Consider the following 72,089-nt stretch of genomic DNA (forward strand, 5'->3'; position numbering starts at 1 on the left):
AAATTCAATGGCACAGTCAAGGCTGAGAACAGGAAACTTGTCATCAATGGAAAGCCCATCTCCATCTTCCAGGAGTGGGATCCCACTAACATCAAATGGGGTGATGCTGGTGGACTCCACAACCGGGGTCTTCACCACCATGGAGAAGACTGGGGTTCACTTTAAGAGTGGGGTAAAGATGGTCATCATCTCTGCCTCTTCTGCTGATGCCCCCTATGTTTGTGAGGGACATGAACCATGAGAAGTATGGCAACTCCCTCAAGATGGTCAGCAATGCCTCCTGCACCATCAACCGCTTGGCCCCTCTGACCAAGGTCATCCATGACAACTTTAGCATCGTGGGCCACAGCCCATGCCATCACTGCCATACCGAAGACCGTGGATGGCCCCTCTGGGAAGCTGTGGCATGATATCTGAGGGGCTGCCCAGGACATCATCCTGACTTCTACTGGTGCCACCAAGCCTGCAGGCAAGATCTTGGCTGAGCTGAACGGGAAGCTCACTGGCATGGTCTTCCATGTCCCCACCCCCAATGTGTCAGTCGTGGATCAGACCTGCTGCCTGGACAAAGCTGCCAAATAGAATAACATCAAGAAGGTGGTGAAGCAGGCATCGGAGGGCCCTCTCACAGGCATCCTGGGCCACACTGAGGACCAGGGAGTCTCCTGTGACTGTAACAGTGACACCCACTCTTCCACGGTCAATGCTGGGCCAGTCATTGCCTTCAGTGACCACTTTTTCAAGCTCATTTCCTTGTATGAAAATGAATTTGGCTACAGCAACCAGGTGGTGGACCTTATTGTCTACATGGCCTCCGAGGAGTAAGAGCCCCCTGGGTCACCAGCTGCAGCAAGAGCAAGAGGAAGAGATGGGCTTTCAGCTGCCAGGGAGTCCTTGCCTCAACTCATCCCCCAACATATACTGAGAATCTCCCGACCTTTACACGGTTTGCATCCCAGACTTCCTGAAGAAGGAGAGGGACCTGGGGAGCCCTACCATCAACAAAGCATACTGTGTCCAGCCAAAAAAAAAAAAAAAGTCAAAACCAGAGTGATAAGTAAATTAACTAGTATTATGGTGGTGTAAGGGCTCTCTGAATGACATATCTAACAAACATTCCAAAAGAAGAAGATAGGAAGTAGGGAGAAGCAGTAGTGAAAAGAGGGGAGAATTTAAGGAAGACATGAATAATCAGATCGAAAGAGCAAAGCTCCAACGGAGATAAATCAAACTAAAGTGACATGTGGAAACAAGGTAGGAAACCTGTAGAATAGCAAATGCAAAAGAAAAGATTACAAATAATCTGAGGAAGGATATATTCCCCCAATAAAATGGCAATCATATGGACAATAGATCTTGTATCAACAACACAGGCCAGAGACAGTGGACATCTATCATCCAACAGCTGAGGGAAAATAACTGCCTGCCTAGGGCCGCTAAATATTCAAGAGTGAATGTGAAAAAAGACATTTCAGACAAACACTGAATGAGTTTACCACTCACGAATGCTTAGTGAAAGCGTGACTAAAGATTATCCTAAAATGAGAAAATGTCTGAACCTTGAACAAAGTAATGGAAATGCAAAAGGGCAGTGGTGAACAAAGAAGTGGGCACAAATGTGAGGAAAGCTAATGAGGCATCACTTGTAAAACATATACTATGAGGAACACTTTGGGCAAGTTTAAAAACAAGCTGGGACCTCCACTTCCGGGAAGATGGAGATGGATTTTCCCTATTCCTCCTGCTAAGTACAACTGAAAATGCTGGACATTATATATAAAACAAACATATAAAGACCCTGGAAAGTGGAAAAGAAAGCAAGTCAGTTATGGACTTTTGGGACCAAGGAATGGTACACTGGTGAGCTCTCAGACAGAAAGATAGATACATGATAGAGAGACATAGAAATGGATATATCTCCATCCCATGAATATCAATAGGAGCAGACAAAAAAGCTTCAGTGAGACTTGTCTCCAGCCAAAGAACCAGGAACGGGAGACCTTAATAAGACAAAAATCTTTTAGACAACAACCAGTCTACTGCACTCAGACACCACAGAGAAACTGTAACCTGACTCCCACCCATGAAAGCAAAGGCCAAAGGGGGAACCTAGACACCCACTCTCACAAAGCTGTAACAAGGTTCTCCAACACCAATGATTAGGTGGTTCAGAGAAAGCCATATTAAAAGCAGGGACTTTTATCCCCCCTGCCTGGTAACAAATCCCACCCTCATGGTACCTTATGGGGAGCCTGAGCTTATGCCCCACCCACCATCAATGAGGCATTGTGCTCCCTCCCTGGTGGAGAGTCAGGACTTTTACAATTTTGTAGAGGAAATGAAGTGACACAATCCCATGGTGAAAGTGGAAACCACATGGCTGGAAGTCAAATCCTATCCAATAGAAATGAGTACACCCCACTCCAACGCCAGTGTCAGTGGAAACCAAGCTGGGACACTTTACTACCACTCCACCTTACAGTAATGAGGCAGCACTTCATTTTCCCCTGCCAGAGAAGTGTCAGAAGAAAGAGAAAGTCAACAAAAAAAAATGAAGATTTCTATAAGATCCAGAGCCTCCTAAGATAAGATGAAAATGCCCAGCTTTCAAAAGAAAATCATTCATCATACTAAGCACTAGAATGATCTCAAACAGAACGAGAAAAGACAATCAGTAGATGCCAAGGTCGAGATGAAAGAGATGTTAGAATTATCTGAAAGGAAAAAAATGGCACCCACATAAATGTATACCCAGCAAAAGTACCCTTCAGGAATAAAGAGAAACTCAGGCATTCTCAGATGAATGAAAAATGAAGAGAATTTGTTGCCAAGAAACATGCTCTAAAAGAATGGCCCAAAGAGAATTCGTTGCCAAGAAACATGCTCTAAAAGAATGGCCCAAAGAAGTTCTCTAAACAAAAGGAAGTGATAAAAGAGAGAACCTTGAAGCATCAAGAAAGAAGAAAGAACATGGCAAGCAAGAATATGGGTAAATACAATAGGCGTTTCTCTGAGTTTTCTAAATTATACTTGCTGGTTTTAAAAAAGTCTAACACTGGTGTGGTTTTAAATGTATGCAGAAGAAATATTTAGGACAAACTATATTATAAAAGGGGGAGGGAAATGAGACATAAAAGGAGGTAAGAGTTCTACACTTCGCTCAGAATGGTAAAATAAGGACACCAATAGAAACCTCAATCAAGGGGTGGTCTAGAAAATACCAGACTGTCTACAGGAGCCTATGGAAACATGATGGCTAAATGTATCGTAATCTCCTGGATGAGATCCTGAAATAGAAAAAGGACATTAGATTTAAAAAAACTGAGGAATCTGAATGAAGTAGACTTCAGTTTAAAATAACGTACGAATATTAGTTCATTAATTGTGGCAGATTGACCATACTAATGTTTATAATAGAGGTCTGAATATATGAAAACTCTACTATCTTTGCAATTTCTCTGTAAATGTAGAACTATTCTAAAATTAAAAGTTTCCTTTAAAAAATTGCTATACCATTAAAAAAAATTATGCTCAAGGACTGATTTCATTCACGCCATGTTCTCTGAATACAATGTGGTAATAGAACAATAAGAAAGAGACTATAAATATCTAAAATGATTATAGAGATTAGGGGCACCTGGGTGGCTCAGTCAGTCAAGCGTCCACCTCTTGATTTCAGCTCAAGTCGCAGTCTCGGAGTCCAGGGATCGAGCCCCGAGTCATGCTCTGTGCTCAGCAAGGAGTCTGCTTGAGGATTCTTTCCCTCTCCCTCTGCCCCTCCCCTCACTCGCTCTCTCTCTCTCTCTCTCTCTCTCTCAAATAAATAAATAAATATTTAAAAAATAAAATAAAATGATTATAGAGATTATAAAAATAAATAAGAACGGGGCACCTGGGTGGCTCAATCATTAAGCGTCTGCCTTCGGCTAGGTCATGATCCCAGGGTCCTGGGATCAAGCCCCACATCGGGCTCCCTGCTCAGCAGGAAGCCTGCTTCTCCCTCTCCCACTCCCCCTGCTTGTGTTCCCTCTCTCACTGTGTCTCTCTCTGTCAAATAAATAAATAAAATCTTTAAATAAATAAATAAATAAGAACTATGATGAAAGCACAAAATGATATTTAAAAATCAGATATGGAAAAATAAAAAAAATAGAATTTAATTTTTTCTAAATGGATGAGTCAAACAAATCATAATGGAAATGGTTATATAACTGTAATTGAATAATCACAAAAATACTACATATAGGAATTTACTATGCAGTTATAGTAATTAAAACAGTGTGATATTGGCAAAATGAAGCAATTAGGCTAATGAAATAGAATTAAGCCAAATGTATATGCATACATTTGTACGTATATGAAAATTTATCATATAACAGAGATGACATAAGAATTACTTAGGAGAGCACACGCTTTTCAATAAATGGCATTGGACCAATTGAGTGTGTGTGTGTGTATATATATATATATATGTATATAGTGTAAAATTAAAATCATGTATTTTTCTTCATATGAAGAAAAATAAAATTGGATCCCTACATCACATAATAATAAAAATCAATTACAGATGGATTTAAAGACCTAATATGAAAAAAAAAACTTTCAGACAAAATACAGGAGACTATCTTTATGATTTGGAAATGTCACTGGCTTTCTAACACAGGAACCCAAAGCTAAAACTACAAAGTAACAGATCAAAGTTTGAGTATGTAGTAATTTAAATTTTTCTGTATGACAAAAGACAGGGTTAAATTAGAAGATATGACTGGGGGAAGACATTTCCAATACATGTAAACCAAAAACACACTGGGGATCAAGAATCTATAAAGAACTCCTATATATATATTTTTTTTAAAGCAGTTAAAAGGTGGTCAAATACGGACAAGCAATTCACAGAGGAGAAATACGAACAGTCAATAAACATATGAAAGGATGTTCAATCTCAATAATAATCAAAGAAATACAAATTTAAATAAATATCTTTCACACCCAGCAAATGGATGAAACTTTAAATCTGACAGTGTAAATTTAGGCAAGGATACAGAAAAACAGGTTAGGTTCACTCAAATGCTGTGCGGCTGGAGTGCAGTTGTTAAAATAATTTTGGAAAGAACTTTATTTACAATGGAATTCTACTCAACAGTAAAATAAATGAACAAGGCCAACATGGATACATCTGAAAACAAAATGAATGATAAAACAAGTTACAAAATAATTCATATATAATAGTAAAATGCTTATAAGTTAAAAAAAAATCACACAACCAGGGTCCATCTTAAAAATAAAATAGCCAGTTATTGAACCAGCAAAAATGAATTTATTTGGAAATAATGTAGGAATTGCTGTCTTGGGCATGCAAATTAAGGCAAACCATAGTCCAGTTCAAAGAACTAAGGAGCAGAGCATGCTTTTATAGAGGAAAGGAGGAAGTTGAGAAGGGTCATTTTGAACAAAAGCTCACTGGAGGAGATGGAAAGTTCAGGGTAGTGGCAGTGTCTCATTGGCTAGGTTGTTGCTAAGCAGGGAGAAAAATCATTCTTCCTGCTAAGTGTGGAAAGAAAGCTGTGAGGAGTGGTACGTGAGTGAGAAACCTTCCTTCATGGCTTCCCAACTCCATTTTGAATTAGGTTTCCTGTATTAATTTTCACAACAGTAATATACTGTAAATGGTTTATGGAAACATTTTGCTGTATTAACATAAAATGAGACATGGAGGACACTAACTTTAAAATGGTGGTTATTCCAGGAAGGGAAGGCATATTGGAATAGGTTCAGGGTACAAAATGGGCTTCAACTGCAGCTATAAGTTTTATTCTTTAAAAAAGACTCAAGCAGATATGGCAAAATCTTAATATCGGTGAAGGTGGATGGTGGATTCTTAGTGTCCAGATTATTGGAAAGAACATAAAAGCTCTCCTAATCCCAACATCCAGAGTTTACCATCGTTAAACTTCTAACACATTTCTTAGAGCCTCTGTGCTTCTCCCTTGTTTTCTTATTCTGTGTGTGTGTGTGTGTGTGTGTGTGTGTGTGTGTGTGTAGTAAATCGGGATCATGAAGTTTTACATACTAATTTCTTCATCTAACATCATATAGTAAGCATTTGAGCACTTGATATATAGCCATTTCAATACCTTCCAGTTTTTCACTACTTATGTAAATAAGAAATGGCTGTTTCTGATGTGCATCTTTGGCCCCATCACTGAATATTTCTTAGGATAGATTTCTGATGTGGAATTACTTGGAGATTAATACTTTAAGGCTTTTGATACCTATTTTGCTATATTGCCTTTGAGAATATTTGGGTTAATTCACATTCCTATCAGTAAAATGAGTATCCACACTCATCACGGAGAATTAGTATTTTAAAAACATTAGTCAAATAAATATACCTCATTTTAATTTTCATTTCTTTGATTGCTAATTAGGTTGAGCATTATTATTATTACCTTGGCCAATTGTTTCTCTTCTTTTTTATGTCTGTATCAATTTTTTATTAGAATATTCATCTTTGTTTGGAGTTTTCTAGTCTCTTTCCATTGTCTTTATATTCCGGTTCTAACACCACATTGGGGTTAAAGTGTTTCTTTGATACATTTTTATATAAGCAAGTAATCTCTCTTTATTTTTGTTGTTCAAAAATTTCTTGGCTGTCTCATGTTTTAAAACTTCCAGATGAGTGTTAAAATCATTTTCTCAAGTTTCAAAAATCCCACTGGGATTTTGATCTGAATTACAATAAACTTACATCTGAATTTTGGAAAACTTGGCATGTTCATATTGTTTAGTCTCCCTATCCAGGAACATGTTATTCTTCTACGTTTATGTAAATCTTGTATCTCTCCCAGTAAAGTTTTGTCATTTTCCTCAGCCAATTTTTAATTGTTTGCTTCTGGGTATTTTGTACATTATGTTGCCATTTTCAGTGGTCTTGTTTCCCTGCTGTATTTCCTAACTAGTAGTTATCAATATGTAAGAAAGCTCTTTAGTCTGTTTGTTTCCTTTGTATTCGGGCATTTGACTAAACTCTCCTGTTAGTTCTAAGATTTTTAATGCAGAACCTCTTAGATTTTCTATGCAGATATTTCTTGTTGCATTGGCTGGAATTTCTGTGCCATAATTCTAACGATGAAGTATGCTTGCCTTGTTCTTAATTTTGATTATAATGTGTCCAGTGTCTCACTGTTACAGATGATGTTGCTTATTGTTTTCATCTCAATATCATAATATTAAGAGCCTATTTTTTCATGCGTAGGCTTTTAAAAAATTAATGCTTAGCTTCGTTTATCCAGAAATGGGTGTTGAAATATAGCAAATGCCCCTTTTGGCCATGTACTGAGATAGTCTAGTAACTCAGTTTTCTTTTGACCTCTGGGTATGATATAGTAAGAGATTTCCTAATGTTGTCAGGCTAACATTCTGGAATAAATGGTACTTGGTGATATTATTTTCTTTTTAATACTGGCCATATTTTATTGGCTTAGTTCTTTATGTCAGTTTTTTTTTTAATTTTAAGAGAATCAGTCTTTAATTTCTATGTGCTGTCTTTGGTAAGATTTTGTATCAGGGTCAGATTAACTTCAAAAAATGTGTTTAGGAGCCTTCCTTCTTTCGTCATGGTGTGATTTTTTTTTTTTAATTACCGGCTAATTACATATTCCATGAATATCTGAAAAAAAACATAAATAATCAGTCTGGGAATTTGAATAGAGCTTCTTATAAGCCGCAAGGAGGATTTTTGTCTCTCTTGTTCACTACTGTATTTCTACTATCTAGAACAGTTCCTGGCATAGAGTAGGTATTCAGCAAATATTTGTTGAATAAATGTATTGGATAGTATCCTCAGACCTTTTGTATAGTATTGTTTGGACGGTTTCTTTCTTTCTGAATTATTCTGTATTTTGCTCAATAAAGCTCTTTTAGTGTATCACTTAACACACACACACACACACACACACACACACACCCAAAAAACTGGTTTATTTTAGACAACCAAAGTATAGGTGTTACTAGAAAGATCATGTATTGTGCTTAAATTCCCCACTGATATTAAGAACAATTATCAAAATTTTCCAATATTATGTTTTAACAAGGCTATAAATTATGTTTTAAGAAAATTTTCAAGCTGACATTTCAAAGTTTCAGTGATAGACATAATGAATTGTTAGTCTCAATTTGAGATGGACATGTAGCTCATTCTCTTGGTAAAAAAGCTAAAAGCAATTTCTCTTCCAAGTCCCTTAATACTTTCCAGAACACATTACAGAACTAAAAGTCACTTAAAATAAGCTCTAGATGTCACTTGAAGTAAAACTATGTCACTGAAAATAAAATATCAAATTTAAGCATCATCGCTCAGATTATATAATCGTTTTCTTTTGCCTATATTACAACATCAGGGGTAATATGGGGATAGAGGAGCAAAAAATGTCTCAGGTTGGGATTGATCATAATATATATAGTTTTTAATCCCTTTCTTTTCAAACAAAGAGAAGAAATATGGTCTGATAATGTTAACTCAAATATGATTAATTTTAAAGAGCATGACCTCAGCAAAATACGATGGTAATTTTTATGTAGCGACTTCTGGATTACGGTGTCATAGATCAATGATCTGTGGTATATTTCACAAATACAACATACCACTTATTTATTTGACCCTGGATAATATGGTACTATTCCAAATGAAAGGAAGCTGTGATTGAACAGTATAGAGCAACCAAAAAATGAAATAAACCTACAATGCCCTCTGTTGATGAAATGTGTGACTACAGAATGCATGATCAGAAAGGAAAAATTCAACATATGTTTCTTAGTTCATTTTTGTATCAGTTTAAAGTAGTTTCTCTAAAATATGTCTTAATTTAATTTCATAAAATGAATGTTCCATTTTTATAGCAGTCAGCACAGAACTATAAAAATTAATAGAAAAAAATCAAAATAAAAATGATTAATGCAGTAGTTCCAGTCACATGGCTTTGAACAGGTATGATCTAGTCTGGCCTTGTTCCAGGAGAACAACAGTAGGGACAGAAGAACCATTTTTAGAGAATTTCAACTAAGGCAGAGTGGAAGAGGTAGATGGGTGGTCTTCTGAGCAAGTCAGATAGATCACTATTCTCTCCCTTATTTTCCCTAGTCTTCAAATATCAGCCAAGTCCTTACAACTGATGGAGTTCACCTGTGGCTTATGGGTGCAAGGATGGGTCGGTACCCTGAAACAAAATCTAAATCCCCTCCTCTAGAAGGTGTTACAGAGATTAATAGACATCCTTTGATACTCTTCTCCCTCTCCTTCTTAGTAACATGATCATAAATTTTGGTTGGGCATATTGGTACCCAGCATAAACACTATATTTCTTAGCCCCTTTGTGGTTAGATTTGACCATGTGTCTACATTCTGGCCAGTAAAATGAACGTGGTAGTAACATATGTAACTCCCAGGAAATGTCTTTAAAAGAGAGGACACATGTCCTTCTTCACCTTTTCCACCAGCCTGGTAAGCAAGGACTGTTCGGCAACCACTGGAATTTAGAACATATATGTTGAAGATGACAAATCAACAGAATATAACATTTCTGTTCCCAATACATTTATGAATCTCCCCTACTCACGCTGGACCGCCTGTCTCTTAATCAACTATTTCTTTGTTAAGTTATTAGTTTGCATCTTAGCTACACCTGAATCTAAACCTAAACGAAAATAAAAAGGAGTATTGGGTAAAAAATTCCAGAGACTATGACACCATCAAGCATTATGACAAGTTGCTTTATACCGATTATTTGCACAACCTTTACCACATTATTCAAATAAATTTGCATTAAATTTCCATTGAATGTGTTAAAGATACATTGCATAAACCTAGGGTAAATTTTATTGTTATAGAATGAAAACTATTGTAATGTTTTCTGGATACCAATTACCTTACTTCAGTGGTTATGTTGACTCATTTGTTAAGGAGCACTTCCTTGATGATTCAGGTTGTAGAATGTCCTTTTTTGTGCAAAGGATTATTCTGAGGAAACTCAGGTTTCATTCTACACTCATACTACTCTTCCTTCAAAATCAAATAGAAATGGGCTCACATCTTCCAGACACCAGGAGCTACTATACTTTGAGCTTAAGATGTATGACATTGTTACGAAGGTGATTAAATATGGTAGCATAACCCAAGAGAAGCTCCGGAGCAATGGCAGAATCTCCATAGCACAACTAAAGAGGCAAATGCTTCAATTACAACAACAATGTCTTAGTATCATTTGATATCCCCTCTGGCAATTTCACAACTAGAGAGAGGATGGGTTGCTTGTCAGTGAACCTGATGGTGAACACTGAAAGATTTAATGTGTATAGGAAACTGCTGCCAAGGTATCTCCATTTATTCATCTTTTCAACACAGGGACAGAAAATTAATAGCATAGACCATCTAACTCGTGATTCTTCTCTACTTCGGGATAAACATATTGAGGCAGTATGATGAAAGGACCCCAAATCAAGAGGCCTGGTTCCTAGTTAACTAATTCTGAGACCTTTTTTTTTTTTAAAGATTCTATTTACTTTTTTTTGAGAGAGTGAACAAGAGAGAACACGATTGGGGGGAGGGGCAAAAAGAGAGAGAGAAGTAGACTCCCCTGCTGAGCAGGGAGCCCGATGCGGGGCTCCATGCTGGGGCTCCATGCTGGAGCTTGATCCCAGAACCCCAGGATCGCGACCTGAGCCGAAGGCCGACGCTTAACTGACTGAGCCACCCAGGCGCCCCTAATTCTGAGACCTTGAGCAAAGCAATTAAATCACACGAGCTTCCTCTGCCGTAAAATAGGAATTACACTTGTCACGCCTACCACACAGGACTGTTGAGAAGGATTAAATGAAATCATGTAAATGAAGATACTTTGGAAATCATAGAGATGATAAACAAATGTAAGAGCATTACCTTCCTATCCAGATTACCAGAGAGAGCAAACTGTTTCCACGAATAAATTGCCCATGTAACAAAATACACTTACCTAACTTCCATCACCATAGAAAGCACAGTCAATGCTCCCACTATAATGTAAAAATCACATCTATTCAAACACCAGCCTTGGAAACACTCACCAAGTTGCCCACAAATATTTCATAATAATATCCAAATGGCTGAGGAATCTGGTATTTTCAAGTTTAATATTATATAACGTATACTTCAGGACTTGGGGAAAATTGCAGTAAAATTTATACACGATATCCTCAGTATACTTTTTTTGTCTCGATTCGATCCCCATACTCCCTACCTATTTTCTCATTTTACCACCTTCCACCAGCAGAACCCCATCAAATAACTAAGGTAATCTGAGTATTTAAAAAATCGATGTCATGTACATCTTGGCATAAACTAAAATCTCACAGGGCGCCTGGGTGGCTCAGTCAGTTAAACGTCTGCCTTCGTCTCGGGTCGTGAGCCCAGGGTCCTGGGATGCAGTCCCAAGTAATGGGGCTCCCTGCTCAGCGGGGAGCCTGCTTCTCCCTCTCCCCCCTGCTCATGCTCTCTCTCGCTATCTCCCTCTCAAATAAATAATTAAAATCTTTTTTAAAAAATAAAAAAATAAAAAAAGTCTCAAGAGGGAGAAGTATTTTAAGTTTTATCTCTAAAATGTGGAGTAAACAAACGCTTTCACAACCTCCTCCCCTAAGAATTTCAGCTCATTAGTAGGGGGATTAATCTTCTCCTGTGTGAAAACCGAAGTGGCAAAGGACCAGCCCATGGACTTTAAAACCACATTCTGTAAGCATATGAGATAAGCCTAATTCTGGTGGGAAATCAAGGGCAAAACATACTTTTTCCGTCATATCCCAACAATAAGATAGGCCTCTGTAATTCCTGTCTGAACCATGTAGCTTTACAAAATAGCACTTGTAAGACTGCAACAGTTTAGCTTGTTAACAGCAATTAAATAAGAAGCAGAGTACTGCTGCTTGTTTCCTAACTTTCCTTTATTCTGGATAATCTGAGCTGCGCCCCCCACACACACCTGTAAACTCTCACCACGCAACCATCCTTCTAAACCACATTTACTTGACTTGTTCCTTCCTAAAGGGCTTAATTTTTCCTGTTGCACCAAGAGGCAGTTATCCAATTCTTGAAACTATATCTGTATACTGGATCTCTATCAATGCCAACACCCTGCCTGTGTCTAATGCCTGCCATCACACTTCCTAATATCAAACATAACCTTTCTGAGATATTTTAAAAATTAATAGTATAATGGGGCACCTGGGTGACTCAGTCGGTGGGCATCTGCCTTCAGCTCAGGTCATGATCCAGGAGTCCCAGGATGGAGCCCCAGAGCTCCCCGCTCAGCTTCTGAGTCTGCTTCTCCCTCTACCCCTTCCCCCCACCCCTGCTCATGCTCTCTCTCTATCTCTCACTCTCTCTCTCTATCTCAAATAAATAAAATCTTTAAAAAAATAAAAAATAAAAATTAATAGTATTACTAAAATATCAATAATCTTTCACATTTCATAAAATTCAGCAAATCAGTAATATTTCACATTTTGCAAAGTTTCTGATAGTCACAGTACTTAAACAGTAACCAAAAGGATGAGATCTTCATTGAATACATTGATTTACAAAGGAATAGGTACTTGGGAAAGCATGTGTTCTACAGTGTCTTCAGGTTGAACTCATATTGTTAGGGGCCCAGAGAAGGAATAGTCATTAGCAGAGAGAAAGACCTGGAAGGCACCTTTCTTTTCTGCATATACAAATAGGAAAAGGCACCAACAAGAAAATGCAAATTTTTCCTTTTATCCACAATAGCTCGCAAAGATAACATATTTGTCAGAAACATCATTTCATAGCACAAATCAAGATTTTTGGGGGGGAAATAGAGTGGATTTTTGTTTGTGCTAACATAAAAAGCAAAATCATTACAAGGGGAGAGAAGTAGTAAAGAAGTTTAGAGATATGCTCATTAAATTAAATAAATTTGCTGCAGAGACCATTGAAACAATATTTTATAATTGAATAAGCATATTCCTGCCAGTGACCAAGATTACAAATTTTGAAACATTTGTAACTAATATTTTGAAAGCACAGCAATAAGCAACAATAATTATTAGGAACTTAACTTTTTCCCCAAAATAAGGAACTTTTAAAAAGATGATTTAATTATAGGCCAGAAACACAGAGAGAGTTTACAAAATATTTCAATAATAAAAAGTAATCTGTTTTCTGTGTACACAATAAGTTGGTCTTTGAACAGAAAGAAACTCAGAATCTGATTTTATGTTCTGTTTGTTTTAATGTAATAATTTCCAGTAAAGGATTCCTAAACCACCTTTATTTCTAATCCTATTATAGCTTTAGATAAATGTGTTTATACATATATAAATGTATGTTATATGATAATGTGAATCTTTCCATCTTATTTTTAAAATATAATTAACTTTATATGCATATTAAATAAGACAATGTGTAAGATGTGTTGAATTTATTATCTTAATAAAACTGTAATAATTTTTCTGATAAATTAAAATATAAATTATATCCATTATCTCATATGTATTCATTTCTAACTATTATACTTAGTCTAAACTCAACCATTTAATGCTACCAGAACCAACCATTAAAACTTCTTTCTGTGGGGCGCCTGGGTGGCTCAGTCGTTAAGCGTCTGCCTTCGGCTCGGGTCAATGATCCCAGGATCCTGGGATCGAGCCCGGCATCGGGCTCCCCGCTCCGCGGGAAGCCTGCTTCTCCCTCTCCCACTCCCCCTGCTTGTGTTCCCTCTCTCTCTCTGTGTCTCTCTGTCAAAGAAATAAAATAAAATCTTTAAAAAAAAACAAAAAACTTCTTCCCTTACAGGCTCTCTGCTCCTCCCCGTTCGACAGACAGCCGCATCTTCTGGTGCAGTGCCAGCCGCGTCCCCGAGACACAATGGTGAAGGTCGGAGTGAACGGATTCGCCCGTACTGGGCGCCTCGTCACCAGGGCTGCTTTTAACTCTGGCAAAGTGGTTATTGTCGCCATCAATGACCCCTTCATTGACCTCAACTACATGGTCTACATGTTCCAGTATGATTCCACCCATGGCAAATTTCACGGCACAGTCAGGGCTGAGAACGGCATGCTTGTCATCAATGTTAAGTCCATCTCCATCTTCCAGGAGTGAGATCCCACCAACATCAAATGGGGTGATGCTGGTGCTGAGTATGTTGTGGAGTCCACTGGGGTCTTCACCACCATGGAGAAGGCTGGGGCTCACTTGGAGGGCGGGGCCAAGAGGGTCATCATCTCTGCTCCCTCTGCCAATGCCCCCATGTCCGTGATGGGTGTGAACCATGAGAAGTATGACAACTCCCTCAAGATTGTCAGCAATGCCTCCTGCACCACCAACTGCTTGGCTCCTCTGGCCAAAGTCATCCATGACAACTTCGGCATCGTGGAGGGACTCATGACCACCGTCCATGCCATCACTGCCACCCAGAAGACCGTGGACGGCCCCTCTGGGAAGCTGTGGCATGACGGCCGAGGGGCTGCCCAGAACATCATCCCTGCTTCCACTGGCGCTGCCAAGACTGTGGGCAAGGTCATCCCTGAGCTGAACGGGAAGCTCACTGGCATGGCCTTCCGTGTCCCCACCCCCAACGTGTCCGTCGTGGATCTGACCTGCCCCTGGAGAAAGCTGCCGAATGCGACGACATCAAGAAGGTGGTGAAGCCGGCATCAAAAGGCCCCCTCAAGGGCATCCTGGGGTACACTGAGGACCAGGTTGTCTCTTGAGACTTTAACAGTGACACCCACTCCTCCACCTTCGATGCCGGGGCTGGCATCGCTCTCAACGACTACTTTGTCAAGCTCATTTCCTGGTATGACAATGAATTTGGCTACAGCAACCAGGTGGTGGACCTTATGGTCCACATGGCCTCCAAGGAGTAAGAGCCCCCTGGACCACCAGCCCCAGCAAAAGCAAGAGGAAGAGAGAGGCCCTCGGCTGCTGGGGAGTCCCTGCCCCAACTTATCCCCCAAAACACTGAGAATCTCCCGACCTCCACCGTTTCCATCCCAGACCCCCTGAAGAAGGGGAGGGGCTTAGGGAGCCCTACCTTGTCATGTACCATCAATAAAATATACTGTACCCAGCCAAAAAATAAACTTCTTTCTTACAGAGAAAACTAGAATCCAGGAAGTCAAGAACTGCCTGGCCCTTTTTTTTTTTCCACCATCATATATTTCATATTACTTATAAAATGTTCAAGTTACAATAAACATATGTATTAAAACTATCCAAAGACTTTATTTATCCTATCAACTTATAGCTGTTACAGAAATAAGGGACAAGAGTAAATGAAAAATTCTGTGTAGTGACCAATGTGTTATATACTTTTCTTGCTTAGAAATTGGTGTCCAGATAGCCAAAGAATATTTACTAATTAGCTCAATTCAATATGAATTTAAGGACATAAAGTTAACTAAAGACATGGAACTTAGAATTTAAGCCAACACATTAAGACCTAATGATCTTAGCATTATAAAAATTCCCAAGACTAAGCTTTTTAATATACCCATTATTGCAAATTCATTTAGTTCACAAAATTTTACATTTTAGTAATTTAAAACTGCTTGTGGAAACAATAATGACAATTTATTTGACCTATAAAACAAAGTAGGAAATTTAAATATTTTAAACCTTCATAAATTGAAGTCTTAAACTATCTAGAATATTATATCTTTATTATTTTTACACGGTGGTGAAATCAGGGAGAAGACAAAAAATTGTCATTAAACCAAAATTAAGTCACTGTGATTTGTCCGAAGTGTCATCTTCTTATTTGGAATATTACATGAACTATTTTCTGATACAATTCATAAAACTCTTTACTCTTGAAATCATCCCCAAAACAACGTGTCTCCTTTTTCTGCTATTTTGTTACCTAGTAACCTATGCCAATAGAAAATTTGGCATCTAATGAACAGGAGGTAACAAAATTGAAAGTTAATAATATGTGTGACATTCAATCCATAATTTGTTTTTGTTTTTCTGTTAGTTTCTCACAGGTGGAGAGACTCCATACTTTTTTTTAAGATTTATTTATTTATTTACTTATTGAGAGAGAGAGAGGGTGTGGGGAGGGGTAGAAGGAGAAAATCTTTCAAGCAGACACCTTGCTGAGTGCAGAGCTCGATGTGGGGCTCCATCTCATGACCCATGAGATCATGATCTGAGCCAAAACCAAGAGTCGGATGCCCAACCAACTGAGCCACCCAAGTGCCCCAGGACTCTATACTTTCAATTATTCCTACCAGTTGTCACATTTTAATTTATTTAATTTTTTTCCAGTTGCTGTATTTTATGTTTATTTTTGTTTTTTAAAGATTTTATTTACTTATTTGAGAGAGAGAGAGAGCACAGAGAGAGAGGGAGAAGCAGACTCCCCACCAAGCAGGGAGCCTGACACTGGGCTCAATCCCAGGACCCGGAGATCATGACCTGAACCGAAGACAGCCACTTAAACTGACTAAGACACCCAGGCGCCCCTCCAGTTGTAGTAATTTTTTAAAAGATTTTATTTATTTATTTGAGGGAGAGAGAGAGCACATGAAAGGGGGCAGGGTCAGAGGGAGAAGCAGACTCCCTGCCGAGCAGGGAGCCTGATGCGGGACTCGATCCTGGGACTCCAGGATCATGATCTGAGCCTAAGGCAGTCACTCAACCAACTGAGCCACCCAGGTGCCCTAGTTGTAGTATTTTAAAAGTCAGTTGTTAGTGGGTGATATCAACAAGATGGTGGAACAAGAAAACCCCAGGCCCCAGACCCTCTTTTCCCCCTGGGGATATCAAACAACTACAGATTGACTAAAATAACTTTATAGGCACAAACAATGAATCATGGAACACTACATCAAAAACTAATGATGTAATGTATGGTGATTAACATAACAATGACAAAAATTTAAAGGAATCACCCACTGGGTGAAGAACCTTGTACTAGAACTAGAGGGAAATAAACGTATTCATATAGCAACCCTCAAAAAAAAAATAAATAAAATAACTTTATTAACTCCGTAAACCAATGAAAGATCTATAGCAACTAACTGATTGCCCAATCAAAAAACAAACAAACAAACAAACAAACACGAAAACTAGTGGGAAATTTTGCAGCCTTTTTGCTCACTCTTGCCTCACCCCTCCCTGATGGGGGCATGCTTGAAAAATAGCAGCCCAATTCCTGGTTACATCCATCGGGCAGAAGCAGGGTGAAACTTGTTTACAAGGACTTGGTCTGTCCATGGGTTGTTGGAGTGACTGGTTTATGTCTTGCCTGACTCAAAGCTCACTTGAGGAACAGCAGACACTTTTGGATCTCAGTCTGGAAGTCATGCAAGACAACGGAGAGTATCTTGGCATGCAAACACTATAGGGAGGTGCAGGCCCACGAGCCAGAGATTCTAAGTAGAGGTATACAATAGAACTTCTAAGGCCCCAAGAAGCTTGCGTGAGACTTTTGGGGACATTGAGACATTTAAAAGCCCCTGGGAAATAAAAATTAAAAATTAAAAAAGCACACACACAGGCTCACAAAAACACACGCCCAGAGAAGACCCAGGGCTGATCCCAAGGCTAAGGGTCCCTCTAAATAGTGAAGGTCTTCTATGTCAGTCTTTAAAGACTGGAAAAGGTGGGCATTTTTCCAAATGCCCGATTCTCAGCAAGGTATCAAAAAGCATACAAAGAAACAAGAAAACACAGCCCATTCAAAGGAATAAAATAAATCTCCAGTAATCATTCCTAAAGAACATATGCATCAGACTTACTACACAAACATTTTAAAAGAACTATCTTAAATATGCTCAAAGAGCTAAAGGGGAGCATGGACAAAAACTACAGGAATTCAGGAAAAAGATACATAAACAAAATGAGAATATCAACAAAGATAGAAATAATAAAGTATCAGATTCTGGAGCTGTAAAATACAATAACTGAATTGAAAAATTTAGTAGAGGGGGATTCAAAAGAAGATTCAAACAGGGAGAATAAAGGATCAAAGTTAAAGACATTAGAAATTATTTTTTTAATTATTAACATATAATGTATTATTTGTTTCAGGGGTACAGGCCTGTGATTCATCAGTCTTACACAATTCACAGCACTCACCATAGCACATACCCTCCCCAGTGTCCATCATCCAGCCACCCCACCCCCACCCCCTCCACTCCAGCAACCCTCAGTTTGTTTCCTGAGATTGAGTCTCTTATGGTTTGTCTCCTTCTCTGGTTTCATCTTGTTTCATTTTTTCCTCCCTTCCCCTATGATCCTCTGCCTTGTTTCTCAAATTCCACAAATCAGTGAGATCATATGATACTTGTCTTTCTCTGATTGACTTATTTCGCTTAGCATAATACCTTCTAGTTCCATCCACGTCATTGCAAGGACATTAGAAATTATTGAGTCTGAGGAGTAAAAAGAAAAAAAGACTGATGAAAAGTGAACAAAGCCTAAAGGACCCATGGGACACAATGGAGTGAACCAATACACACATTAGGGAAATCCCAGAAGAGAGAGAGAGAAAGGCGAAGACAATTTATTTGAGGAAATAATGACAGAAAATTTCTCAAATTTAAGGTAATATGTGAATATACAAACCCAAGAATGTTAACAATTCCACTTAAGATATACCTAAAGAGTCCTACCCTGACACCATTATAATTAAACTACTGAAAGCCAAAGAAGGAATAGTGAAAATAGCAAGAGAAAAGTGACATATCATGTACAAGAAATCCCCAATAAGATTATGGGTGGATTTCCCAGCAGAGACCTCGCAGGCCAGAAGGCAGTGAGAAAGAAACTGTCAGCTGAGAATTCTACATCCAGCAAATACGTCTGTCAATAATAAGGGAGAAATTAAAACATTTCCAGACAAAATCAGAAAGAGTTCATTACAAATAGAAATGCTAAAGAGGGGCACCTGGGTGGCTCAGTCAATTAAGTGTCCAACTCCTGACTCTTGATTTCCACTCAGGTCATGCTCTCAGGGTCATGGGATCAGGCCCTGTGTCAGGCTCCACGCTGGGTGTGGCACGTGCTTGAGATTCTCTCTCTCCCTTTCTCTCCGCCCCCCCTAAAAAATAATATTAATAAGTAATGCTAAAAGAAATACTAAAAGGAGGGGCGCCTGGGTGGCTCAGTCGGTTAAGCGTCTGCCTTCAGCTCAGGTCATGATCCCAGGGTCCTGGGATCGAGTCCTGCATCGGGCTCCCTGCTCGGCGGGAAGCCTGCTTCTCCCTCTCCCACTCCCCCTGCTTGTGTTCCCTCTCTCTGTGTCTCTCTCTGTCAAATAAATAAAATCTTTAAACAAAAAAAAAAAGAAAAAGGACACTAGAGAGTAACTCAAAGCCATATGAAAATATAAAGACTTCTAGTAAAAGCAAATGCATGGGCAAATGTAAAAAAAAAAAAAAAAAACACAGTACTATAGCGATTTTGGTTTGTAACTCCACTTGCTATTTTCTACAAGATTTAGAGAGACAAAATCATAAAAAATAATTATAAATCTATGTAAGTGGGCATCCAATATATAAAAGATATAATTTGTGACATCAATAACATAAAGTGGAAGCAGGAAGCAGAATTGTAAAAGAGTGAAGTTTATGCATGTAATTGAAGTTAATTTGGTATCAAGACAGATAATCATAACTTTAGGATGTTATATGGAACCCCTATGATAACCACAATAAAATATCTATTGAATACACACAAAAGAAAATAAGAAAACAATCAAAATGCATCACTACAAAAAACTGAACTAAAGATAAAGGAGGTAAGCAGTCATGGAGAAAAGGAAGGACAAAAACACTAAAAGAGGTACAAAAAACAAAAAATAAATAAAGTGATAAAAGCAAATGCTTCCCCAACCAGTAATTACTTCACATGCAAATAGATTAAACAGCCCAATCAAAAGACATATATTGGCAGTATGGATTAAAAGCAGAACCCAAGTGTATGTTGTGTAAAAGGGAGTAATTTTAGGTATAACATGCAGAGATTGACAGTAAAAAGATGGAAAAAGATATTTCATGCACATAGTAATCAAAAGGGAGTGTAAAGTTAAGTTGTTGATTTTTTAAAAAGATTATTTATTGGGGCGCCTGGGTGGCTCAGTTGGTTAAGTGTCTGCCTTCGGCTCAGGTCATGATCCCAGGGTCCTGGGATCAAGCCCCACATCGGGCTCCCTGCTCCACGGGAAGCCTGCTTCTCCCTTTCCCACTACCTCTGCTTGTGTTCCCTCTCTCGCTGTGTCTCTCTCTGTCAAATAAATAAATAAAATATAAAATAAAATTTAAAAAGATTATTTATTAATTTATTTGAGAGAGCAGAGCAAGTGAGAACATGAGTTGAGGGGGAGGGGCAGCAGGAAAGGGTGAAGCAGGCTCCCCGCTGAGCAGGGAGCACAACGTGGGGCTCAGTCCCACCACCCTGGGATCATGACCTGAACCAAAGGCAGACACTTAACTGACTGAGCCACACAGGTGCCCCTAAGTTGTTGATTTAAGTCCTTTTTTTTTTAAGATTTATTTATTTATTTTGAGAGAGTGAGAATGAGAGAGAGAGAGAGCGCACATGAGAGGGGGGAGGGTCAGAGGGAGAAGCAGACTCCCCGCTGAGCAGGGAGCCCGATGTGGGACTCCATCCCGGGACTCCAGGATCATGACCTGAGCCGAAGGCAGTCGCCTAACCAACTGAGCCACCCAGGCGCCCCTTAAGTACTTTTTTAAAAAGAAAGCATTTAAACCTATCAATTTCCTGCTCAGCACTGATTTTGTTGCATCCCATAAATTTTAGTGTATTGTATTTTCATTTGCATTTGCATCAAGATAGTTTCTAATTTCCTTTCTAATTTCTTCTTTGATCCATTGGCTGTTTAAAAGTGTGTTGTTTAATTGCCACAGATTTGTGAATTGACCAGTTTTCCTTCTGCTGTTGATTTCCAGTTTCATCCGTTGTGACTGGAAAAGATACTTTGTATGATTCAATATTTTTACATTTATTAAGAATTGTTTTGAGCACCTGGGTGGCTCGGTTGGTTAAGCATCTGCCTTTGGCTCAGATCGTGATCCTAGGGTCCTGGGATCAAGCCCGGCATCGGGCTCCCTGCTCCGCGGGGAGCCTGCTTCTCCCTCTGCCTCTGACTCTCTGTCTCTCATGAATAAATAAATAAAATCTTTAAAAAAAAGACTTGTTTTGTGGCCTAACATATAGTCTATTCTGAAGAATGTTTTCACGTGAACTTGAGAGAAACATGCATTCAGCTATCTTTAGGAACAATAACAAAACTAGAAAAAGAACAAACTAAATTCGATGGTAGCAGAAAGATGAAAATAATAGATGTTAGGGCAGAAATAAAGGAAATAGAGAATATCAAAACAATAGGGGGAAAAAAAAACCCAAACTAAGAGTTGTTAATTTGAAGAGATCTAGATGACCCTGGGTTTGGTGATAACTTTTAGACATAACACCAAAGGACCTACTCATGAAAGAAAGCATTGATAAGTTGGATTTCCTTAAAATTAAACATTTCTGCTCTGTGAAAGACTTTGTCAAGAAAGTAAAAACACAAGCCACGGACTGGGGGCAAACATTTGCAAAAGACATAAAGGACTGTTATCTAAAACATACAAATAACCCATGTTCATAGCAGCATTATTTACAACAACCAAAAGGTAGAAGCAACATAGTGTCCATCGATGGATAAATGGGTAAAAAAATGTGGTATATATATACTGTGAAATATTATCCCGCCCTAAAAAGGAATAAAATTCTTACACATGCTGCAGTATGGATGAAACTTGAAGACATTATGTTAAGTGAAATAAGCCAGTCACAACATGACAAATATTGTGTCATTCTACTCCTATGAGGTAACTATTCTATCTAAATCTGTTAAAAACAGAAAGAAAAATGGTAGGTTCTAGGGGCTGAGTGGAGGGGAGAATAGGAATTTAGTGTTTAATGAGTATAGATTTTCAGTTGGGGAAGATGAAAAAGTTTTGGGCATGGATGGTGGTGATGGGTTGCACAACCATGTGAGTGTACTTAAAGCCACAGAAATGTGTCCCTAAAATTGTTTAAAATGTTAATTCTATGTCTCTATTTCATGTCTCAATGTCACCTCAAACTCAACATGTCCAACACCAAATTCATGATGACTAATCCTATACGTGGTTATTTCCTATCCATCTAGTTGAATAAGCCATAACGCCAGGAGCATTGCTCTCCTTTATATCCCATTTCCTGTGAGAAGCTCCTGTGCCACCATGTACTTCTTGCTACCACTTATCTCATCAGCACTTTTACATCCATTTCTGTGGGTGTTTGATTAATGTCCATCTCTCACACCACAGTGCACATTCCAGGTGAACAGAGACCTTATTTTCACTCATAATCATATCCCCAGAATATATTACAGTGTAAACACCCTTTACATGAGTGTTTATTACACACCTGTTGAATAAACAAATCTTTAAGCTTTGAACTCATTATTGGGAAATAAGTTGGATGTGCAAAATTTATAAATAATTCTTTTCTTTCCTATCTGTATGAAGATGTGAGTCATTCCCCCAAGCAGTTAGGGGTTGTAGTTTGCCACTCATGTTGACATTACCCGGGCCATTGCTTTTAGCTCTGAATTTTTAGTTCGGTGTCATCTTGGACATCTATCCAAATTTCTCGAACATTTCCTGTTGAGTACAATGATTCTTGTATCTGTTACCTCTCATTAATATTAATCCAAATATACTGTTCAATTCCTTGAGTGGAAAATATTAAATACTCGATGCTCACAAGTCAGCAAGTACAGGTAGAGGTCCTGAGGATGGGGATGGGGGAGTTTATCTCAGGACTCACCTCTGTGGATTCGAGTCCTGCTTTTTCTGCTAGTTTCAAATGAGCTTACTTAATACCTGTCTCTGTTTTTGCATTTCTGAAAGTAGACACAGTATTAAAAATACCTATAAGCACAAAATTATTGTGAGAATTATATGGGAGAATGTCTCTGGAATTACTTTTTAAGCTGTACAGTGACACAAATGTATATAATTAGCCCAATGTGAATAGGGTTAAAGTGAATCCTAAAACAGCAATGGGACTGTGGAGGCGGTTTCTGGCAAAGACTTATAGTTTGTGGGTAACTACTTTTCACAGTACATTTCCGTCTTGTTTCTGGACTTGTTTTTGAAACGAATAATGGAGTGGTTGCTGCAAGGACGAAGATAATTTAAAAGAGAAAAAAAGGAGGGACGAGCACTTTTAAAATCTTGTATTTAGCCGATGAATTTGGAGTCTATTTCTACCGTGTTTCAGCTTCCTGGAAATCCCGACCCCCCCGGGTGTCTCTCACCGCCCTCTCTAACGACCTGACACCGCAACCAAGCAGGCAGATGTAATGCCGCCTGCTTTTGGGTCTTAACGTCATCAGATTGTGACGTAGCGCCCTCACGTGGGTGCTCGATTGTGACGTCACACACCCTTTGCCGTATATAAAGCCGAAAGCGGCAGCGTCTTCCAGTTGCACCAGGCAGTGTGGGATGCTTAGACTCGTGGCCCGCGACATCGTGGCCAGGCGACTGGTGTCCCCCTGCTTCCCAGCTGCCAGCTGAGTGCCTCCGTGCCCGAGAAGAGAGAAAGAGGCGGAAGAGGAAACATGAGCGTGCTGTTGCTTCTACTGAGCGGCATTCTGTTTGCTTTTCTGTTTGTCTTCTGGAAAAGCCGCTTTCAGGTAAAGTGTGTAAGAGAAATTGGAATTAGATGAAGTGAGGTGGTTCATGGATGGGAGGTGTGTGTCTGAGAGAGTAGACCGATACTAAAATAGTAAAATAAGAGTAAGGGAAGGTCATTTCATTCTTCTCTCTTCTCTTCATTCTTCTCTTCTCCCCCAACGCTTCCTTCTTATTGCCCAATGACTGGGCAGCTGTGGTCTGCTGTAAAAAGCCCCAAGTCACTGAGTATGTGGTCAGCTTTTCACCCACTTGAAAAGTAGAGCTGAAAGTGCCCGCTCCACCACCACCTCCTGTTTTAGGAATCTATACCTTCTCTCTCTTTTCTAGCTTCTACTACCCCTTAGGTTTGTTTGCCTCTTTCTCCCCTGGTTTCAGTCATCTGTATGGCAGGTATTAGGGCTTTCACAAATAATTCAGGTCAAAATGTGGGTTTCCTGGTGATATTGAAAGCCGCAAGTGACTTCAGATCTTTAGTGATCCTTTTAGATAAGGATCAGGGTCCAGGTATAGACCTGCTTTTCTAAGAAATGTAAGCCAAAGATATGACATTTTGATATTTAAAGGCTACTTTCATATATATATTTTTTTCCAGTGTTTGGGAAGAGCGTATTTCCAAAATCAACGTTGTTGTTCAACAGATTTTCAATGTCTAATTCTTAGGGGAGGACAATCAGTTTATTTTGGTAACCAAGACTAAACATGTTAGTTGGCAGCACAGTAGACCCTTGAACAACATAGGTTTGAACTCCATGGGTCTTTACTTTCTCTCTTTTTTTGATACAGTCCTGCAAATGTATTTTCTCTTCCTTATTATTTTCTTAATAACATTTTCTTTTCTCTAGCTTACTTTATTGTAAAAATACAGTATATAATACATATGCAAGATATGTGTTAATCGAGTGTTTTCTGTAAGGCTTCTGGTCAAGAGTAGGCTATTAGTAGTTAAGTTTTGGGAGAGTCAAAAGTTATACATGGGTTTTTGACTGCACAGAGAATCGATGCCTTTAACCCCCCCCACCTTGTTCAAAGGTCAACTGTATTTGGAAATTGTTAAACTCAATAAACTACATGTGTATAATTTCCTTCCCTTACAGAGCAGCGTTGGTGAAATGTCATCAAATTCAACTTCTCTTGCACTAGTAAGACCAACCTCTTCTACTGGGTCAACTAACAGCGATACTGATAAGAGTCTTTCAGTCATCAGCCTCTCTCAGGATATCTTAATTAATTCCCCACACACCATAACCATACAGAAGCGAATACTGGTAAACCTCGGGATCGTGGAATACAAGCTGGCTGAACTGGAACATTTCCTAGTTACCAAGGGTTTAAATGGTGCATTAGTTAAAGGGAAATCTGACAAGCTTAGAGAATGTAATGACAACGGAGGCAATCATTAAAGGCACTTTGAGTGAATTCACTTGATTATATGTGTTTATACCAAATGAATTGTTTAAAAGGGGAGGGGATGCCAAGTCAGGTACAAAAACCAGACATTTATCAATTTGCTTTTACTGACATTTAAAGAATTGATTACATGTTTTATATACTTATACATTTATATATTTTATATATACAAGTTTGACAAGTTTATAAACATATATAAACATATTTATGTGTGTATGTATATATATATATATGTTTTACTGGGGAAGGAAGGAATACAGTAGAGAAAGAAATGGTTCCTCAGTTTTGCGTTAGAAAATAAGCTACAGCAAAAAGAATATAGTTGAGATATGGTAATTTCAATTTCACTCACATGTGAAAAACAGTTTTGGTATACAATATGCAAATGTCTTTTTGCATTAAAGTGAACGGGATTTGATGGAACTCTTTCTATTATACAGAATTCTCTCTTACTACTGTCAAATCTGTAATAAGAGCTATCATTGAGCACCTTAAAATATGCCAGGCACTGTTAAGATCTTGCTTTAGATACTTGTGAAGATAATCACACAAACTCTTTACTCTTTGTAGTCAGCTCTTGAAGGGGATTTCTTCCCCATCACCCTCCCCTCCATCAATTTGATGTTATTTCATTAAAAATATGCCTAAATCGTCCCTGAATCACAAGAATCACCTATAGAAAATGGCATGCGTTTTTCTATTTGGTGGAAAATTGACACCTCAGATAGCACCAAAATATAATGATAGAATGCATGTAATATGGATTAAAATGAAGAAAAAGTGTTTCTTTAGTCGGCCATCTATTTCAAGTATTTTATAAAACCCAGTGTAACTGAGGAATTAATCTGTTGAAGTTCACTAATGACATTTGACTTACCCTCGAAATCCTCAGAATCTCTAACACAAGTTTATTTTATATATATGTACATAGCTCACTGAAATTGTTCAGTTATAGGCTTATCTGTTTACCTACCTTCATGCCCCTTCTCCCCAAAATAAATTACCAGTATAAATTAAATACCTTAATCCCTTACTCCTTTAATCTTCAATCAAAAGGAAGAGGAAAAGGAATTTAAAATGTATCAGAAATTAAGGCTTAAAATGATTCCTTTTATTCCTCACTTGCTGAGAACAAAAAGCCAGAAGTAGTAGTATATGTGGTTCTTAAGCTTTTTTGAGTCACAGATCCCTTTGGTATTCTTATGAAAACTCTAGACTCTCTCCCTAGAAAATGCAAGTACACATTCACATAGAAAGATATTATGTATATTATGTATAATGTCGGTTTCATATGTTCTCTGAAGCCCAGGTTAAGGACCTTAAGAACAGCTGAGAAGTTTCTTAAATATTTGGGCAATGTTCACTATCCTAGGCTGTGATGTTTAAACCAGTGGTCAATAATATTATGCTTGTATAAGCCTATTAATGATATGTTTTCATTACCATTTTTTTTAGGAAACTGGGACATAGGACTTTCTAATTTGCCTTCCCTCAATCTTGACAAGTTTATCTCCTTTAAGTGTATAAATAAGTTATCATCTGTAAGCAGTAACTTACTCAAATAAGACAAATATCATTTTACTTGATCTATTAATGATTTATTACAATCATAAGATCTTAGATTTGATTGAAGCCATTTCCTCATTAGCATTTTGTCCCATGTTCTATTTGAAAATAAACCTAGATTTCAGAGAGTATAATGAACAACTCTTAATTTAGTGAAACACAGTAGAAATTAGGAGGGAGATATTTTCTTCCAAGTATAACCTAGGAAGACATTATATGGGGAAAGAAGTACTCGAAGCTTCTGGATTCCATTTTCTAGATTTATCATTTACTGGCCATAGAATCCTTATTTTTCTGCCTTATTTCACTATTTGTAAGTAAACATAACCACTACGTGCACATAGAAAAAGAGACCCATAAATATGTGAAAATTTTAGATATATTTGGATTAAAAGTATTAAACTACAGTGCTATAGACACAGTCCATTTTTTCATGTATGTGTAGCATTTCTAGTTAAATGAGGCCTTCAATTTTAACACTTTCTTTTAAATATACTGATTTATTTTCCCCAGCTCTATGGAAAAGAAAGATTATATACCAAGAAAATATAGATAAATAATATTTTTAAACTTGTATAATAGAAAATATAACAATTTTCTAAATAACTGGCTCAAAATAAAGTCTTTGGTGTATTAGAAAAATATGGTAATATTTACAAAAGTATTACTGTGACATAGAGACAGCTACATATGTGTTATACAGATAGATAATCTAAAAAGAAATATAATCACATTGTTAAATATTAGTAGATTCACATTATATTACATTCCTGCTTAAATGGGAAAAACTTATACTATCATGAACATAGTATATACATTTTTCTACTCAGTTAACATAAAATAAATAAAATTTTCCTCTGTTCTAAAATAATCACATTGTATGACCACGTATTTTAAAAAATTAGATCTCATTCTGGTTTTCTGCTGCCACTAACAGTAGGTATTTCATGGTCAGTCTCTTTTTTAGGATCTACCATATCTTTATATCTCTCCCCACGATGTCGTTCCAGGTATGGACCCCAGTTAGAAGCTGGTCTGCAGCAGCTTACAATGCGCTGAAAAGGAAAAAAAAAAACAAACAAACTTGTTTTAGACCATAAGTGTTACAGTCTGTAAACAAGCAAATATCAAACCATATTATTAAGTTTCTTTGCTAACCAAAATGAAATAAGAACCTAGAAAAGTAAAAAAAGTGATCATCAAAATTCTTAATACAGTATATTAAAAAAATGATACTCAGATTTAACTGTTACTAGAATTACACCAACTATGAAACCAAAATAACTGAGTATGTAAATGATTTTAAAAGAAAGTGTATGAGCCCATTTGAACAACAGAATCAATCCATGTATTTTCACTGAATTATCCGACATTTCTATGCTGCCCTTAGAGGGAGGGTTAGGTGAGGATTTAAACCAGTGTATACTTGGGAGGTTTCAAGAACTGAACAAAGGGAGCTCCAGGGTCAAACCACTGATCGGGGTGGGCTTGGGAAATTATTTATAATCTGACCCCTGAGATTTGTCTTTGTCATTGTCCTAGTGAGATGTCATAATCAACTCCATCTGCCTACACCTCCATGCAAGAGGGATCACTCAGGGTCTAGATTGGGTTTGAAATAATTTACCAGGCTTTTTCCAGTCTAAACACACTATGAGGACATGTATTATAACCAGACAATGTATTTAAAGATTATAGATATAAAACAAAAAGGTCCTTTGCTTTGTGTCATCTTCAGGGAAACTCAGTACAAGTATAAATATTACTTCTATGTGCTCAGCACACTCATAGGGCCTGAGGATATAGCAGCAAGCAACATAAAACTCTCCCTAAAGGAGCTTAGAGTCTAGTACGAGACACACAAATACACATATGGTGTAAAGCTATGCTATGCACATAGTAATCAGATGATTGTATCAGGTGTAGAAGTAGTCTAAAGGTTCATAACTCATATTACCACCATATGAGTAATCTTCATTTTGATAAGTGCTTTCTATAAAGTATAAATAATATAAATGTGCTTACTTGAAAGATATTTCCTTCAGCTTGAATTATTTTTATGACGGCCATAATTGGAATCCAGATAATGCAGAAAATAATCATACACCAACCTAGAGCAACCCCCCAGTCAGGGTATGGAATTTCGGCATAATTAGGCCTATGAAATTTCACGAGTGACCAGATCAAAATTGCCTGTGAAAGTAAAGTATGAAGAGACAATGCTAAAGATTAGACTTTATTGCCCTAACGATTTCAGTTGCACTAATTGTTAGGAATTTGATCCCTATCCTTAGAAATAATTTATCAAAAGCAATTAAAATGAAGATACACTCAAGCAACTAAGATAATCCCGTAACTAGCCAGAAGATAATACTAAATGAACTAAACTAAATAACCTGTATTTGGCTTTGAATAGATTCTTCCAAAATGAGCACCTCCATGTATTTATAAGAGACAAATGCTGGCCCAACATGTTTTTCAATAAACTACTTTATCATGAAATATTTCAGATTGAAAATAAAACAATATCTGAACATTTCCATGACTGAACTTTTAGGTTTCACTTATAATAGTATGGTTTTATTCTATGCTGTAAGCTAGCCAGCATATCAATTCATTCAAGGAGAATGTAAAGTACCCTTTAGTGAACATGCTTTGCTCCTTGCTTAGCAGTTGCTTCTATTATTTCTCTCTGCACAGAGCACCCCTTACTCCACACCAAAAACACAGACACATTCACAAGCTACTGGTACGTATTTGCTAAAGCACACTTCACTTCCAGCCTCTCTTTGAGAGAAAAACAAGCTCAATGTATGTTTGGGTAAAACAGTGAAATCTGAATCTTAACAAGGAAAACATTTAAAAGCCAAGTTAAAAAAAAAAAACTTTTTCAAAAACCTACTAGACATGTTGCAGCATTAAAACTAATTATTTAGAAACCCGTAAAGCAAACAAAACAAACAAAAACCAGAGTCACCTAGTAGTTTCTCTAAACTATTTAGCTGTCTATGTTTTACTAAAATCAGTGGGGAAATGGAATGTAAGAATATCAAATAGGTAAATTTTAATAGATTAATTTTATCTAATAGATTAATAATCAATTTAATAGATGAATTCTACTTAATTACAGTAATTTAAATGTAGTTCCCAATTACCATAATTTTTTTCCATAACTACAAGAGAATTGGATGAGGGATACTGGAGTATCCATGACTTCACATCACTTTATACAAAACAGACGATAATGTATATCATTTAATATATAATACTTTTGCATTTTAAATTAAATCCAGTTGTCAAAGCTATGTAATCAATAAAAACTAGCTGGCTAAAAAGTCTGGTGAGAGCTTCTTAATTGATAAAGGGTTTATTTTATTATGGAGAATTGTCAGAAGAGGAAAACAATATTTAGTACCACTGTCTAAATCATTTAGCTAGAATATGGAACATCCAAAATATTTTAATTCAGTACATCCAGTCCCAAACTGCTCCCTACTTGAAACTGACCTTATAAAATGTGAAAAAAAATAAAACTTAGCACCCTCTAAAACAAACATAATACTTCAGATGTGAAGCAAATTCTGGATCAAATTATTTAATGCCCTTTCCCAGGAAAAGCTTTGAAGCCTGGAGGCAATGAGAACCAAAACACATCCTCTGTGAAGCTTTGCCACTGCCCCACCTCCACCATTGCAGTAATTCTCCATCCTGTTAAGTGTTTATTTTGTCACTGACTGCCCTGAACTGTTATTTAACGATATCATGTATATATGCCGGGTCTCTCCAGTAGGCTATCTTTTGCTTTCCCTCAGTTCCTAAATAGCACCAATTGTTGAATTTAACATAAACTATTGCCTCTGTTGACAGTGGTTTCTTTTAGTAATTTCGGATAGTAAATCCCTCTCATGAAGAAAAAAAAATATGCATTAAAATCTGAGTGTTGTTTCTTAGCAATTAATATATTTAGATCACATTCCTTGCAGTCCACGTCTGGGTCTTCGCAGAGAGTTTAGGAACATTGTAGATGACTCAGCATATTTTTTAGGGGACCAGCAGATGAATGATTTATTTTTATTCAATTGATAACTTTTAAGTATGTAGGACCTTTATAGGAGCCTGTTCATTTTCTCAAATGGTAAATGTTTAAACCTATAGCCTCAAAAACAATACTGCAAAGGCATTTTAATTGAGGGAACTTGGCAGTCATAAAGCAAAATTTGAAAGTCATTAATTTATGAACTTAGTTTGCCTTATTGTCTCCGATATGAATTATTCTTCAAGTTTATCTTAGAAGTGGTCATATATATATCATTGATACCAAATTCATGGCATATTAATTACTTACAATCAGAAGAAGAGGTGTAATGACAAACCAGCAGGCTCTCCACCATAGCCAGAATATCCACCTTTTTGCTCCAATCATCATTTCTATATCTTCAATGAATCTGTTCCCACCTTACGAAAAAAAAAAAAAAAGAGTACATTCAGTCCTTGCTCACATTTTCCTCTATTAATAATTGTGGCCCCAAATTATCTTTCTGTCTAAACATTTTCTTATTCTACAGCAATGAAGTATACACCTTTTTTCCAGTATTATTATACTTTACAATTTTAGTAAACATAATGAAAAAGAATCACACTAAGTTATTTTAATAAAATGCGTAGATAATTCTATAGTTACTATTTACCATAAATCCAGATGATTCCTATTATTTCCAGTATAGCCGCAATCAAAATGCCCCATCCAGCACAGAAGTGGTCAATCAGATGAACCCAGTAAATTCCAGCCTACCAAAAAAAAAAAATACCAATTACATCTAAGTATATTTTTAATTATTTTTATGATTGATGAAGTCTTTAAATCAAATCTATTCATTTGATTTGAACATGTGCTCCTTGGTTTCACCTGTGCTAAGATGTGAAAAAGGAATATTTTCAAATGTAAACACAAATGTGGCTTTAAATATCTCAAAAAGGATGCACCTTTCATCCTATACTGAGTCACTGGAGAAAAAGCATTTAGAGTAGTTGATTATCAAAATGACATGCAGTGGCTGTGTGCTGTGTGGTAGCTATCAAAAGTCTAGTACGTATTGAACGTTTATAACTTTATTGTAATTGGAGAAATTGTCCAATAATGGGTCCCCACCCCTCTTCACAATATACTTAACTATCGAAATTGTGCTATACTGGGAAAAACTCTGGGCTAAAACTCAGAAAGCCTTGAGCTGAATCAGACTTGGACTTGTTCCTAAACATCCTCTTAAACCTTTGTTTTCCTCCTTTAGATTATAAAGCACGTTCCAACTAATGATTTGTCTATGAAAAAATACTATAGTAATACCTGAGTCACGCAGACGAGACCAAGGAGAAACAAAACCAAGCAGCAACCCAAAGTTATAGGAACCCTCATTTTCTTCATCACTTTGGGAAATAAATCTTGAATTGTTGTTGTAATTGTTTCTTCAGAAGGGGAAAAAAATGGCATGTCATATGTCAACTCATTTGCCAATAATTTTAAATCAAAGAATTCAACTTCTATTAATCAAATTTACAAATATATGTTGAAAATATACTCTGGGTCCTACTCCTTGCTTTAGTTATTTTTCCCTACATGAAGTGCTTTATTTTTTATTTCTTTTTAAATTTTATCTTCTTTAAATTCAATTAAATAACATATAATGTATTATTAGTTTCAGAGGTAGAGTTCAGGGATTCATCAGTTGCATATCACACCCAGTGCCTACCCCTTGCTTTTAAAACTCCATAGGGTCCTTTCTCTTGGCAGTCACCACTTGATGGGTTGGATAAAAACCAAATGCAGCTCTGTTTCTTTGTTGTTTTTGGTCTGTTTTACAAGGTTTTTCATCGCTAGTAACTACAGGGTAATAGATCCCTGAGGGCTGACGTAGTTTGAAAGAGGGTTATGGGAAAGGAAGAATTCTAGGAGAACTTTTAAATAAGGTGAATATTTGAATAAATGGCATGGAGACAGAAAGGCCTTCTAGGTTTAAGAAATAAATGTGTTCATGAAAGAGAGTACTGGCTGAAAGCAGAAGGTTATAGGGGTGAAAGAATTAAGATACAGGTTTAAAATTTTCAAGGGCTTTGTAAGTCAACCAGAGGAAGCCAGACTTTCTGCTGTACGTAGTCAACTATTAAAGTGTGTTATGTAAGAGTGATCTGATGAATAATGTTTCAGAATGTCTAGGTGTGTACCCTAGGGAAAACCCCTATGTGTACGTAGAGCCACGTGCAGGAACAGTCATTGCAATAGCGTGTGTAATTTGTCAGAATCGGAAATAATCCAACTGCCCATCATTATGGCAACACATTGTGAATTAAGTCGATCTATATGAGTATGTATCAACACAGATTCACAATACATGTAAAAAAACAACTGTCAGAATGATATGTGTGTTATGAAACTTCACATTTATGTGACAACATTTATATGTTATTTATGGATACATATATAACATATACAGACATGGACTGAGTAACACATAATCCATGGGGACAGTTAGTTCTAGGAAGGAAGAAATGTGAATTGTATATGGGAGAGAAAAAGAGGGGACTTCAATTTCATTTCTGAAGCAAACATAAGATATTAATGTCTGTTCCTTTTGGGTATCTACAACATAAGTACTTTGTACTTTTCCGTATTTAAAATCAAGTTAAAAAGAATTTTCAAATTCTAAGAGTGAAAGCTAATGGGGAAAACAAGGGTAAGAAAAGGATGTTTTTAAGTAGAGGAAACATGCGTAAAATATAAGAGGGATATGGTAACACTGGGAGTATTACTTACCAATGGATGCAAACTGAGAGTCGAGACCCAAAGTCAAAAGCATGAAGAAAAATAATATGGACCAAAATGGGCCACCTGGGAGTTGGGCTAACGCTTCTGGATAAGCAATGAATGCCAAATCAAAACCTAAGAAAAATGTATGAATTTCATTTAAATTAGTGGCCAAAAAGTTCACACATTTGGACATTTTCAAAATAAGATACTAGAAAAATTTCATTTTAATTTGCCGACGCAATCCATGATATACATTCTCGGGCAACTATTTCACTTGCACTTTTAAGAATATTTGACTTGGTTGCTCAATGAAGTGATAATGTGAGCATGTGATGTGAATTAAGCTAGTGAAATGAATTTTGTAAATGGTACATTTCTCGCATAAGAAATCTTAACTATTTAACGATTTTGTTTAACCTATTTCATTTTTTAGAGATTCACGAAGAATAACAGCTGTCTTAAACTCCAGAAACCTAAATTGTTATCTTAGCCTAGAAATTCTAGAAGAATTACACTATCAAGAAAGCTACGCTTATGGAACTACATTTTTAGTCTGCAGCCGTCTCTCCAAATGTTCACCCAGGGTCACTAGCTGTAGTGCCTAAATTTTAATTAGTATATGGCCACTTGCAAAATTGTATGTAACAAAACTAGAAGCTGAATCTTATTTTCTATTTGATGTATATTATCGTTAGAGGTGCTTTAAATTTTTTTTTTCAATTATATTATGTGATACTTGGTTGTTTGAAGTATTTTAAGTTTCTCCAGACTCCCAGAGGACTGACCTAAGATTCAGGAGAATTAGCTTCTAGCCTAGGCTCTGTCACTTCCTAATCATTTAATCTTCTGCAAGACATAACATTTCTGTGCATCAGTCCACTTCTCTGTAAATGAGGAGCTGGACACTAGATTATCTGTAAAGTCCCTTCTAGTCCTAACATTCTATTTTCCTGCATTAGTCTCTCCATCAAATGATATTGGCCATAAATAAAAATTTAATGAGGGATTCCTACTACTAAGAACCCTGGAATTCTTTTCCTAAGAATCTTAACCAGATAATTAAGCATCCCTAGCTAATGTCTTTAAAGTTAGGAAGTTCATTAATCAGATTCCTTTAAAGCCGGACATAGCTGGACACTCAAAGTTACCTGGGTTTCTATCTATATGATATTAATGTGTTTTAAAAATGCAGACCCAAAAAAAAAATTCAGACCCAAGGCTGCACTTGTACATGGAGGAATACACACACACACACACACACACATATACACTCATACAGTCATATATATATGAATACATACATGTATATGTGTGTATGTGTATAAATTAAATGAAGATAACACATGTAAAGGCATCCATGATGCCTGATACTTGTACAGTAAACAGTTCATATTAAGGACCAGACAAAATTCAGAAAATTATTTTCTTAAACAATTATTCCCTCATATAGTCCTGTTTATTCAGACCATCTAAGAATTATTACATCATTAAAGTAATCAAATTATATAAGATGCAATGAGAAAGAAAATGCAGCACCCTAAACCTTGCTTGAGTGCTTTAAGTAAATTGCTATAAAATATATTAGTGTTTCTTAAATGAGCTACACCGAATTAATTGAAGTTATTAACGTAGAGCATCACATACCTGATTTTACGACTTGAGCAACTTCCTTTCCGGATATATGAGCCATGTGTCCCAATATAGAAAAAATAGCAAATCCAGCGAACACACTAGTGAGGCAGTTTGTCAAACAAACTAAAATGGCATCTGAGAAGCAGTTGTTATTGAACTTATTGTAAGATGATAGAGCAACTAAGCCACCCCAAGCCACTGAAAGGGAGTAAAATATTTGAGTGGCAGCATCCTTCCAAACCTATAAGAGAAGATAATTTTATCTTTAAAAACATACACTTTAAACTTTTTACTACTACAAAAGATTTCACATATACAAATGAATAAATATGAATAATAATGAAGTAAACACCAGAACACCAAACCCACTGCTCAGCTTAAAAAATGAAATGTTACCAGTCTTTGGAAAACTCCCAGGGCCCCTTTCTGATTAGATCACCCTTCACCCTCCAGTGGTAACTGCTATCCTGACTTTTGGGTTTCTCATTTCCTCGTTTTTCCTTTAGATTTTTACCCTAGAAACATGTAAACCCAAGCAATACGGTGTTTAGCTTTTCATGTTATTGAGTTGATAGAAAAGTTTTCTAAATGCATGTAAACCTTATACACCTTGCCTTTTTTCATTCGGTATTGTATGAGAGTTATCCGTTATCAATTTGAACCATATGAAATTTTAATTTTGTGTCAAAACTGAAAAAATATAGACAAATCCATATGGTTTAGTTAAACATATGTAGTTTTGAACATTTTTTTCACTGCTGTATTGCCCCACGGTATATACCACAGATCATCCTCTATCCTGTTGAGGGACATTGAGGTGGTTCAATATTCTGCTATTAAAAATGTTGTAGCTATAAGTATTCCTGTGCATGTCTCCTCATACCGAGTTAAGGAACTGTGATGTCAAAGAGTATATGCATCTTCTCTTTTATGAAATAGTGCCATATTATTTTACCACTTTGGACTCTCACCAGCTAGGTGTGAGAGTTCCCATTCCTTCACGTTCTTGCCAATATTGGTCAGAATTTTTAATATTCTCCAATCTGGTGGCTGTCAAATGAGAGTTTTCATTACCCTAATTATTTATAAGGTTTAGTGTGTTTTTATGTCTTCGTATTCCACAGGTTTTTTTTCCCTGTGAAATTCCTGTTCAGGTCTTTTGCCAACTTCTTGTTTGGGTTATTTGTCTTCTTTGATCTCTAGAAATTCTTTATGTATGCTGGATTCTAATCCTTTGTCTACCATATATGTTATTTTTTCCTCCCAATTTGTGGCTTATTCTTATTCACCTCTTAACATCGTGACCTTTGATGAGCCAAAGATTTTATTGTGGTTTTAATGTGACTAAAGGTGCCCATCTTTGCTTTTATGTATTGTCCTTGATTTCTCTGACTTAAAAAGAAATCTTTAGCCAAAGATCACAGATACTGCCCTACATTTTCTTCTAAAAGATTTAAAGCTTTGTTCATATTGTTTTCAATTGGTCTGAAAAATTGATACAGTACATATTAAATTGGAAAGTCCAATTCATTTTCTTTTCTAAATGGAGTATCGGTTGTCTAAAGATAATCATGGATGTCAGTTATATCAATTAGCCAGTCCATCCTTTCCCCACATATCAAGTTCCAAATGTTCATGAATCTATTTCTGAGACCATTCTGTCCCACTGATCTGTAAATCTCTATCTACGCAAACCCCACATTATTTTAATTCCTATAGCATTATAATATTGTTTCATATCTGGTAGGACAAGTCTTCCTTCTTCAAAAACAGGGTTTTCTTGCCTTTTTCTCTTGCATGTAAATTTTACAATCCGTTCTCAACATCTAAGGAAAACTGTGCTTTCAAATCTGATTAAAATTCTATTGACTCTACATATCAGTTTGGGGACAATAGATACATATCCATTCTTAACAAGGACAGTACTAGGCAATTTTTGAAGAATAATGATATATTTAGAATCCCTTAGATCACCAGTTCTCTCATCCCGTGTTTGTTCGATTAGAGCCTCACGTAGCCGACCTCAACTCTTTAAGCAGCCTCCCACTCATTCCATCTAATCCTACCCTTTTACTAGTCTGCCTTTTACAATTTACCCCTCCTATATCTTTGCTAAAGGACAATAATCTTAGAAACTAAGCAAATCCATGTTAACAGTGAAAATCTGTAGATAGAACATTACAAAAGAAAAAACCTAATTGTATAGATTTCAAATAGATTGGCAAAGATTTGGGCAAAAGTGGTTTTGTTTTTTTTTTTAATTTTTAGTCCATTGAAAAACAGGACTGCTCAGTGAAAATCATCCATATAACGTGGCGACAAAGAGCTCTAACTCTGGAGTCAAAAAGAATGAAATTTATATCCAGTATCTCTTACTCTCCTTGACTTCAATGTATTTAACATTTTTAAGCCTGTTTTTCATCTGTAAAATGGAGATGATGATGATGATGATGATGATGATATATGTGTACTAGGAATGATGTGAGAATTGAGTAAGATAGCATATGTAAAGCAATTAGGATGCTCAATGGTAGCTGTTATTGTTATTATGGAAAATAATCATAAATTGATACTCGGTTTCTTTTATGGAACTTAAAAATTATAATTTCCCCTTTGAAAGGTATGTAATCTATTTCCAATTTCAATAGATATAAAAGTCATTGGGGAATAAAATTTACTAGGTCTTCAGAACACAGCTTGATGTTAGATTATTATTACATTATAATTGCTTCACAATGGCAGGCAGCCAGTAGAAAGCAAAGTGAGTGGATGGATAGATAGATGTTATTTCACTTATAACAAAATCATTACAAATTAAATGCTCTTATTTTTTAGGCACCTGTACATATTAAGGGATGAACAACATGCTTATGTTGATGTCTCAGCTGCTTTTATCTGATACATTTTGTATTCATATGTGAGTTAGGGGGAGCTGGAAATTGGTGTAGCAGGTCTGGATTCTATCAAAATGCTGCTGCAGACCATGATGTGTACCTAGGTTGCAAATAAAGTGAAGCAAAAGTCCAAACATAGTTCTAATCTCCGTATCTATCAATCTCATAGCTATATACAAAATTAGTAATTTAGGGATTAGAAAATCTTAATTCAAGATGCACAAACTGGCTGTGTAAACTTAACTAAATGGGACACTTCCCGGGTTTCAATTTCATCACTGTAAAATGAAGGAGTTAGTAAAATAATCATTGAAGACCAGAAGACCCTTCTAGCTATAAATTTGTATGGTTGCAACAAAGTTCAGATATTCAAAGAAAAGGAAAAATATATATATATTTATGATCCCATGCTCAGAATATGGATTGTGAGAAATACAAAAGGTCTAAGAAAAAAATTCTTATTACCAGCAGCAATACAGTACTAGTGGGGGGTACTGTATTTATTGGGGGTGAAGAGTAGGGAGGATTAAATTGTATGTTTCAAAGGGAGCTTTAGGTTTAGGTCTGATATGTTAAAGGTAATAGAGACATTGAAACAGACCAATATAAAATAATCATATAAATTTTTCAGGAACTATAAAGCTCAGGTGATCTGAGGCTTGGAAAAGTCACTTAAAGAATATCAAAGGGGCTTTTCACCTGTGCTCAAAGTTAAGAAGTTTAAAGAAAATGGAGGGTCCACTTCTTAGGGAAAATGTTGCATCCATAATAGTAGAGTATAATATAATAGCAATAATTGAAATCATTGTGTGCTCATACTTATATAACAGTTTACCATTTTGAAAGTGCATTAATTAATATTTTATCTTGTTTAACAACCTAACAGAGAGAAGATGATGAATCCCAACTTCCATTTTATTTGTTTCTTATGCATCATCAAAAATGGTCTTCAAGTTGGAAAGATATCAACAAACAAGGTTAAAAGATGTGAGGCCCAAGATAAACGAAGAAATGAACAAATGGCCTGTGGACACATCAAACTATATTAATCTCCAAGACTAAAATAATAAAAGTCCATAGTTCTAAAATAATTTAAGTCTGTTGCAGGTTAATTGCTGAGTGAAAATTATTTGGATACAGGAAACCAAAGGCCAGATACTGACATCTCAATTTTCAAAAAAGGTAAAGGATGGATTGCCATGACTAAAAAGTGATAAATTTGACTCGCTTACCAGAAAAATTCTACAACAAATAATTAAATATCCAGATTGTAGGGTGCCTGAGTGGTTCAGTGGGTTAGGCGTCTGACTCTTGATTTTGGCTCAGGTCATGATCTCAGGGTCATGAGATCAAGCCTGTGCCAGGCTCCATGCTCAGTGCAGAGTCTGCTTGAGATTCTCTCTCTCCATCTCCTTCTGCCCCTCCCCATACATGCGTTCTCTCTCTAAACAAGTAAAATCTTAAAAAAATAAATATCCAGATTGTAAGCATTTAGAAAATAGCAAATTGCTGGAAATTAGCATCAGTTCCTCAAAGAATACCATAGCAAACAAACGAATATCCATTTTGGATAGCACTGCTAGTATGGAAGATTATAGTAACAGTGTTTCTTGACTTCAACGTAAGACTTGGTGTTTTAGCTGGCCAGAAGCTTAATGTGTGCCAAGAATGTGATGTGATTACTGACAAAGTGAAACCATTCTTAGGCTGTGTGAATAGATGCATCCTATATAGAGTGCACTTAATCTATATGCTCTCTGCAGTCAAAAGTGTAGAAGATTTTATGTATCCATGATATACACAGCCATTATCTGGCGATAGACTAAAGTTAAAAGAGGGTTACCCAATTCATATTCATGGCACACATTTATGTTGACAAATAACAGTTTCATTTATGGAATGCTTCATTTCAAGTTTGTGGTTTAACTTCATAATCCAATAGGTACACTTTGATCTTAACTTGGGGGATATTAACTTTTGAAGACAACTAAAATGTATATTAGACCATTAGACTTTCACCTGTAATCTTGAAATCTATGAGTTTATCCAAGAAGTCTCACCGTCCTATTCATCAACTTGTAGGTAGGTATCCAAACAGGAAAGGTTCTTTCTCAGATTAATAGGCCCCAAATCCTTTTGGTCAAATAGAATCAGTTATATGAATAATATGACTTTTAAAGCCTTACTACTAAAAATGATTATCTCACTTCCAAAAGAAAAGCACTAGTGTCATGTTAAATGGCTACATTGGACTTCCTAGTGGACAGAAACACTAATAAATTTAACTCCATGTTCTTTTGAAAGCCACTACATTATGACACTCATATGCAACCAAGATTTTCAGTGTTTGCTTTTAAGGTTTACCTCCTCAGATAATTTGAAATCCAAATGAAGTCTTACCTCAGCTTCCCTAAGTTTTGTAAAATTTGACTGTGCTCCAATATAGTATGAAATGCCTTTCGAGGCACCCTCCAGAGTCGCCCCTCGGATTAGCAGGATGAGCAGGACAACATAGGGGAAAATAGCTGTAAAATATACCACCTACCAAGAAAAACAACCAGTGGTGGATAAGTTAAATTTTTAAGTCCTGTTATGTAACTGTATATGCACAAAGTTATTAGCCGGTTGACATTAGTAAAATAAAGTATTAAAGGATTTCATAAGCTATTAATAAACCTGGTGATACCAATACCAAAAATGGCATAATTTTCTCTTTCTCTTCTCCCCAATCTCAGATGATCCATTTTCAAAACACTCTGATGTATGAAGCAGTATTTCCTGGGTTCACATTGTAAATACACAGTACATCAGCAGGGGTAACTTGGAATCTAGGTAGAGTGCTTTCCTAAATATGTCTTTGTAAATGTCTGAAGGGACTGAATATCACTTCTTGGTAAATTACTACATTGAGGTAGAAAGGGAAATGCTTGTATACCTGCAATAGTTAGTATATATTCAGTCCCCAAGGAGAAGGAAAATAATCTCCTAGTAGATGTCCAAATCCCCTGGAAGCTGATTAAAGTGAATACTGAACACTTGGTATTATTATCCTTAGAGATACCATTAAAGGCATTTGGTAGCACACATAGCAGTGTACTTGTATCCTGGATAACATACGGTTCCAGATGAGCAGATTGCCTTTGAGGCCGGCTTTTCGTTAATATAGACAATTTCTTTGATCCATAGATGTCCTGTGTTTGATAATATGCCCAAGGAGACAATTTAAAGTCATCCAGAGACCAGTAAAAATTAATCGCCTAGGCAAATGGCCTTCAATGGATTATTTCAATATTAACGTCAAAAAGGAACCATGGGTCTCAAAAATGTGCAACTGAAAAATTATTTTGGAAAGTTTCCACTGACTTTGTGAGGTTCACAATATTTTTGTGATCTAACAGAATGTCTCATCATAATTTAGCATGAACTGAACGCGCTAGATATCATACCAGGAATACAAAGGTAGTATCCACAGTTATCCCGGTCTTCCATCTTTAAGGAGATTTCAGTCTAGTAGTTACCGTGAATATTCACTTTTCTGGGTACTGTACAACTGTTCATGGAGAAAATTTTATGTTGTTCCCTGAAATTGCCATGATGCTCTTGGGAAAGTTTAAAAAACAAAACAATAAAGGGGGAAAGTATAATGTTTTTCAGAAGAGGACTCTTCACTGAAAAAGAGGGTTCTGAGTCAATTCTGGCCAGCTTTAAGAGAACAACTACATATTTGATTTTTTTTTTCTCTCCCATTAAAGGAATCCCTACACTAACCTTATATAACGAGGATCTAGACTTGCCAAACCAAACATGGCAATATATAATTCCATCCTAGATGCTTACTTCTGTAATAGGACACACAATTTTAAAATATACACTCAAGTCTCCGAATGCTGTATTAGCTAGCAGGGTCCGACTTCTGATAAAGTTGACCTTTGAACAACACAGGTTTGAACTGTGTGGATCCACTTAGATGAGGATTTTTTTTTTTCAATAAATACAGTACTGCAAATGGATGTCCTCCAGTGATTTTCTTCATAGCATTTTCTTTTCTCTAGCTTACTTTAAAGATTTTATTTATTTAGTTAGTTAGTTATTTGAGAGACAGAGTGAGCATGAGCAGGGGAGAGCTGCAGAGAGAGAAGCAGGCTCCCAGCCAAGCAGGGAGCCTGACGCGGGGGTCCATCAAGACCCTGGGACCACGACCCTAGCCAAAGGCAGACGCCCAACCGACTCAGCCACCCAGGTGCCCCGCTAGCTTACTTTATTGTAAGAATAAGGTATATAATATATATAACATACTAAAATGGGTGTTAATTGACTTTAGGTTATCAGTAAGGTTTCTGGTCAACATCAGGCTGTTAGTAATTAAGTTGTGGGAGAGTCAAAAGTTATAGCTGGATTTTCAAGTGCAAGGGGGTTTTGGCACCCCTCACCCCCACGTTGTTCAAGGGTCAGCTGTAATTGCACAACCCTAGTACTAGTTTTGCTTGTTTTGTTGTATTTGTACCAATAGCAGGGATCTTATGTATTTTCCTACAGCTAGGCTGCCTACTTAGAAAGCTTTTCACACATTTGAATGTTCCCATTATAGAAAAAAACATGCCTCTGATTGTGCTTGACATTGAACTGCAATGAAATTGGAAAAGAGCTACATCACCATTTAATGTGTTTTCCAAATTACCTTGCCAGAAGACTTGATTCCTTTAAATAGCGCTGCGCCAACTATGAGCCAAGCCAGAAGAAGACAAAGTGCTAAATACCACACAATTACTCCAGTCTCATCCATTCCACTTGACCGCTGGAGTGCCACTTTACTGAAAACACACAAGCCTTTTTTATGAACACAGAATCACTTGTCTTCATACATTGAATTTTGTAATATCTATCATCCAAGGAGATGTTTCATGAGTGTTCTATCTTACTAATACATCAATGGCATGGGAGCCTTTTATCTTTTTAAAGATTTTATTTATTTATTTGAGAGAGAGAGAGAGAGAGTGAAAGAGAGAGCATGAGAGGGGGGAGGGTCAGAGGGAGAAGCTGACTCCCCGCTGAGCAGGGAGCCCAATGAAGGGCTCCATCCTGGGACTCCAGGAACATGACCTGAGCCGAAGGCAGACGCTTAACTGACTGAGCCACCCAGGCACCCCCATGTGAGCCTTTTATTGATACTATTGTACAGAGGGGCAAAAATAGTAGAGTAAAAAGCTAGGCTCTGAACTTTAGGGTTAACTGTAGCCAGTCCAAAGTTCCAAACCCCAGAATAAAAAGTCTACTAATTCCTTTAGCTATGATTTTTCCCTCTAATATTTCAAAGATCTTTTATGTAAAAAAAAAGAACCTTATCAGATTATTTCTTTTATTTGTTACAGTATTTTTCTCAAGGTAAAAAGATGAAGAAAACATCTAAAATTAAATTATTCATCATACTTATAGTTAGCATCAAACCTAAATGATCCAAATTTTTATGACTCTTTCAAAGGCTTTCTGTAAAAATCAATGATTTCTATTAGGGACATGCATAGATCTAGGATTTTAATTCTTAGCTTGGTGTTTGGGAACATTTTAAGATCCAATTTTTGAAAGGGTCCCACAGAGCATGAACATGTAGATGAGGAAGAGCTCATTACAGCAATAATCAAGGCAGTTTGGTAAGGGTAAAAGGTAGGTGTAAGTCAGAAGAGTAAAGAGTGATCAATTGAAGTTAATACAAATAAATATAACCCTGAATATCTATTTTATCATATAATGACAATTATAAGCAAACTGGATAATGAAGAATCGCAGCTTTAAATGGCAATTTTGCCCCCAATATTACTCATCACCCAACAGTTTATTATTCAAATTTGCTCATTATAGTCTAAAATTTGAGTATTTTATTCTTCAGAGCAATGCCCTAACTTATATATAATAAGCACGGAACAGAGCATTACTGACAGTATTGCGCTCATTTGATAAACAATTTACAAATGACAATTTGTTGACTAGAAGCTGATCCTTCAGGTTACTACTCCCCACACAGGCTAGGTAAGCATTTGAGTCCTATTAAGTATAATTTGCTCTGATTCCCCTTTTTTTCCTACCTGTATGAGGTAAGGAACAAACTGATTAATATTTTATTGTTATTTACAAGAACTTTTAAATAACATCTGTTTAAGAAGTAGATCATCTACGAACCATGAGAGACTATGGACTCTGAGGAACAAACTGAGGGTTCTGGAGGGGAGGGGGGGTGGGGGGATGGGTTAGCCTGGTGATGGGTATTAAAGAGGGCACATACTGAATGGAGCACCGGGTGTTACACACAAACAATGAATCATGGAACACTGCATCAAAAACTAATGATGTAATGTATGGTGATTAACACAATATAATAAAAAAACCAAAAAACCAAAAAGAAGTAGATCATCTAGCATACTTACTTCCAATATTGTTCACTGGGAAGCTGCCCTGGCTGATAAATTTCACTTCCATTGATGCAGTTTAAACTGTTGATGTCTACCCAGCTTTTATTCACTCGGATGATCTCCCCCGAATTTGTGCTGATATTACAATGAGTAACTAAAAATTATAAAACAAGAATACACACACAGACACGTACTTAGTTTTAGACAAGTACTTTCCTGGAAAAAAAAGTGTTGTGGTTTTTTTTTAAGATTTATTTACTCATTTGAGAGAGAGAGAGAGCATGTGAGCTGAGGGGCAGAGGGGGAGAAAGAGAAAAGCAGACTCCCCACTGAACGTGGAGTCTGATGCAGGGCTGGATCCCAGAACCCTGAGATCATGACCTGAGCCGAAACCAAGAGTCGGCTGCTCAACAGACTGAGCCATCCAGGTGCCCCTCCTGAAAAACAGTTTTAATGGTAAAATAATTAAACCATTTAGATTGTTACTTGGTGAGGGCAGAGGAGAAATCTTGCAAATGGAATAAGCCATGCACATTCAGCATCTTAAATCTTCTCTACTACCAAGCTAGGGGTGAGTAAATATCTGCCCTTTTAAACTATGATTATATGTATAATAATTACCGCTATAAAGTAACAGTCATTTCGAACAGGACTTAGTGCTCTAAGGAATTTTTAGTATGTGGACTTACTTAACCTATATAGATAAATGACACCTTTAAATCTCTAAGAAGCATTAAAGCTTTATTACTTTATTCTCTGATATACATAGACAATCCCAGTGGTAATAGTCTATAATATCAATACTACTTGATCCCAAAGATCAGCAACTTATTATGTGGATGATACTCACTGGCTCCTGAAACACAGTAGTACTATCTATCGCGGATAGTGCTTGTCTCTACCACTCTCCCACTTTCTTCCTTCTCTCCTGCCTAGTCCTAAGGATGGCTTGGCTTTACTGGTGGCCCTCAGAAATTAAAATCTTGCATTAATCAGTTTTCAAAGTTATCCCAAGTTATCCTGCTTTCATCAATAACCCTGGGCTCACTTTAAGATTTGATTTTTAAGTAATCAACGTGGGGCTCGAACTCACAACCCCGAGATCAAGAGTCACATGCTCTATAGACTGAGCCCGCCAGGTGCCCCACCCGTGGCTCGCTTTAAATTGCCCCTAAATTGGTTAGAAAATCATGTAATCCTTTAAGCTTATTAGAAAAAATAAAAGAATGATGCTTCGTTCACAATATTTTTAAGTAAATAAATGAAGTTTACCTATAGGCGATCTGCTACAGTTCTCATCTGCCCAATATGAGCAATTTTTCCATGGTAGTTCACTTCGAAAAGAAGCAAACATGTAGTAAAGACTATAGGCAATTATGACATTATAATAGATTGTCACAAAAATGGATATCAGGACCATTGTAATTCCCACACCTGGAAAAGAGAACAATTGAAATCAAAAACAAACAAGTGCAATTTCTTCTGCTAATTCATAAAAAAAAAAAGCTGCCTCTCAATTTCCACAAAATCTATTTGAAAATGAGAAGGCAGGTTCAAACATTGTCTTTTCTTTTTGGGGGGTGGGGGCAGGGGAGTGGGGAGGAAGGACTACTGTCTAAATAGCTTTCTTCCCAAATTTAAAATTATTTTGATGATTGGCTTTCTGAAACCATTTTTTTTTTTTTTTTAGTTAATTAGAAAATGGTACTAAGACCAAGGGCAGAAGACCTGTGTGGATCCATCAAGTTCACGTAAAGAATCGCCCATGGCCATCACTCTCTTATTATGTCTGAAAGTTCTTGTCAGAGTGGGTCCTGTTCTTAAAAACAAACAAACAAAGCTCATATCCTATTGACCCACTGACCACTACTTACATCTTCATCTATAAGCCAATATTTTGGCAAGTAGAAGATAAAGGCTCGGAGTTGACGTACAGGATTTCTAGCAGCGCATGTAAAGAAAAGTCAATAATCCAGTAACAATCTGAATTTAAACTTCCAAAGTTTCTTGAACGCCATAGTTTCAAGATGCAGTTCAGCATCCTGAATATAACCCATACGCTCAAGACTTGCTTTTGAGGTAGCTTCCTTCATATTCCCTCACAATGTTCTGTTCGCCTCACTCTAAATTTATATTTGGTGCTGTATTGAAGCTTTCACAGAGAGTTTGCAGCCACTAGCACACACCAAAAGAATATCTAATCTTCATACAGGAAGGCTGTTTGATGTTTAATAACAATCAAGGCACTCTGAAAAACTTCGCCAGTGTCCTATTAGGGAGTATCACAGAAAACATAGTGACCTGCCCTTCAACTTATCTAAATGAGGCATTGTAAAAGATACGCAAAGGCAAGAAGACAAAAGACTGCACATGAAGGAGCAAAAAGCCAGAGCCGCGAAGTTAATGCACAACCAGCCTATAACTATGTGCCACGGGACTGTAAAATGTGACTATAGGACAATAACGACCCCCTCCAGTATCCTCCCTAACCCCTTCTGTATCTTCGGCCCGAGAGAAACAGAAATCCAAATTACCATTTGGTCTTTCAATTCTCTGGCAAATATTCAGCAAAACAACATCTGCTGCTTTGCCTTTACCGTGTCCAAATACGAAACATTTTCCCGCCCCCTAGTGAGGACAGCTATAGACCCCAAGGGACCAGTACGCACAATAAGAAGAGCATTTGAACACTAACCTTGAAACAATGGGAGAATCCTCCAAACTGAAACTGGACCTAAGCTCGCAAATTGTCCCAGTGAACACTCCAGGAAAAACAGAGGTAAACCAGCCAGTGCCAGCATGATCGCATAAGGTATCAAGAAGGCACCTAGAAAATGCAAAATAGAAGCAAAGCACTATTATGTCCCAAAACGTTGATGGCACGTTGATAACCAGCGTAACATTTTGAAAGCATTCTGATAGAGTGGAGTAAGAGTACAAGGTTTAGGCCCCAGATTTACTAGTTTCTGTGAGAAAGTAGTCGATTCTCTAAACCTTCGTTTCCTCATCTGTGAAATGGGATTCTAGTATTACCTAAAGAGGTTGCTGTGGTTATTAAAAACAATAGCCTATAAAAAAGCAATCCAGAGGAGGTGAATGATCACAGGCTTTGGAGCCAGATACACCTAGGTTTATATCCTGACTCTACCATTTACTAGTTACGTGACCTGGGCCAATTTACCTAACCTCTTGGGACCTTGGGTTCCTCATAAATGGGGAGAGCAATACCAGCTCATCAGTCTATGGTAAGCGCTCAATTATAGAGCCTCTGTGAAGACACTGGGCAAAATGGCAGGCACACAGTATCTGTTCAAAGTTAGTTTCCCTCTTTTCTCCTTTCCAAATAGTCTATTTTTTTAAGACTTCGGGTGCGAATGCTGCATGTGGTTCAGAGTGGAAGTTATTGCAGCTAAGTGGATTATTCTCCAATTAGTCATAAGGGTCTTTCCTCAATGTCAATAAGAAATTTCTTGGTTTTGTTAAAAGATTCTGAAGTTTTGAGGTACACTCAAAGTTAACTTTCTGGGGCGCCTGGGTGGCTCAGTTAAGTGTCCGACTCTTAATTTCAGCTCAGGTCATGATCTCAGGGCTGTGGGATCAGTGTCGGGCTCCACCCTCTGCATGGAGTCTGCTTGAGATTCTCTCTCTCTCCCTCTGCCCCTCCCCCGCACCAGCACTCACACATGTGCGAGTGTTCTTTCTCTCTCAAAAAAAGCTAACTTTTTATTTTAAAAGGAAGGACTAATGCTCATACATTTAGATTATCCAGATCCCTTTTTGATTTTTTTTCCACCCACTTCTGGGACATAATAAATTGCTCGTGCGAACTTTGGCCAGATTGTAGGTGGAAGCAGGGACAGAATACTAAATTTATTGATCAAGTACTCTAGAAGTCTTAACAAAGTTTAATAAGAAAACGGGATCAGTAGATTAAAAAATAGGCTTTTGGATTACATACATTTCATTGACCCATGTGGCAAATGTTTCCCTCATGTATTTTTCATACTATGATATTGTAACGTCATACCTGGGAATTACATTTTTCCCAACCTTCAAAATATATTCCATTAAAAATAATAAGGCAATAAAATACTTGTTATGTACAAGTCACTAGTCACTAGAACATAGGGACAAATATGTTTTCGTAGATGTTGCAATGTACATACCATCACTACTATGACTAATAGAAGTTTTAGTCTTACCAATGATAAATATGAAGAAAAGTAATACAGACTATCCCTGTCTCAATACAACAGTAAGGTGAATCTTAATAGCCCATTATAAATAGTTGTTTTTTTTTTTTTTTTTTTCAAAAAAAAGATTATTTTCCTGAGTGGCATATATAGCTTTTTACCCATTATATTATTGTTTTTATTAACAACCGTAACTGGTAAATTGCTAACATAATATCCTGGGCCCAAATTGTTGACACTGCCGTCTTAGACCCTTTGGTTGTGTGATACTTCTCTTTCATAAACTGGTAAAAAGAATCTATAGATAAAATTGACTCTAGATTTTAGCCATAGTTTTCCAAACCTAACCATATTTAAAAATCTGATCTATTAACACTTGGCAAATCTGAGTTTCATGTTCCTCTCCTACACGTGGACAGGAGAGAAAGAAGCAATCAAAAGAGCCTAGATCATGCATTACCCAAATGATAGAATCTTTAAAAACTGAGAACTGATGTGATATATTAATTTTTAGAGGAAAAGGTGAGAGAGATAATAGCATACAATAAATAATAGCATTTTGGGGAGAGCTACGTTTCAAATTCTCTATTAAACCTAGGTTAATATAGTTCCTGGAAGTTTATGGCCACCACTGGACTGATGTACGATGGTAAGTCACAGGGAATTTCTGAACCTGTAGTTTTTCTGAACCTGAGCACTAGAGGCTGGAAAGAAGCCTGAATGCCGGGGCGCCTGGGTGGCTCAGTCGTTAAACGTCTGCCTTCGGCTCAGGTCATGATCCCAGAGTCCTGGGATCGAGTCCCACATCGGGCTCCCTGCTCAGCGGGAAGCCTGCTTCTCCCTCTCCCACTCCCCCTGCTTGTGTTCCCTCTCTCGCTGTGTCTCCCTCTGTGAAAGAAAGAAAAGAAAGAGAAAGAAAGAAGTTTGAATGCTCTTCGTTACACTAGACCTTAGGACTTGAACACTCAAAGGATTGTTGATTCCTAACTCATTTTCCAGTTCAAACTTAGACCCAACCCATGACTAAACAATGGAGGCTCCAGAGAGGAGAATTTATTGCCACCAACACTTAAAGTGTTTGATAAACAGAGCTTCTCTCTTAAGTCTCCACAGGCCAATATGAGTGTTCTAATGCAACCAATTAACAAGAACTATAAGATTGAAACATCACCACAAAAACCCTATTATACCAAGAAAAATAATTATAGTGGCACAGTTTCACTGGTTCCCAATTATGAAATCTAAGGGCATGTCACCTCTACACTTCTAATAGAACCTGTAATTACAAGTAAATAAAATATGGTGTAAGTGAAAAGTTGTTTCGACACTACTAGAGAATTGTGCAATTCATTTTGTTTCCCTTTGCATGTCACCTCAGAGTTATTTTTTTTTCTCCTTGTTCTAACTGAGTCTTCCTTAATGATCTCTGAGGTATAAACATTATCATTTTGCAAAAATTAAACACCTAGTCTTGAACTAAAGTCTGTTGCATTCTAGAAGGATCCTCTACATGGTCAATCCAATTTGATACTGCAGCTTAAAATACTAAACCTTTATTTCTTAATCTTCTCCTTCCACACTTGTATTTCCAAAATGTAATGCCTTATGCTACTTAAGCAACCAATGTATTTCAGCTTCACATTAGAAAGAGAATCCCCAGCCTCTTGCTTAGATTCAGCCATAAATAAAGCCAAACACAACTTGAGTCTGAACAGATTATCACATGAACGTGTATAAATGAAGAAAAGCAAGTCATAGTGGAAGATTACATTGGATCCTAAACCAGAGACTCAGAAGTGCTAAATGTACAACTTTTATCAAGTTTATACCTGAGGATTTTGCAAAGCCAGCTTCCTAACTTGAGCTAGCAACTCAGTCTAATGATGGATGCAGTATGCTTGTTTCCCATCCCCCTACTAACCCAAACTGTCATATACCTTTCCTCAGTTCTCAAAATAGCTTCAGAGGCCACACAGCACACCATTTAAACCGGAAGGGAAAGAAGTTGAGCTGGGGCGGGGTGGGGGGGAATACCTCCGCCATTGTTGTAGGTCAAATAGGGGAATCTCCACACATTCCCTAATCCCACTGCATATCCAACCATAGATAGAAGATAATCCGATTTTTTGGACCAGTTACCACGGTCCTGATTCTCATCAGTTTCACCAACATGGAAATTCTCAGACGAAGCCGTCACTTTCTGGAGAAGAGAAAATATCACGAGTTTGTCTTTCTACTATTAAAAATCCACAGAAGCATAATTTCACACACACACACACACACACACACACACACACACACACACACACATGAGAGAGAGAGAGAGAGGTGGGGGGAGAATGAACCCTGAAAGCCTTAGCCAAGGGAAACACTTTCCAAAGGTTGACGGGATTTCTGCTGATGGCCGCTTTTACTTTGCAACATTTACCCCTTAAAATGAAACAAAACAAAACAAAACAAAACAAAACCAAAAACCTCTTCAGGTGGGAATATTTACTACTTCTTTGGGTGAGATCATCCAAATTTTGCTAGAAAGATTACACGTGGTACCCAGCATGAAGGACAAATGAAGGTGCACAAATGAGACTTCGAAAATACCAAAGTCTTAAAGATGAATTAGGTAAAATCAACACTCTCGAGATTGCAGGAGATCTTTGAGAAGAAGGCTCCAATATAGCTTCTACTAAAACAAACAAACAAACAAAAAGAGTTTATAGACTCCTTTTCCTACAGGCTGATAGTTTGGGATGTTTGGAGTTAAAGCAAGTTTAACTTCTCTCCCTATCCTTGGCTGGAAGCCACAGAATAATATTCAGAGACAAACTGTCCTGTCCCACCAGGTGGAGTAGCGCTCTCTCCACCTCACAGGGAAGGGGTTCTCTCCCAACATGTTAGCTGCTCTGGGGTCTGGAGGGCTCCTCAGGTCAGATAAGGACAATGCATTTTCTCATTTCCCTCCAGCATATGGACACGGTCTGGAGAGGGACAAAAACCAGGATTTTGTGGGCACACCCAAGGCAGACGTTGAGGTGATCCATCCTAAGTCTTCTGGCTGCCCCGGGAAGAGTTGTTCTCCTTCCCCTCTATCCTATGGGGACATCTCAGGCACACTTGAAGGCAACAGAAGAGAAATGTGGAGAACAAGAAACAGCCGCCAAGGCAAAACCTGCGCCGGCCTCCCCTGAAGTGTTCCCTTCCCAGGCCCCCACACCTCCCACGGTTTCCAGACCCCTACCTCCTTCCCTCTGCACTTGAAGAAGCTCAGGCACTTCAACTTGTCCATGGTTGACTCACTCCCTCAGCTCGCTCCGACTCGTCTGGCAGTCTGGCTGAGCTCGACTGGTGGCAGGTGCACACTCCCCTGTTGCTACCTGCCTGAGTGAGCCACCTTGCCCAGGGGTGGGACCATTTATGGAGGGAGCTCTCCCCTCCCCCTTCAGGGCGCCCTGTCGTGTCACTTACCGGAAGGGACAGAAGTGAGGCTCTGGTTTTTCCCCAGGTAAACTGGCATGTAGCAATCCCCTGCCCCGGCCCCGGGAAAGGGCTGGGCTGTTCACGAGCGGAGCAGCCTGAGCCGAAGTGACTGACAGCCTTTGACTCAGGTGCCTTCGCAATCTCGCCTCCTTTCCCAGGTTCCCTGCTTCCTCCTAACCTCTTCTCTTAATCTGGTCTCTGTCCTGACGCCAAGTGCTGATCTCCACTGGCGCTGGGGTGGGGGTGGGGGTGTGAAGAGCACGGTCTGTGGGGCCCGTTCTGTTCCCCAACATTCTTCTGAACAGACCATATCGTCCTGGGCCCTGGGATGTCTCAAAGTTTTGCCCCTCACTCGAAAGCACATGATCCCCTGGGGCGAACGCTGCTCCCAGAGGGAAAGCACCCGAATTGGGCACCTCGAAAGGCAGCCACCTGAGATAAGGTTACTCAGCTGGCTCTGCCTGAAAAAGCAACTTTGAGCCGCTGTCTCAGGGACCTTTCTCAGCCTTCGGGACAGCATTGCCCTTTACAGGGATTGCTTTGTGTAGCATTTCAAAGAGGGCAAACAAAAACAAATTATCAAGTGGGTTTATGGGAAATTCTAACCCTAACAAAGGACTCCACTTTGCAAGAGTAAGACCTGGAAAGTAAACTACGAGGAAGCCTCCCAGGTTGGCCAGGGAGGAAAGAATTACTATAATGCTGGTTACCAATGTAGCACCTTTTCCTCAGAAAGCTCAAAGGATTTAATCTGACTCAGGTCAAAGATGGCAGTGGCTTTCTGAAACACAGTAGGAATCGGGGCACACAGAGGAACCAGCAGAGAGTCGAATTCTGTAGCATGTGTGCAGCTCCTTTTGTCTCCATCCACCGACATGAATTTCTCACTTGCAGAAGAAATACGCCCCGAGGAGTCTGGGCAGGTAAAGCAGAGAAAAGCACAGGAGGGAAGTGGGAAAGTAGTCATGAGAAAGCATTAATGAATTTCATCTGGCTTTGTTTGTGCACGTGCGTGTGTGTGTGTGTGCCTGCTAGTATTATATACACACAACTAGGTGTGACCTAAAGGCTAAAATGAAGGAATTATTAGCCTGTCTCAGACATAGAAGAAAGGAGAGGCAAAGGGACGTATAACGCTCTTTGTAAAAAGATGAGCTGAAAAGCGCATCTAGTCGCATTTGCCCCAACTATCAACATCTCATAGAAATTAAAGGGACCCACCAAGGGGCACTGGAAACAGATGGTGACTGTGGGAATAGAAAGAGAATAGGAGTCTTAGGGACAGATAGATTATGGGGATATCAAGGCAGGGGTAGGGAGCATGCAGAGGAAACAACTAGCAATTCCCCCAGCCTGTTACGCAGTAGAGAAGCATCTGACGACTTGGAGAGCTTAGAGCATCAGGGACATAACATTTAAAATAGAAGGTATTTGAGAGAAAATATTATTTGTTTGAGGGATATTTTCCCATTGTCATGCATCTCTTGCCATTCTCTGCCTCAAACTCCTAAGCTTGCCTGGCGTTTCCTGTGCAGGCACCTACATGCCGTTTCTCACCTCTGTGCCTTTGCTCCTGCTATTTCTTCTGGAAATTCCCACCCTCCTCATTTGACTAACTACTACTCATGCTCTAAGACTCTACTTAGGTGTCACCTCCTCCAGGTCTTTCCACATGGTTGCACCTCGATTATTACACACGGTTTGGATGCCTCTCCTCTATAGTCCTATGCTGCCCCATACTCACATTACATCGTGTGAAATTATTTGCTTACGGTCCTCTAGACTGCCGGTTCTCCAAGGGAGGGCAGGGTAACCGTCCTAATCATTCCTGTATTCCCAACACCTTGCACAAAACCTGACACAGACAGGCATTCAGTAAATGCTTATTAGGAAATTTGACTCAGAGAGGCCATCTAGTAACTCCGTGGTCCAGAAAGGGAAAGGACAACTGGTCTACGATCCATCCCCAAGAAATCATAAAATACCAGGACTGCATTTCCTTCTCTTTGGGTTCTGACTTAGTAACTGACAAATTGTGTTTGTGGATTTTTTTTTTTTTATTTATTTGAGACTCGAAAGAAGTATAGAAGTTGAGTGGGTGGGCACTCGGGTGGCTCAGCCAGTTAAGTGTCTGCCTTCAGCTCAGGTCATGATCTCAGGGTCCGGGGATCGAGCCCGGAATCAGGCTCCCTGCTCAGTGGGGCACCTGTTTCTCCCTCTACCCTACCCCCCTGTTCATGATTTCTCTCTCACTCTGTCTCTCTCAAATAAACAAATAAAATCTTTTTATTGAAAACGAAAAACAAGTTGAGTGGGTAGGGGCGCCTGGGTGTTGCAGTCAGTTAAGTGTCTGCTTTCCACTCAGGTCATGATCTCAGGGTCTTGGTATCAAGCCCCATGCCGGGCTCCCTGCTTGGCAGGGAGTCTGCTTCTCCCTCTCCCACTCCCCCTGCTTGTGCTCTCTCTCTCAGTCAAATAAATAAAATAAATAAATAAAATCTTTAAAAAAAAAGAAGTTGAGTGGGCATAAGAGAGAGGGAACTACATAAACCCAGTCACAGGGGTATGAATGAGCATGATGTAGGAAAATATGAGAAGAGTCTGGTATTCAATAGGATAATAATAAATAAGGTTGGAGAGAGAAAGTGTGCCTCAAAATTTAGGCCTAAGCCATGGTCTAGTAGGCAATAGTAAAGTGATTGTTAACTTGGGAATGACACATAGTACACTCTACTTCAGTTGTGCAAAAATACCTCAAAATTATAATTAATGATCTCCATGCACTGAGTTGTGCAATGCTGGACTTTTAACTATGGGTCAGCTCTTCCAGGACACCCACACCACAGCCATGAATCTGCTTAGCTGTAAAAAAAAAAAAAAAAAAAAAAGCACTGACAGCAATTTAAAGATTTATTTAGTAAGTCACCAGCAACTAAAGATCATCTTATAACTGTGATTTGGCCAAGAAAAAAAGTTAAGAACCAATCCAATAGTTGTATCCCACGTTCTTTGCCCCTAGTACTAAGAATCAATTTATGTCATCATTCACGGAAGTCCCTTCGATATTTTTAGTCACTAAAAATAAAGGAGACTCATTACCTAAAGCTTTCTTCCAGCTATTTGGATGTGAAAAGTTTGCACTAATCAGAAGGTCTTTGAACAATCTCAAAAACCCAATGTCTTATTGAGCAACCACACGGTTCTGTAACCCTCTCCCGGAAGAACCCCATTAAACTTCACCAGCTGAAAGCCTTAAGAAAAGGAACCCTACTAGTCTATCAACAGGAAAAAGAAATAAACATATATTTTTAAAATCTTATCATAGTAAATGTGTGTATATGAATTATCTCTTTTTAGGTCTATAGTTTCAGGGGCGCCTGGGTGGCACAGTCGGTTAAGCGTAAGACTCGTGGTTTTGGCTCAGATGGTGATTTCAGGGTGGTGACATCGAGCCCCGCATTGGGCTCTGTGCGGAGTCTACTTAAGACTCTCTCTCCCTCTCCCTCTGCCCCTCCCCACCATGCTCTCGCTCTCTCTAAAATAAATAAATAAATCGTAAAAACACCATTTAAAGTCTAGCTTCAGACATTAAACACTTGATTAAAAAATTAGACTCTGCCCGTAGTCAAAACAAATGAATAAGTAATTAATAAATTATTTCCTTAGAAAAGTGTCTTTCAGTTCTAGGAAGCAAGACTTAGGAAAGACCGATTGCATAGATGTCCTTGCTGCCAGCAGAGGAGGCAATGATTCTCTAGCTGGAGCAACTAGTGAAGAGACAGGAAATACACACTCCTGTCTTACAGAATACTCGAGGGTACCATGCCAGAGAAACTGGAAAGAAAACGATAGCTCTTGGTGAATAATTTCATGCGGGTGCTTTCTAACAGGAAAAGTTAATTTGTCACATTTCATAATTTTTTTTTTAAGTAGACTCCACACCCAGCACGGAGCCCGACTCAGGGCTCCAACTCAAAATCCTGAGATTAAGACCTGAGCTGAAGTCAAGAGTTGGTCGCCCAACCGAATGAGCCACCCAGGCGCCCCAAATTCCATCATTTTTACATTCACTGTGGCATACCATATACAGCTTTCCTTAAGTATTAAGTGTACAGCTCATAGGTGTACAACTTGATGAATTTGCACAAATATAGCATTCCCATGCATCTAGTTTCAAGTTCAAGAAACAATAGTGCCAGAACCTCAGAAGACCCCTCCTTACCATCTTCAAGGTTAACCACGATCTTGAATTTTTAACACCATAAATTAGTTGGGGCAGTTTTTGAACTTCATATAAATGCATATTACTGCATGTACACTTCTATGTCTGACTTCTTTGGGTTCAACATTATGTTCTGGAGATCCACCCACACTGTAGCATAGACCTATAGTTCATCTATCGTCATTCTACATGGTATTCCAATGTATGACTATACCACAATTTATTGATCTGTTTTACTGATGGGCATTTGGGCTGTTTCCAGATTGGAGCTATCTTGAAGAATGTGGCTCCGAACTTTCCTGTAACAAGGTCTTCTGTGTGTATTTCTGTTAGGCATAGACCTAGTATGGATCATAGGGTATACCCTATTTAGCTTTAACAGATGTTGCCAAACACTATTCCAAAGTGATTTTCCAATTTGCATTCTGTCTAGCACTACCATATCGATTTTAAAGGCCACATGGCATAGAATAGGTTTGTGGAAGGAAGAGAAGGGAGATGGAAGGAAGCGGGCGAGTGACGGGAAAAGAAGAGAAATACTTACTGGGCCAGGTACTGTGTTAAGTGAGCCACATTTCCGATCGCATTTGATTCTCATAGAACCACTTTGAGGTAGGAACACCCATTTTACAAACAAAGAAACAGAGGCCCCGAGAAGCTAAGTGACTTGCCCAAAGTTACACAACTAGTGACAGGTCTGATACTTGAACCCAGACTATCTGACTCTCCAGTCCATGCTCCCAAACCACCTTACTATAATAAGAACACGAGCACAAGACGTCAGAAAATGCGTTATCTGTGGAATTCCTGCCTCAGAGGACTTGGCACTCCATCAACAGGAACGATGACATGGAATAATTAGGCATCATTTGATCCCCTGTATCCAGGAGAACAGTCCACAGAAATGGAACTTTTTAATCTCATCTTTGGGAAGATTGAATAAGCTTTTCTGCATCGCCTCCTTGGAGAAGTCACGACTTAGACATTCATGATGGCTTCCCAGCTGAGTCTCACACTGTCAGTTTGCAAGGGTCACCATCGAGAGATTCGGATTCAGCTGATTCATAGTTAGGCTACTCAGTAGTGTTCAGGGTGAGGGTGGATTTCAGTAGCTAGAGCTTAGAAGCAAAGAAAGACATGCAATGCTCTTTCTGTAACAAACACATACGACTTGGAGCCTGTGGGACCAAACCCCATGCAATGCAGCTTTTTTTTTTTTAAATATCTTTAACCACACCAACCCTTTTCTTAAAAAAGATATTTATTTATTTATTTATTTATTTATTTGAGAGAGAGCGAGCCAGCACTCAACAGAGAGAGAGAGAGAGAGAGAGAGCATGAGCAGGGGGAGGGGCAGAGGGAGAGGGAGAAGCAGACCACCCGCTGAGCAGAGAGCCCACCATGGGGCTCCATCCCAGGACCTTGGGATCGTGTCCAGAGCTGAAGGCAGATGCTTAACCAACTGAACCACCCAGATGCCCCTAACCAAACCAATCCTTAATATAAGAGATACCTGAATCAAACCAGGCAATGGAGCTAATGTGAATTTTTTAAATATTTATTTATTTATTTATTTTGTGTGTGTGCATAAACAAATCAAGAATCTTCTCTCCTAGGACATATATGGCCTTTTTAGGCCAGATACATCAATATTCATTCTTTCCATTGCGCTGAGACATTGGTTGTGTAGCCACTACAGGTACTCTTTAAATTGTTAGCAACAATGAATAAACATTTTAATTTGACCTACTTATCTGATACTATTGTAATGGTGCATTAAAGGAGAGAAATATTTAGGTTTCACTCTTGATACACTGGTATTTCTCCCTTGGAAAGCATTGCTGTAAGTCATGCTTATTCTCAGTTTGCATTTATAATAATAAACTGTATCAGAACTGTATCAGAACTAGCTCTTAGACATTCAGGCCCTTTAGAGATCCAGGTGCCCAATTTTTTGCTTTCCCACCTAAGGAAATCATTCACTTCATATGAGCCACATAATCATTGCTTTTGTTAACTTCTTAAATAAAAGCAAGCATTAAAAAAAAATCATTTCAGTATGGGACCTAACTGAAATCTACATACTAAAATCCTTTGAGAAGATAAAATCAATTTAAAATAGTTATGTTAATACTATCTGTGTTCATGTGCAAAAATTTTCAGTATCTTATTCTAATTAAGAAAGATCAAATTGGGAGTTGCTACGTCTCAAGAACTGGAAAAGGAAGTATGACGAACAACACGGATCATGGTATAAAACACAGCATTCATTCTTTTCTTGCTTGGCTGAGGTCCTTTGATGTAAAAGTGAAGGGCGGTAGAATGTCTAATATGTGAGCCATGTAATGCAATTCTTTTCCTCCTTCACCAACACAGCGATGTTCTAGCTTCTTTTGCTAAAAGCTGACATCTGGAGGGCTAGCTGAGACCTTCTTCATCTATGCACTTTCTTTTATTGATGAATGTCATGGCAATTGATTTGTGTTTTATTACCATCAAACAATACCATCACTAACAACAATAATGTTACTGCTTCTTAGAATAATAACAATAACCACCACAACAGTAATAATATCAGCTACCCTTTGAGTAGCTGCCATACGCCATGTACTTCATGTACGTTCTTTTCAAACCTTACAACAATTCTACCAAATAGGTACTATTATTATCCCTAATTTTATAGATTAATAAACAGGCACAGAGGGGCAAAGTAACTTGTCCAGAGGTCATAGGTCTGGAAAATTCAGGGGCAGATATCCAAACACAGTTCTGTTACCAAAATCTGAGCTTTTCCCAGTGATCATACTGTGGGGTTTCTCTGCCTCACCTCAGCCTTTCTGGATTATTCTATAACTTCTTTCCCTCTTCCCAACGTTCCGCCCTCCTGCTGTTTACTTCTATGACACTTTCCTTTACCCCTTATCATGCCTAACCCAATCCTTCATGGAAATTATATTCCCATTCTAGACCTTCTCCCTCTTTTTGTTCCTCCTCTCTCAATCAGTCTCTCTTTAAAACACAAACACAGGTTAATCAGTATTCATCACCAGCCTGAGCAGACAACACCTTAACACCTGCCAGGTATCTCACTTCTCCAAGCTGGGGATCTCTTTCGGGAGACCATTGAAGAGAAGAGGGGTGACTCAGTGTATAAGCCAATTGGATCAGTTCCACAGGCTTCCTACAACTGAGATCAGTTTATGAGACCAGGACCAAGACCTCTGCCAATACCCATGGAAGGAAGGGCTTATGAATACAATGAAGTCCAGCACTATAACCTGTTTTCTAATGGTTATTAACAGCAATGGGGTTCAGCAACCAGTCACAGGGGGTCAGAATTTCAGGCTGCCCAAGACCCAGGGTCATTGGGATACTGTTGTTTTCAGGCTTAGGAGTGGTGATGCACCTGTTTTGTAATTACACAACCCCAGCTAATGCCTCAGTTACAGATTGACTCATTTGTTTAGATCTTTTGTGTCTAGAAATGAAGGGAGCTATATGATTAAGACTTACTGGGAAGTATTATTGAAAAGTGCAAGAAAAATGTAAACACTACCTCTTACATAATGTCTTTCTGTTAAGTCATTCTACCAATTTGAGTTGCTCATTCCAATGAGGCATACCAAGCGAAATAGGTGCAATGGGTATTAGTCTCATTTTTCTAAATAGTTAACAGAAAACCACTCAGGTTGCTGTTGCATAACTTCGTGATGCAAAAAAAGAAAAAAAAATCTGTGGGGCTAGAAAAATGGCAACATTTCCTGATGATATAGATACTAAATCCTATTACCTATTCTGACTAGCATGTCCTTTAGAAATGGAAAAAATAATCATATTGATATCCAGTTTATTGAACAGCGTTGTGTACACATGTAACTTTTTTTCTGATTACTGCCTTTAACCATGACGTGTTGAACCTCCATTTCCTGAACCTTAAAAACACCTCAGGAGTAAAACTGACACTATTTACAGATGACATGATATTATATATTTAAAAAAAACCCAAAAACTCCACAGCCCCCAGAATTGTTAGAACTAAAAAAATAATTCAGTAAAGTTGCAGGATAAAAAAATCAATATACAAAAATCTGTTACATTTCTATATACTCATGACAAACTATCAGAAAGAGAAATTAAGAAAAAAATTCCCAGCTACAATTACATCAAAAAGAATAAACTACCTAGGGATAAATTTAATCAGGGACATAAAAATTCTGTACACTGAAGGCTATAAGACATTGATAAAAGAAGTTGAAGAAGACACAAATAAATGGAAAGATATTTCGTGTTTATGGATTGGAAGAACGGACATTGTTAAAATGTCCATGCTACCCAAAGCAATCTACAGATTCAATGCAAACCCTGTCAAAATTCCCATGGCATATTTTCACAAGAAATAGAACAAACAATCCTAAAATTCGCAGGGAACCACAAAAGACCCTGAATTGCCAAAGTAATCTTGAGAATGAAAAACAAAGCTGGAGGCACCATAATCCCTGATCTTAAACCATATTACCAAGCTATAGTAATCAAAATAGTGTGGTATTGGTATAAAAATAGATGCAAAGATCAATAGAACAGAATAGAGAGTCCAGAAATAAACCCATGCATAAAATGGTCAATTGATTTATGACAAAGGAGGCAAGAATATACAATGGGGAAAGGACAGCCCTTTCAGTAAATGGTGTTGAGAAAACTGGACAACGACATGCAAAAGAATTAAACTCTTACACCATGTACAAAAATTAACTCAAAATAGATTGAAGGCTTGAATGTAAGACCTGCAACCAGAAAACTCTGAGAAGAAAATATAAGTGGTAAGCTCCTTGACGTCGGTCATGGTGATGATATTTTAAATATCAAATGACATCAAAAAGCAAAAGAAACAAAAGTAAAAATAAACAGGTGGGACCACATCAGACTAAAAAGCTCATGCACGGGGGCACCTGAGTGGCTCAGTCGGTTAAGCGTCTGCCTTCAGCTCAGGTCATGATCCCAGGGTCCTGGGATCGAGTCCCATGTCAGGCTCCCTGCTCAGGAGGAGCCTGCTTCTCCCTCTCCCACTCCCCCTGCTTGTGTTCCCTCTCTCGCTATGTCTCTTGCTGTCAAATAAATAAATAAAATCTTTAAAAATAAAATAGAATAAAAAAATAAAAAGCTCATGCACAGCAAAGGAAACCATCAACAAAACGAAAAGGCAACCTACCAACTGGGAGAAGATATTTGCAAACCGTACAACTGTTAAGGGGTTAATATCCAAAATATATAAGAACTGATACAACTCAATAACCAACAACCAACCACAGACAAACAATCCAATTTAAAAATGGTCAGAATATCTAAATAGACATCTTTCCACAGAAGACCTACAGATGGCCAACAGACACGTGATTAGATGCTCAGCATCACTACTCAGGGAAATGCAAATCGAAACCACAACAAGATATCACCTCACACCTGTTAAAATGGCAATCCTCAAAAAGACAAGAAATAAGTGTTGGTAAGGATGTGGAGAAAGGGAACTCTATGCACTCGTGGTGGAAATGTAAATTGGTACTACTTTCGAAAACAGTATGGAGTTGACTCAAAAAATAAAAATAAAAACGGAACTACCATATGATCCAGCAATTTCACTCCTGGGTATTTATCCAAAGACATTGAAAACACTAGCTCAAAAAGATATCTGTACCCCCATGTTCATTGTAGCATTATTTACAATAGCCAAGATTTGGAATCAATGTAAGTGTTCATTGATGGATAAATGGATAAAATGTAGTATTGGGGCATCTGGGTGGCCCAGTCAGTTAAGCTTCTGACTCTTGGTTTCTGCTCAGGTCGTGATCTCAGGGTTGTGAGATCGAGCCCCGTGTCAGGCTCCGTACTCAGCAAGGAGTCTGTTTGAGATTCTTTCTCCCTCTCCTTCTGCCCCTGCCCCTGCATGCACGCGCTCTCCCAGTCTCTCTCAAATAAATAAATAAATCTTAAAAAAAGAAAATGTGGTGTATATATATGCAATGGAATATTATGCAGCCATGAAAAGAATAAAATCATGCCATTTGTTACAAATGGACATGGAAGGGCCATGAAGACATTATGCTAAGTGAAATAAGTCAGGTAGAGAAAAACAAATCCTGTATAAGACATCATGAACTCACTTATATATGGCATCCTGAAAGCTCATAGATACAGAGAAGAGATTGGTGGCTGCTAGAAGTGGGGCATGCAGAGGAGAGGCAAAAAGAGTGAAGGGCATCAAAGGGTACAAATGTCCAGTTATAAAACTGAGAATTCATGGGGATATAATATGTAGCATGGTGACTATAGTTAATCATACTGCATTGCATATTTGAAAGCTGCTAGGGGAATATATCTTCGAAGTTCTTGTCACAAGAAGAAAACCTTTTAAACTATGTATGTTGACAGATATTAACCAGCCTTATGTGGTCATCACTTGGGAACATATACAAATATCGAGGTGTTATACTGTACGCCTGAAACTAACAGGTTATATACTAATTATACTTCAAAGAAAACAAGTGAAGGACACATGAGGAAAAAAATCTCCAACACCTCAGGCATATAACATTGCTTTCTGATCACCTTTAGGTATGAAAAAGTCCAAACTAGTCCACCCATTTTAAAACTCCAATTCACTGCCCGTTTCCCCTTCACTTTTTTGTCCCCCTCAGTAACAGCCAGACTTCAGCTTCAGGGACTTGGAGCGGTAAGGAAATACAACTGGCTCTTAATCCTCCCCCTCTCTTTACAGAGTCCCTTTCTCCTCTGCAGCTCTGCAGATGGGGCGAGCTCCTGGCATAATCTGCATTCAGCTGTCACTGCTTCTTTGACGATGAAAGCCTGGCCATCCGTGCACTCTGCCAGGTAGGGATCCAAATCCCAGGTGCGTCTGACAACTTCTGGAGCCATCTTCTGGACGTGTGGCTCCTCCTTGCACTCTCCTCTGACCTCCAGTTGCAACCTCTTCCAAGCTGACATCTGTAGTGCACTTGGAGCCTCTGACTCCTGGGAAAACCTTCACCCGCTGGCGGCCCTCTTGCGGAGCATCCTGGCAAGATGACTCCAGCCCGGCTGCTTTCGGTGGCATCGGCTTGACCAGTGGGAAACACATACATACTTTTTTTTTTAAGATTTTATTTATTTATTTGAGAGAGAGAGAATGAGAGAGAGAGAGCAGGAGAGGGGGGAAGGTCAGAGGGAGAAGCAGACTCCCCGCTGAGCAGGGAGCCCCATGCGGGACTCGATCCCGGGACTCCGGGATCATGACCTGAGCTGAAGGCAGCCGCTTAACCAACTGAGCCACCCAGGTGCCCCAACACATACATACTTTGCATGCCAAATTGAAAGTTCAGGCAGTTTCGCAGCTCTTTGTCTCTGCCCCGCCATCTCTCTTCGATTATTTTCTCCTGTTGCTCGAAGGAACATTGAGGGACAGATCAGATGGTCCACTAGATAAGCAGCGGTGGAAAGAAAAAAACGATAGGCCGGGGTCCTCTTTTTACCAAACCTGCAATTTCTGGCCAGCAGTTATCTTGGAGTCCTCTCTACTCTAACTTATCATTGGAACACTCCTCCTCTTCCTCTGTAAGAAGAAAGAGGACCTATGGCGGGAACCATTTCACAATCTCTACAAATATGAAATCATTATGTTGCATGTGTGAAACATAGCGTTATATGTCGATGATATCTCGATGAAAAAGAAATCTATTTTTTTAAAGATTTTATTTATTTGACAGAGAGAGAGAGAGAATGAGGGGTGAGGGGCAGAGGGAGAAGGAGGCTTCCCGCTGAGCAAGGAGCCCGATGCAGGGCTCGATCCCAGGACCCTGGGATCATGACCTGAGCTGAAAGCAGACGCTTCACCGACTGAGCCATCCAGGTGCCCCAATGAGAAAGAAATCTAAAGAAAAAGGGTAGAACTATAACACTTCACACATAGAGCTTTTTACATCTAACTCCTCATACGGTTCTCCTAACAATACTATAAAATAGGTAGCAAATATATCATTGTCTCCATCTTATGAAAGAATCTAAAACACAAGAAGCATATGATTCCCTCAAGATGTGGTTTCAAAGGTCCCCTGTGTGAGTGGCAGATCCAGAAACAAACTCTGGTTTCCTGATTCCCAGGCCCATGCCACGGGCTGAGCCCCACTCTAACACCGACCTCAGGGGCTCAGCCTTATATTTGCAGCTAGACTGACTTGGAGACACTGAGGACCTCTGTTGTGAAATCTCCTTGGGCAGGGTTGGTCCAAGACAGAGCAGCCTTATTCAGAATCTCATCCCACTGATGGAAGCCAAGTTCTGGAAAAGAAGGGGCTACTTGGTGCATCCACTACACTAGGTGCTGTAGGTAAGCTATGCATAATGAGCTTGCTGTCCTTCTCAGAGGAGTCGAAAAAGACAATGAAGAATCAATTGTGAATACAGATTTGAGTGCTTGGATGAGAGGAGTCGCTGGGGAGAGTTTCACAGGGGACTTAGGATAAGCCTTGACTGTAAGGATTAGTGCTTATGGGACAAGATTAACTGTAATCGGGCAAGAATGAGCATAAAGCAGCTCAAATACAAGTCTGACTAGAGCAAAAGATTTTGCATTGGGGAGGGAGAGTAGAAGAAACGGTCGACCCCATTCAGTAGAATTACCAGACTACAAAATTCACAGAGGGACCATGTCTTGTTCACCAGGGGATCTCCACTGCTTTGAAGGAGGCTTGGAGCACAATGGGCTCAATCAATAGTTACTGCTTGCTGAGCCTGAGCATAGAGATCTCGAATCTGGATTCTATGGAGGGGAGCCTGCAGAGTTAACATCAAGAACAGAACCACTTGAGCATTTTCCAAAGTGCCTTTAGAATTATTTCAAGGTTTATTTTGTATCCAGTCTTCATCAACCCGCATCCTTATTCTACCCAAGGAAATCTCAAAGTAAATACGAGCAAACCACCAGTCTCCGCCCATGAAATAAGGCCGAAGAATGACCAAAGTCGTGTTCATCTTTATTTCTTTGGCTGTCATTCAGCATAGAATTTATGATAATATTTATGTTATTTCTTGTGGTTTGAAAATCCAGATTCACATCCATCTGCATAGTTGATAGGACTGTACATTTGTATTAACTCCTGGAAAAGCAATGTGGCAGCATGTGTCAAAAATTTGAAGAATGTTCATATCCTTTGACCTGGTATTTCTTAATTCTAGCAATGGAGCCTAAGGAAACGAAGATGTAAACAAAAATTTAGCATAATCGAGAACAACTAATAACACACTGAGTCACTAAGCATTCGTGAATGTTTAAGTAAATTTTATGTTATTCAAGCAAGAAAATTTCTGTTGTAGAATAATGATATTTAAAAATGTGAACATATACCTAGAGAGATTGGAAAAAGACTGGAAAAATTATGCTAGAATATTATAGGGAGATTTCTCAAGGCAGTGAGAGTATTAATAATTTATATTCCAAATTATCATGTGTATTTTTTATAATCAGAGAAAAACTACACTCTCTGAGTTTATTTCATAATCTATCTTTGCTTTTTATCTTCTCCTACTTACTGCAGTGGCAAAAAAAAAAAAAAAAATGAAAAGGGACAGAGAAATGGAAGCAACAATAAATTCAAGGCAACTTAGGAACATACCAGGCGGTATTTAGGGACTATGCCTGAATACCCTAAGCGCATTCCCAGAGTAATCATGCAGATTCCTCCCTTCCTCTCATGTTCTTGCCCCAGGATGGCCGTCCATGCAAACTACAGGAATTTTTTTTTTTTTAAAGAAGAACAAAAACAAAAACAAAAAAACACAGTTCAATTCAGATGGTGCTCTGCTTTCTGATGTCCCAGGATGGGGAGAGAGGGGTATATGTCGCTCTGAGCCTGGAATCTCTTTGAATTCTAGTCTAAACCTCCATCCTTCTGCTTCCTGTCCTTCAAGTTGGTCTACAAGTTTTTAAAAAGAGAGGAAATAGAGGTCTTGACAATGTTTTCCATACTTCCTCCCAACTTCGCAGTAATTATGAATATTAGGAAATAGGGCTACTAACCCCAAATAGACAGGTCCCTGCTGGCTAACTTTCTGCTGACATCATCCAAGATAATGCCTGGGTAGCAGCAGGGAGGGTGGTTCTTCTCTGAACTCCATGCCCTATGGCCCCCAGTCTTTCCTCTTTCCTTCTCCCTTGGCTTCATCCTCTGCCCCATGTCTACTGCTCACACAGGCTCAGTCAGCCAGTTGAAGTGCAGAACTACTTACAGAGTGGGGCAATTTCAGGGTATAAACTATACACAGATTAGGTAAATTGCAGTTACACAGGCTTATTATTTAAATTAGCGCGACATGGCTTGTTAATTAGGCCCTTAAAGAGGCTGTTGTTCTAGATTTTTCTCCAAGGCTGGACAGCTCACACATTTGGCCTTCTTCTTCCATGACAGACTGGCAGGCCGACCACTCAGGGCTGAGGTAAAACTGCACCTTCTTTAAGTGCTCCAAAACGGGATAGCATATAGTATTTATTTTACCTGCTGATTATAAAAGTAATATTTTTGTTAAAAAAAAAATCACGGAATAAGAAAAGTATAAAGTAAAGCAAAAATTATCTGTAATACCTCCATCCAGGTATAACCACTATTACTTCATCATATGCTTTACATATATATGTGTATATATGTATGTATACATAAAATCAAATCAGTTTGATATTGTAAAAAAAAAAGTTTTGGATCCCATTTGCTGCACCTAGCATTATATTTTGAGCATGTTTTATGTGAACATCTCTTAAAATGGCTCCATAGCCTCCTATCATCTGGGTATGGCAATTTATTTGACCTGTTCTTGGTGATTAATAATTTTTCAAGTTTTCATTGCTATAAATGATGTTTAGATAAGCATCCATGTCTATAAGTTGTTAAGGATTATTTCCTCAAGATAGATTTTTTTTTTTAGACTTCTAGATTCCTAGAAGTGTGATGAGAAATCAGAAGGAATGATTGTTTTAAGCTTGAAGACGTATTTCCAAATTATCATCCAAAATTGTGCCAATTCACATTACCACCAGACGTATATCAGAGAACCTTGGTACTTCTTGGTACATGAAAACCTTGGGCCGGTATTTTCAGTATAGTTTGGGAACCCTGACCCAGTCCCAGATGCACAAGGGTCTTACTTATTTATTTGCATCCACATTTACTGCAACTTACTACCTAGAAACAGAAAGATTCTCTATGGATCTCCATAGATCTTTATAGATAATGACTTTCTGATATGGCCGTGAAGTCCAATTAGCGGTTTCATTATCTGAACTCTGAACTCTCACCAGAATGTAGTAAAAACTACAGGAACAACGTCCATGTGAAAATCTTTACCAGCTGCCAGTGTGATCTCAGATGACCAAAGAGTCCACCAAATAAACTTAAAATGCAATTCCCTAATATTTTGTGTATTAAGGTCCATTCACTTTAGTCAGTCCCCATAAAAGTTACATGGGAGAAGACTAACATTTCTTTGAGGGGTAATATTTGCCAGGGAGTGTATGCTTCTCATCTCCCATGCACAGTCTCATTTAATCATCACAAGGCTCTCAGGTGACATTCACGGTAGCCTGTTTTACTGATGAGGAAACTGAGGCTTCAAGAAGCTCATTAACTCTCCTCCAACCTCTAGGAAATGGCAGAGTGACAGATGAGCCCCAGGTCTGTCTGACACCATGACTGGAGCTGTCTCCACTTCACCACACGAAGTTCTGAGAGGTTAAGTTGAAACAGAGGTATCATCTCTTATGATCAATAATCTTCATCCTCCCCAAATATCTCACACAACATTTGGTTTCATTTCCAGCCAGAACCTTCTACCATGAACTATTACAACTACAGGAGTATTCTGAAGATGAGTCGATAAGCGATTGCAGAGCACATTAGCAGTCTATATACAACCACCTGACAGCACAACACAGCTATGTCAAGTACATGACCTTGAAGCCACCGTACAATGAAATGACTTAAACCCAGTGGCTCCAATTTTAATGTTATCTATTAGTCTATCTGTAGATGTTCACTTTCTTATTTTACACTACTGGGAGAGGATATGTATCCTCAGACACCCTTATTGTAATTCTTGCTGACGTCTAAGAGTCCCGCACAAATATCTGGGGATAGAATATGACTCTCTTTATGTCAAGGATTGAGTTACTAAATAAGAGATCAGAACTAATCTAATGTATGAATTAACTCCGTTCAGAGCATCTCCCTCCCTCCTCTTCCCTTAAAAGGAGTGGTTTGCTTTGCAAAGATCCATTTCTTGTTTCTTTGAGTAAATGACTAACCACTGGCATGAGAATCCTATAAACGTTTGGGAAACAGTCTTCGAGACAATTCTTTGTATCCACTGGAGCCATGTTGAGTACATTCAAGCTGTTGGAATTTACAAGATAACAGCCTAGTCACAGAACCGGTATTGTCCCAGATAAGCTCATGCAACAAGCCTTGTAAGGCGCTTTGTGATTATCACTCTCCAAGTCAGAGTTTCTCAACCGCAACACTGTTGACATTTGGGACCAGATGATTCTTGTTTGTTGGGAGGCGTTCCTGCTCATCGGAGCATGTTCAGCAGCATCCTTGGTCTCTACCTGGTAGATGCCAGAAGCAAGCCCTCACCGATGTCGTGACCATCAAAAATGTCTTTAGGCACTGTCAAATGTGCCTGGGGAAGAAGAGCCGTGGACAGAATCTCCCACACCCGGGAACTACTGCTCTCAGTGAAGTGTTCATAACTTCTTTGCACTGAGGTTGATGCTGGGCTTCTTGTTTCCACTCGAAGTTTGAGGTTAGCGTAAAGAAGAGAGAAGTGGCTTTTGAGAGGAAGATCTTTGAGGTCGGCAGAAGCAGTTAAGAGGGTAGGGGAGGGCGCCTGGGTGGCTCAGTTGGTTGAACGACTGCCTTCGGCTCAGGTCATGATCCTGGAGTCCCGGGATCGAGTCCCACGTCGGGCTCCCTGCTTAGCGGGGAGTCTGCTTCTCCCTCTGACCCTCTTCCCTCTCGTGCTTTCTATCTCTCATTCTCTCTCTCTCTGAAATAAATACATAAAATTTAAAAAAAAAAAAGAGGGTAGGGGATATATAAATAGATACAATGTTAACCTCACCCCTACTGGATCGTTTTAAAGAAGAATCAAGGAAGGTATTATTTGCATGATGAGATAGCACCTATTTATGGGAAATAGACTGGAATGGTTAAGAATTTAGTGTGGAGAATAAAATGGATCTTTCTGTGAATTCCAGCCCTGCCACTTCCTGGCTGAGTGAGTTTGGACAAATTTCTTAAACGTTCTGTCTCTCAGTTTCCTCATTTGTAAAATGGAGACAATACTAGAGCACTTGTTTCACTGGGTAGTTGTGATGATTCAATAATAGAATGTAAATAAAGTGCTCATCAGGGAAAAAAAAGAAAAGCACCTCAAAAAGGTAACTCCCTTTATGTAAACAGCAAAGAAAAACTCTTGGAAAGTTGTTTGGCTAGTTTTTTTCCACCTTGATGTTTTGATTTTGGAAATACAAAAAGTAAAGTGGTACTATATCTATTTGTCTGAGCTAATCCATGAAAACTTTCCTGAACAGTCTTTCTAATAATCGTCTGGTCTATATGGAATTTAGCTTTCTTATTCGTAACAGGAAAGCGATTCCCTGAATTTTAAATCCAAGCATGGTTATCCAAAACTAGACTAGGACAACGGTGAGAACCACTGTAGCTGCCCACAGGACCTGGAATTCGTCTGCACGCATGCACTGGGAACCAGAGTTCCAGCCACTCTGGAACCACTAAAGAAAAACTCTTGGAAAGTTGTTTGGCTAGTTTTTTTCCACCTTGATGTTTTGATTTTGGAAATACAAAAAGTAAAGTGGTACTATATCTATTTGTCTGAGCTAATCCATGAAAACTTTCCTGAACAGTCTTTCTAATAATCTTCCGGTCTATATGGAATTTAGTTTTCTTATTTGTAACAGGAAAGCAATTCACTGAATTTTAAATCCAAGCATGGTTATCAAAAACTAGACTAGGACAACGGTGAGAGCCACTATAGCTGCTCACAGGACCTGGAATTCATCTGCAGGCATGTACCCGGAACTAGAGTTCCAGCCACTCTGGAACCACTACAAGGATTATTCAAAACTTATAAAGTAAGAGACAGGCTGGCTGGATTTTGGCCAAAAAAATCATGTTAGACCTGTTTGGTTCATGTGTGATTGAATTGGCTTGTGACAAAACATACAATTAGGAGACCAAAACTTTGACCTCTTCTGTATCACTAAGAAAAATCCACCAACTGAACCGAAAACATGGAAGTCCAAGTTCAGGTACCTCCCCCTGAAATCACAACAAATTTAATATTGAAGGTTCAATTACAGAATAGGTGGTTATGCACTTGAAAGGTAGATAAAGAAGGACATTGATTTCCATGTGCATAGAGATTGAGCCGTCAAAAGTTCTCTTTCTTCGGGCTGCCTGGGTGGCTCTGTCCTTAAGTGTCTGCCTTCGGCTCAGGTCATGGTCTCAGGGTCCTGGGATCGAGCCCCACTTCGGGCTCCCTGCTTGGCAGGAAGTCCGCTTCTCCCTCTCCCCCTCCCCCTGCTTGTGTTCCCTCTCTCGCTGTGTCTCTCTCTGTCAAATAAATAAATTTTTTTTAAAAAAAAGTTCTCTTTCTTCAAGGCACCAAGTCTAAGACCCCTTGAGGGCCATGAGAAAAATGGGAAAAATGTTCTGGTTTTGTCCCAGCCTCCCTAAATCGCCCTTATGTTTCAGCGTCTTTATTAACTCAGCCAAGCACCTCAGTGCTTCAAGAAAGAATAGTGTCCTACTGGCAGAGTATATCTACGGTAAGCCTTAAACAACAGGCTTCTGCACAGACCTTGAAACTCAGCAGCTCTTGCTGATCGATGTAATGATTACAACTAAGGAAAATCTGAGATATTTCTCTAGCATTCGCCCCTCTTGCCAGCCTGGCTTAAATCTGTTCAGCTTCAAGGCGTGGTATAGATCTTTTTGGTTTCCTCCAGATTTGGACTAAGCCCTCATGAGGCCCATATGTTTCTTTCTACATTACTTCCACCTCCAAGAAATACAAGTCCAAAGCATAGAATCGAAATCATCAGTGATCCCACCCGCCAAAAATGTAGTGTTTGGTACACAAATAATTTCAAACATTTTCCTATGGAGATGTGTATTTTAGAATGATTTGATAGCGATCTAGCTAAATTCAAGAGACCAGATGAAACGAGGTCCCCACTCTTCCGCCATCTTGCCTAAAATCAGAGATGTGTATTTTAAACAAAGGATCACTTGATATATTTTTTTAAAGATTTTATTTATTTATTTGAGAGAGAGAGAATGAGAGAGAGAGCACATGAGAGGGGGGAGGGTCAGAGGGAGAAGCAGACTCCCTGCCGAACAGGAAGCCCGATGCGGGACTCGATCCCAGGACTCCAGGATCATGACCTGAGCCGAAGGCAGTCACTTAACCGACTGAGCCACCCAGGCGCCCTCACTTGATATATTTTTAACAAGTGTTTTTCCTTACCTATTATCTTACATGTGAATAGGTATATACAGATACATGTACATATAATAGAAGTACTATATATTTGTACAACATACTCATAAAGAAATGAACAAATTTTAAGTATATAGTTGGACGATTTCACAAAGTGAACATGCCTCATGTAATCATCATTCAGGT

At 38.5% G+C, this 72,089-nt stretch overlaps 2 protein-coding genes and 2 pseudogenes across 3 annotated transcripts; 3 read left to right on the top strand and 1 right to left on the bottom strand.

Annotated features, from left to right (window-relative positions):
* The window catches only part of LOC113930486, a 978-nt pseudogene extending 153 nt beyond the window's left edge, over nt 1-825 (top strand).
* A 13,075-nt stretch (nt 826-13,900) lies between these two features.
* On the top strand, nt 13,901-14,916 carry LOC113930923 (annotated as a pseudogene).
* Nucleotides 14,917-23,530: 8,614 nt separating this feature from the next.
* On the top strand, nt 23,531-25,160 carry CT83 (cancer/testis antigen 83). Its single transcript, XM_027609606.2, has 2 exons — nt 23,531-23,750; nt 24,846-25,160. The coding sequence occupies exons 1-2, from the start codon at nt 23,676-23,678 to the stop codon at nt 25,149-25,151; spliced, it is 381 nt and encodes a 126-aa protein (XP_027465407.2). The 5' UTR covers nt 23,531-23,675; the 3' UTR covers nt 25,152-25,160.
* A 100-nt stretch (nt 25,161-25,260) lies between these two features.
* On the bottom strand, nt 25,261-52,021 carry SLC6A14 (solute carrier family 6 member 14). 2 transcript variants are annotated; one of them, XM_027609604.2, is made up of 14 exons: nt 51,885-52,021; nt 50,684-50,849; nt 47,152-47,283; nt 45,729-45,890; nt 44,472-44,610; nt 42,731-42,863; nt 40,453-40,593; nt 35,171-35,399; nt 33,533-33,658; nt 32,069-32,187; nt 31,413-31,512; nt 31,070-31,179; nt 28,750-28,917; nt 25,261-27,779 (listed from the first exon to the last, which is right to left on the bottom strand). In XM_027609604.2, the coding sequence occupies exons 1-14, from the start codon at nt 51,930-51,932 to the stop codon at nt 27,633-27,635; spliced, it is 1,920 nt and encodes a 639-aa protein (XP_027465405.1). In that variant the 5' UTR covers nt 51,933-52,021; the 3' UTR covers nt 25,261-27,632. The 2 variants fall into 2 exon arrangements, with proteins under 2 accessions (XP_027465405.1, XP_027465406.1); XM_027609605.2 differs by lacking the exon at nt 40,453-40,593.
* Nucleotides 52,022-72,089: the final 20,068 nt, after the last annotated feature.

This window comes from Zalophus californianus, chromosome X (genome assembly GCF_009762305.2).
Source record: "Zalophus californianus isolate mZalCal1 chromosome X, mZalCal1.pri.v2, whole genome shotgun sequence".
NCBI lineage: Eukaryota > Metazoa > Chordata > Mammalia > Carnivora > Otariidae > Zalophus > Zalophus californianus.

Coding starts and splice junctions, on each gene's coding strand:
- CT83 (XM_027609606.2), top strand. CDS start 23,676: ATGAGCGTGCTGTTGCTTCTACTGAGCGGCATTCTGTTTGCTTTTCTG. Junction 23,751..24,845: donor TCTGGAAAAGCCGCTTTCAG/GTAAAGTGTGTA, acceptor CTTCCCTTACAG/AGCAGCGTTGGTGAAATGTC.
- SLC6A14 (XM_027609604.2), bottom strand. CDS start 51,932: ATGGACAAGTTGAAGTGCCTGAGCTTCTTCAAGTGCAGAGGGAAGGAG. Junction 44,611..45,728: donor CTGTAGCAGATCGCCTATAG/GTAAACTTCATT, acceptor TATAATTTTTAG/TTACTCATTGTAATATCAGC. Junction 40,594..42,730: donor GAATCAAGTCTTCTGGCAAG/GTAATTTGGAAA, acceptor TTTTCTTGGTAG/GTGGTATATTTTACAGCTAT.